The sequence below is a fragment of the Xenopus laevis genome, chromosome 3S (genome assembly GCF_017654675.1).
Source record: "Xenopus laevis strain J_2021 chromosome 3S, Xenopus_laevis_v10.1, whole genome shotgun sequence".
NCBI classification, from domain to species: Eukaryota; Metazoa; Chordata; class Amphibia; order Anura; family Pipidae; genus Xenopus; species Xenopus laevis.
In genome coordinates this window covers 38,072,227-38,122,912 of record NC_054376.1, presented here as the reverse complement: position 1 = coordinate 38,122,912, position 50,686 = coordinate 38,072,227, and the positions used below count along the sequence as shown (strand labels likewise).

Sequence of the window (50,686 nt, the reverse complement as noted above, 5' to 3'; positions counted from 1 at the left end):
AATTTATTTCTATGTCATTTTTAAAGGCGTATTTATCAAAGGATGAACTTTCACTTTCACCCATTGATAAATACTCTTTTATAAATGAATGGAGAGTGGCGGAGTTTCACTCTAGTGGTCATCTCAGACTTCACTCTTTGATAAATATACCCCATAGCCTTCTGAAAAAGTTAAAAACAATTACAGATTGGTTTGTAATGATAACATTACAACATTTTTAATTACTGTTAAGGAAAAAAAAATCCCTAGAGAAATATATTGTAACACATAGTAACATGCAGAAAGATAAAATCAGGAACACAAATTTTGTAGGTGAGGAAAAAATTGAAAGGTGTCATTGGCAATATGAAGTGTTAATACGATTCAGTGAGATATTTACTGGTCAGGAGTCCTGCTCATGTAGCACTAATGATTAAACAATGAAATATAAATGTTCAACTTTGTTGTAAGTGGTGAGATAATAACCTACAAGACACCCACGGGTTATCCTTCTTCTATGAAAAATGACCAAACGCACTAAGCTCTCATCCAATCTTTTCTTCCTGGCTTGCAATGAATACAGTACTAACAGACTGATTGCTACACTGTGAGATTAAGCCATTTATTACTACAGATCAGTGGTTCCTTTTTGTATGGTACAAGTGCCTTAAATGATCGATAAAATACTGTTTATCTTATCATATATTCCTCCGGCAATGGGAGTTGAGTGTACTTAAATCTCTGCACTGGATGTGCTACATTATTTTATTAAATAAATAGGTTTCAGTAAAGCACCAAAGCTGCATTTTCCTCAGGCTAAATTAAAGGGTAACCAACCTTCACTAATCAGCTTCTCGAATAATTTTTTTTTTAAAGCACTTTGCCAAGACTGCAGGCTGATGCTAGGCAAACCCCAAAAAGGGTTCTGTATTGGCAAAAAAAACCCAACTTGATGCAAAGGCAAGGTAAGGGCAAGTTATGGGCAAGGTGCTAGATGGGGAACCCCTGGCATGAAGATATCTGGGTAGCTTAGAAGGGCAATTCCTGTAAGAAATAGAGCCCCACTTTCCACCACAGGCCGGTTATCGCCAGCCTGCATTTGCAATCAAGGGGGGGCAGACAGTTTGCCCTTCCATTGATCCAACGGCCTGCCATCTGACTAACTTTGGCCCCAACTTTTGGTAGGCAATCCAGTATTGGCCAATCCAGTATTCTTGCAGCACAAACAAGTTGAGCTGCTTTGGCACAGAGTTTTCAGTACAGGCAGAAATTGAACTTATGACCTTTGGGAGCAGATGCATGTAACTTAACCACTGGACCATTCGAGAGGCCTCACCCTAAAAAGGGCAGTGGGGGGTCTTACAGGCATACCCTGTAAGAAAAAGGGCAGCCAAATGGAGTTTTGTTGATATAGCCCTTCAGCAAAGGAAGCTGGCAAATGCAATGCTGTTTTTCAACAAAGCCCGTCCTTCACAGTTAGGCTACCTTCTTCCCCTACCTTGGTAATCCCATCGATTGACCTTGGGGCAAACAGCTTGCCCAGTCTTCCATCACAGGCAGGCTATCTTCACCCCCACCTTGGCCTGTTGACACTGCCTTTCGATGTAAAGACACAAGAGTACATCGGGCTGTTACGGTCATCCGGCGCCTCACCCAGCAGGTCTAGGCTCTGTGGTGGGCCCGCTAAAGCCTCTGCCCTTTTTGGTGCTTGTCTTGGATCTGTCTGCCCTCAACCTCTGTACATTTCTTAATGAGATGGGGGCCATATCACATTGCCTGCCTGTGATGAAATTATTGATCTTGGTGGTTGTGGTTCGAGTCAGTCAGCCCGGGTTCATATTGACTCTATTAGGAGGAAGATGGACTGTCGGCACTGCCAGTCAATGTAGAGGAACAAGGGGACATTCGGTTGCTGTGGTCACCCGGAACTTTCCCAGACAAGATTGGGCTATGTGGCGCGGGCAGCTAAAGCGCCGGTTGTCTGTCCGTGGAGTCCTGAGTTTAAATCCCAGGGTGGATGATTTGCTGGACCTTTCAGGGTTGTTATGTCCTGAATAGAACCCTTCCATTTTAATCTGGCTACATTCAAGAGTGACTACTACTTTGGAGTTTTCAAAATCGGCACCCTCAAATGTCTGTTGTATGGCAGATGCAGCAAATCTCGTGGTTTCTCGCTCCTTCGGGATGGACAGCTTGGCAATCCCAGCGATCAACCTAAGGGCAGAAAGCTTGCCCCTCCTTCAATCACAGGCAGACTACCTTCACATCCACCTTGCCAGGTCACCGCCATGTTCTTCATGCTGCATTCAAGAATGACCTCTACTTTCTATTCAGCAAAATCCCTTCCCCCCCCCAATGCCCCAAGATGGCCTGTCTGCTCTTTAGAGCATGTGGCAAATTGCCTGTTTCCTTTCCCTAGTTCCAGGCCTGTTTGGTACCTGTCTTTGTCTGTTGTTTACGTGGTTCCTAAGCTGTTCCAAACAGCAAGAAACAGTTACAGGCTCAGCCTGAAGGCCAGTTAGGGTAACCTTTCAGGAGAATGCCTATCTGCTTTCTTAGATACACCTGAAATCCCAGCTTGATTGTCGGTTAGGGTGAGATTTGGGGTGAAAATTTCCTAGATATTCTTGGAATTATAGCTGTTTGACAGATATAATTTAGTTTACCACATATGTAAATTTATCATATTACAGAGTTCTGCCCAAAAGGTGGACATCTAGGTAAGCTTGAACTGAAATAGTTCAGCAATCACTGATCCAGGGCAATCCAGAAAATGTAATTCACCAGCAGAGAGAAATAACAGTAAAACCAAAAGGAAAAATTATGACAGTCTGATCTGTATGTTGGTAATGTTCTTTCATCAGTTTAAAAAGAAATCAGGAATCCAAAAGCTAAATATTGTTTTTGACAAAAAATTGGAAGTTAACTAGTCAGAAGAGAAGAAATATATGCTGGGGGACCCAAGATAGTTGAGATAGTTGGAAAATTAAAAATTACTCAGTGACTTCAGAGAAGATAATAACCATTATTAGGACCAATGAACTATGGGCTCATATCTGAACATGTATGTTACTTGCATGATAGTAATAACTCCAGAGTCTAGAAAGGAAAGTAATTTTTGGTCAAATCCCAAAAAGGAAAGAAATAATGGGAAAAAACATCTGGAATAAAGGGGAATAGTCACCAGAAATATATATATTTGCTATGCACTGGTCCTTGCTCGTGGCAATCTTTTTCCTGACTTGAACTTCACTTGGACATACCATAGTCCAGGTTTTGGAATGCCCTCTTTCTGGCAGGAAGATGGAGGGGAAAAAAAGCAGATCCTCTTTGAAATACCATATGACGTGGATGGAAACTACTTGTGGACCTTATCCTTAGGTATAGAATATACAGTATAATATCAGCAAATCCTCTTCTATCTCTAAAGGCAGAGATTTGGCTACAGAAAAAAATGAATTGTGAAGGGATGTAAAAATGGAAGTTTTCTGGCTGACAATCAACCCAACATACAGAAACCAATTCAAATTCTAATAGATGTGTAGAGAAAAGTGTAGCTGGGCCATGATGGAAGCCAATGGCAAACAATAGTCAGTTGTTCCAGGCCTGTAGAAAACAAAATGTGCCATAGTGGGAGTAGCTGAGGGCTGTAGTATTAAAAAAATGATGGTGACTAGGAACATGGGTGCTTGGGTGGAAAGGGGCCCATGAGCTTTTAGTAACACAACAAACAGAAACCAATTCGAATTCTAATAGATGTGTAGAGAAAAGTGTAGCTGGGCCATGATGGAAGCCAATGGCAAACAATAGTCAGTTGTTCCAGGCCTGTAGAAAACAAAATGTGCCACAGTGGGAGTAGCTGAGGGCTGTAGTATTAAAATGATGGTGACTAGGAACATGGGTGCTTGGGTGGAAAGGGGCCCATGAGCTTTTAGTAACAAAACAAAATGTGCCACAGTGGGAGTAGCTGAGGGCTGTAGTATTAAAAAAATGATGGTGACTAGGAACATGGGTGCTTGGGTGGAAAGGGGCCCATGAGCTTTTAGTAACACCCTTGAGATTTTGGGCTACTGTGTAACTTAAAACATTATGACTTTTTCTTGTAATATAAGTGATTGAATGTTCCTAGGCTTTTTTTCATTGGGTTCAAAATTCATCTAAAACCTTTAAAGGTGCTGCTCTCCTTTACTTCTAGTATGATGCAGAGTGTTTTTTTTAAACAATTTGCAGTTGGTTTTCATTTGTGGGTTTCAAGTTATTTAGCTTTTTATCCAACAGCCCTCTAGTTTGCAATTTCAGCAATCTGGTTACTAGGGCCCAAATTAGCCTAGTAACCATGCATGGATTTGAATAAGAGACTGGAAGATGAGAGACAGGGCCAAATAGAAACGAGTAATAAAAATTAACAATTCACTTGTAGCCTTATAGAGCATTTGTTTTTAGAAGGGGTCAGTGACCCCATCTCAAAGCTAGAAAGAAGGCAAATAATTCAAGAATTCTAAAATAAAAAAATGAAGGTCAATTGAAACGTTGCTTAGAATTAGCTATTCTATAAGATACTAATTTAAAGGGACCATCTCTTTAAAGGCTATGTCAAGCCAAAAAAATAAAATCTCATTTTTACTTTCTTTAATGAAGATAAATCTATCTCCAATATATTTTAATTAAAATGTGTACCTTTTCTATAATAAACCTGACTTTATGCAGTGAAATTCCCCCTTCGAAACTTCAAACGGTCCCTAACCACCCCCACCTTACTTCCCAGAACTCGAGCAGCTTTGTTTGTTTCCCTGTAGAGCAGCCAGTGACTGTGTAGACTGTAGAGATTTGTATCCACAGACCCAGCGCAGTCTGTATATTCTGATTATTAATCAGTCTTGCTGTATCTGTTTCTATGGCAGATAGCAATTCACTTGCCGTTTTGATAATTTATGACGATCCCTAGGCTTAGCCTCCCAACAGCAACCCAGACCACACTGAGCATGTGTATGTTCTTGGTCTTGTAAGGTTGGTTTAGTATAGTTACAAGATGCGGCCAACTTTGAAAGCATAAATCAGTGTGTGTGTGTGAATCAGAGAGAGAGAGAGTTTTTTTTAAGGTTAGGTGAATAGATTGCATTACCGTCTTGTCACAATTCAGTAAAGCATTTATATGATCTACAATTCTACAGTATTGGAATTACTCAATGCACTATACAGTAATATACATCCTTATAAATGACATATTCTGAGATCAGAATGCATGATCTATCAACTTGAAAAGACAAGTACAAATGTCAGTTAGCTGCTTCAAGATCATGATGTGAATTCTGGATCTCTTCTCTAGTCTTGCTTCTGATTCATCTGATATCTGTATCTCAGCCTTGCACCCCTGGTTTGTTTCTCTCTCTTCAGCCTGCCTAATGTTCTGGGGGAGCAGGGTGAGGGTTCCTGTAGCCCTCTGCAACAGACTGGCTGCCCCATTCTTCCGCTGGCTTAGGGCAAGTGTGATGGTGAGCTCCATACAGTAAGTGAAGGGTGTGGGAGTTCTTTCCTATCCTCCCAAACCTCAAAGTTGTTGGGTTTTTTAATGGTCAATCGGCCAGATATCACAAACTTGTTGAATTACCAAATTTATGGTGGATTTCTAAGACAGGAGCCTGTTAGCCCAATTTAGCGGATACCTTTGATTTATTTGAAATTAAATGTTAAGATTTTCTTTTGTTTACAGATGACTATTATTAATAAAGCTGTGATCTCTAGTAGTTGAAATTGTCCTCAGGCTATGGTGTGATAATCCAGCAGGGGATTGTTGAACATAAGTGGTATAGATACGGATTAAAAATGTAAGGCTGAGTTTATGCTGAAATATACAGAATGATTCTACAAGCCTGGTGTCATAACTTGAATCAGCAATTTATCCCCTTTCTAAGGTGTAGGTTCAGGGCAGTGCACCTAGGCACCCCTGCATAATGGCGAGTTAAATCTGTCCTGGATTTGCAGATTTTTTCACTGTTTCGCAAATTTTACGGTGAAGTGAAACGGGACAGATTCGCCCATCACCTCTTCCTGTACCACCAATCTCCAGGCTTGTTCCCTCTACATTACCAGCACAATAAAGTGGCCCTACACTCATTTTGTGATGTTGCCAAACAAGTGGATCTCTCCCAGATATGCCCATCCTGAGGTGGGCGATATCGAGCTAATACGTTCGTGGGCCCTAGGGCCCAACAATAATATTATAATGCAGGAGTACAGGCAGTCGGATTTTTAGCCCTGCCCGATATCGATCGGAGAAGTTCGTTGGAGGGCCCCATACACAGGCCAATAAGCTGCCAACTCGGTCTGTTGGCAGCTTTTATTGGCCCGTGTATGGCCACCTTAATTCCTCCACTCAACCAGATTCGATTTTTCCTGCTAATTGTCTGCCAGAGTCTTGTTGCATTAATTGCCATTAGTTTTTCTCCAGACCTGCTAGCACTGTCTACCAGCCTAGTCTGATAACATTTCAGTCCAGCTCCCTAGTTTCCCGCTTGATTTATTTTCTCTCTTTGGCAGGTCACAATAGTGACAGTGAGGCCATGTTGCTGCTTGTCACCAGTGCTTTTGGCATGCTGCTATTTAGTTCCAATAGCAGTGCTGACAACAGCTAACACAAGGCACTGTAGATTAAATTGGATAATATACATCCTACTACAATTTAAAACACGATTAGTAGTGAGTATTGATGTTCCATAACCTTTATAAAAGCACTCAGCCTTCAGGCATAGCTTGTGACATCTATTAGCTTTATACAATTCAGTAAGGGGTACATTAGCTTCTATAGATTCCTGGAACATTTCACATGCCACGTAATAACTTACTCCTGGCTAACAAGTGACCATTAGCCAATTTTTCATGTTTCCACCATTGTGAAATATTGGAGCACCAAAGTATCCTGACATAACCAATGAATATTGTGTTGTGAGCATGCAAAAGCTCTGTGTTGCTATGGTATCTCATGTGAAGACTGCTCCTTTCTTTAGCTGATCCTAGCCCCAGACAGCATTAGAACTTCAGGTTAAAAATGAGCATTAGAAATATTACTTATAAAAGCACACAAACAAGAAATTGAAGATACTGAAGGAAAACTAGTATGATGAAAACAGAGCTACTGGCACAATAAGTTGCTTACAGTTGTTAAATGTTCTGAAAGAAGAAGCAAACCCTAAAGTTAAAAAATCCCTACCCCCTACCCTACATATTCAAACTTTTTACAACCCTAATAGTTTGAAGGATTTTGAATCTCGGGCCTGGGTTTAGAAGGAATATCTATTGTAATACAGGTATCGTACCTGTTTTCCAGGGGACCAGGGGTTTTCTGGATAATGGATCTTTCTGTAATTTGGATCTTTATACCTTAAGTCTACTAAAAAAAAATGTAAACATTAAATAAACCCAATTGGCTGGTTTTGCTTCCAAGGATTAATTATGTTTTAGTTGGGATCAGGTACAAGCTATTGTTTTATTATTACAAAGAAAAAGGAAATCATTTTTAAAGATGTGGATTATCTGATTATAATAGAGTCTATGGAGACAGCCTTTCTGTAATTCTGAACTTTCTGGATGATGGGTTTCTGGATAACTGATCCCATACCTGTATCTCTGGCAGCTCAGTGTGAGCAAATAGGACATGGCATAGCAAAAACACATATGTTTTAGAACAGAACGGGAGAGGTAGGTCTGACTGAACTTAATCGAATGGAGTAAATAGAAACTTTATTCAACAGTCCACTTTGAGCCATTATTTTAGTTTCTCCCATGAGAGATGAACAAGTCATTTAAAATCTAAAAATTCCAGTTTGTCCTAAACATGTGCTATTTTACATTTTCTTGTGTTTTCCAGAAGTGAATATTTTGAATTTCGTTAACTATCCCCCCACATCTAAAAACTGAAAGTAAATGATGTAAGGGTTATCTTGTGTATTAGCAGCAATGGCAATAATATACCGTATATATGGAGTGAGATGTAAACTACGTAAATGAAAATCATGAAGTCACCACTTTATTTTGCACGCGAGTCCTTACACATCAAGCTCCTGTCATGAATGTGGGTGATGCTCACAAAGCATCTCTTTCTATAAATGTACTCAATTACCCTGCGGTTTATGCTGTTAAATATTTACAGAATTATTGCCTTCGCAGCTGCAAGATCTCTTAAAATGTTAAATATTTAAATGTGCTCATTTCTAGCAACTCTCAATTGAAAACCGATTTGTCTGTGTGTCTTTAAAGCAGTATAAAATCCAATTAAAGAGTTTGTTCCAGATGGGAATAAGGTAGTTACAGATGATAATTGCTGTGATTCTGAAACAGGGGTTTTTTTTTTTGCATGAAAACACATTTTCACACCACAGCAGAAACATCAATATCACACATTAATGGTCTGGAACTACCAACAGTATTGTCTATAGTTGCTGTGTAGAGGAACCCCTCTTATATATACTTGAGCTCATTCACCAAGGTAGGACACAAGTGCAATGTGTGTTATTAGGTACAGGTATGGGACCTGTTATCCAGAATGCTCAGGACCTGGGGTTTTCCGGATAAAGAATCTTCCCGTAATTGGGATACTCATACCTAAAGTCTACTAGAAAATCATGTAAACATTGAACAAACACATTAAGCAGTTTTTTAGTTAATTATATCTTAGTTTGGGTGAAGCACAAGGTACTGTTTTATTATTACAGAGAAAAAGGAAATCATTTTTATACATTTGGATTATTTTATTATAATGGAGTCTATGGGAGACAGTCTTTCCGTAATTCAGAGCTTTCTGGATAATGGGTTTCCAGATAACGGATCCCATACCTGTAAAAGCCATGCAACATTTATTCCTGGAAATGCTGTGCTCTAAACGTTTGTGCCCACTGCCCCTTGAGGAATATGTCCAATGATGTATTGGAACTCTGGGGCTACAACAACTCTGAACATAGTGGTAATTCCATGAATCCATAATTCCAATGAATCACAAAGGCCATTTTAATTCTTTATTCTTGGTTAAACTGCAGAAGCTGAGTTTGGCAGTCAACTAGGAACAACCCACCCTCAATCTTCTCTTTTGTATATTAAAAAGCCTGGGCAAAGACCAATGGGTTAGCAGAGTAATTTTCAGAGGGAGGGATTTTTTTCTTGTTGTAGGGATATGCATTCTTTTAACATTGCACTACTAATGAGTAAAAACAAAGTGAGGATGCTTGAAAATCGTTATAGAGCAAGTCTGACAGCTGAGGTTTCCTTTCAAAGAAATTAGTTAGGCTGTTCACCTTTAAATTAATTTTTTTTTGTCTGAGACCATTTGCGTTTAGTTTTCATTTTTTTTTATTATTTGTGCTATTTAGTTTTTTATTCAGCAGCTCTCGGGTTTGCAATTACACCAATCTGGTTCCTAAGGCCCAAATTACAAAAGCAACCATGCATTGGTTTGAATAAGAGACTGGAATATGAATAGGAGAGTACAAGTAATAAAAAGTAGCAAAAACAACAAAAAGATTTACAGAACATTTGTTTTTTAGATGGGAACAGTGACCACCATTTGAAAGCTGGAAAGAGTCAGAAGAAGGCGCCAAATAATTAAAAAATTAAAAAAAGAAAAAAATCTCCCATAGACTCATTTTTATTCAAATAATCCATTTTATTCAAATGATTTTCTTTTTCTCTGTAATAATAAAACAGTACCTTGTACTAAGATATAATTAATCCTTTTAAGAATTAAAACCAGCCTATTGGGTTTATTTAATGTTTACATGATCTTCTAGTAGACTTATGGTATGAAGATCCAAATTACAGATAGAGCCATTATCAGGAAAACCTCAGGTTCCAAGCATTCTGGATACGAGGCCCAATACCTGTACATACTACATCCCCACAGCCCTGCATAGACTGTCAAACTTGGGGTTGTTTCTGCTGGAAAAAAGCAACTTGCATACCTCCCAACATTTTGGAAATAGAAAGAGAGACAAAAAAATGGATTGACCACGCCCATTTGGTGGCCACACCCCCAAATTACTATGTAATTTTTACAAAATTTGGAAGGTTATGTTATTTGAACACATTTCTGTGGTTTTTATGTGTTATTACAGTTTTGCTAATGAAGGTGACTTGCCCTGCAAATCACAGTTTCCCCAAAAGACCTGAATCTTAAATTATTACAAAAGTATCTATTCTGGGATCTCTGCCAAAAGCCAATTAAGTTAGAAACTTTGTATATTTTTCTGGCTGTTCAGTGCAGGAGATCAAAAAGAAAGTCAGGACATTTCAGTAACAATCCTGGGTTCAGCTGTCAAAATCAGCACTGTCCCGCTCAAAACGGGACAGTTGGGAGGTATGAACTTGTCAGAGGACATTATAGACAAATAGCATGGGATATTTTCCGATACATCAAAGAACGAGAGGCAAGCCCTTTAGGGTTGGGGCAGATGGGCAGATTCGGGGAGATTTAGACGCCTGGCGACTAATTGCCTCTTCTGCAGGGCGACAATCTCCCCGAACTGCCTTCCGTCTGCCTTCCACCTACTTGAATGAAGAATCGCCTGCGCTAATGCACTTACGCCGCTTCGATTTCCGAAGTCGCCTCACGAGGAAACTTTGGGCGACTTCGGAAATCGAAGCAGGAACAGAACAGTAGGTGGTTCCTCACAGTGAGGACAGTGAGACTGCCGAATGATGGAATGTGATGCATTTACAAGGGGATTGGATGATTTTTTGAACAAGCATAATATAAAATACTGATACTAAAATCTGCATTTAGTAGATAGATATTGGTATATATATTTTATATGTGAGAGTATAGATACATTGGTGTGAGTGTGTGTATACAGTATATATGCAATGGGTTTCATTTGGAGGGTTGAACTTGATGGACTTTGGTCTTTTCTCAACCCAACGTATCTATGTAATTGTATATAAACTAGAATGGGACACAGAGTGGGTGAGTAGCCAAACAGAAGTTAGAAATAAGGTGACGGCTAGGCAAGTGACTAATTTCCTGAGAATAACAGTTGTTCTTTATGTCACAAATTAAGTGAAGTAAACTCTGTGGGGCATAAGCACATCATGTACAGCAAATGAACAGCCATATTCTTGTTTATTGCAATCCAACATTCCACAGTTTGAATTCCTGTTTCGCTTAAAGGGAGGCCACAGAACAAATGAATTACTGATGAATTGCCATAAATCTGCGGAAAACTTTCCAGCCCCTGAATCATTGTTCTAAAGCTTTTTTCATCTTCATATGATTTATTGCTCCAGGTAAAGAGTCATTTCTGTTTAGAACAAACACTCAATGCACAACTGTTATATGAGGTTATTTATCAAAGCCTGAATGCCCAAAAACTCAAAAAAATTTTTTACTATAAAATCCAAAATTTTTGTGAAAAAAAAAATCTGAATCAGAGGTTGTATATAAGTCCGAATCCGAGGTTGTATATAAGTCAGTTGGAGAGGTCCCTATCCTATTTTGAAGTATCTGTGGTCTGCACTGGAATTAGCCAGAAAATCTGACTATTTCAGATTTTTCAGGCAAAAATACGAAAAAATTGTACAATTTGGGAATAATCACAAAAAAATAGCATGAAACAATTTTTCATACGATTTTTTCAGGTTTTTTTCCCAAACCGATTTATTCCTACATTTTAAATAATAAATAAAATAAACTTGTGGATTTTAGTTTGGTGGGACTTTTATAATTTGAATTTAATTTAAGTTTCGGATTTTGATAAATAGCCCCCTTAATGTTTTACGTACTGCTTACTGACTCATTTTAGATTTAATAACCTAGTGCAATGAAACAGTCAACAACAGTAAGCGACTTATTGTATCAGTAGCTCTGTTTTCATCATACTAGTTCTCCTTCAGTGTTTGAAATTACAGCATAAGCTGTTCATGTGAGACAGATTTAAATGCCATGTCTCTTTCGCTAAATACCCATTGGATGGCTTACGCAGATCTTTTGTCTCTAAAATTATTGACAGACTGACCCAAATCATTGCATATATTTATAGGCTAACTCATGACTGCAAGGCCCTGCACTTTAACAAACTCCCACAGGGCATTTAATCAGTTCACTGCTATCTGCCTATCCACGTGTGGCAAAATCATTCTCACAGGCTGGATATTCTGTACTGAAACATTTATTTTATAATTTGTAATTATTTAATTTGCAATCCTAATTCCTTCCCATGCAAAGGAAGCCCTCATGAATTTCTGCCGATAAATGAAAAATACGAAATAAAGGAAAGGTGGCAGTCGGATACCTACAACTGGTTTAAAACCTAGAACTTTAACCAACTAGTAATGGGAAGGTGGTGTCATTTCCTTTTGAAATGACCTTCTAGAATATCCACCCCTGGTAGGAATAAACTGCAAACAATTACTTCATGAAATAACTAGTCATCATTTTATTTTTATTTTTTAAATATTGCACCCCCACTTGGTTTAAAAATTAGTGGTGAGCACAACTTTCACTTGTTTGTTATAGTTTATACAGGAGCAGTGACCAGCTCCATGTTGTAGCTCCCACCCTTCCCAGCTATAGTCAGGTGATCCCACTGGTGTCTAATAAAAGGGCAGCCAGGTTTGGGAGTATTAACCTTGAAACAGCAAGTAAGTTGCAGGTAACACTTAGTCCCTGTGTAAAATGTATAATAAAGCAATAGAATTCTTAATGAATCAAATGAAAATTGAGTGTAGGACTGGCCAGATATGGGATGACTTTGACGTAGTTGGCCAGCTTAAATATATTGCAATATATGGACAAACAATCCCTGTGTTGTTTAAAGGGTAAGGCATTTTCAGTAGCAGTATGCACAAAATGTCTCAATGTCTTAAATATATTGATAATGAGTGCAAATTACCTCTTGTAATCCCTTTACAGCACATAAAAGCGTAGCTCAGTGATTTTGTGGCTTTAGCTGTCTCCACTGAAACTTTTTCTGGATGTGTTGAGAAGAAAGACAGAACAAGCAATGATGGTAGCGTGTCCCTGAGCAGCCAGTGTGACCTGTGAACAGAGCTTCTATGTCTTCCTGATGGGATACCTTGGGCTATTGAAAAGAATGTACAGGAATGTAAAAGTATATGCTAACCCCCAAATCTCACCCTAATTGACCTTTACGCTGTTCTGCTGCATTCACCCCATATTTCACCCTATCAGATGCTAAACCACCCCAAACTCAGCCACTGCTCTGTACTACCCTAGGGGTGCTGTTGTTAGTTTGTATTTTCCAATTTTGTACTTGTACCAGCTTTGAGGGTTTCTATGTATTGCCAGATGATATGAGGATCCTCAATTATGTCAGTTTATGGATAGTCTTTTAAGATTAGTCAATAATGGCTCTCTACACACCTACAGGAATGAGAACTTTGTGCTACAAAATGTTACTGCCAAATAAATTAATATATATGCAGATATTAAACAGACATTAACTTTAATGAAAGTATTTAAAAAATATTTCTGTGTTCTCATACCTCCCAACATTTTGGAAAGAGAACAAAAATATTTTCTTGGCAAAAATTATTTGACCACACCTATTTTTGTGGCCACACCCTCTAATTACCATGTTCAAAATGGGCAGGTTATAAAAGTGAACACATTTCTGTTGCTTTTATGTGTTATTACAGTTTTGCTAATGAAAGTGAATTTCCCTTTAAGCTGCAAGCCACAATTTCCCAAGAGACCTGCTTATCTTAAATTGTTACAACTGTTTCTTTGCTTATCTTAAATTGTTACAAATGTATGTAAGTGCACCTGCCACTATTCTAGGCTCTCTGCCAAAAGTTTTAGAAACTTTGTATCTTTTTCTGGCAGTTCAGCACAGGAGATCAAAGAGAAAGTCAGGACATTTCAGCAACAATCTGGGACTGCGAGTTGAGCTATAAAAATCGGGACTGTCCTGCGAAAACAGAACAGTTGGGATATGTGTGCTAGAGACAGTGGCCCTTTAAGCCAGAGGCGCCTGTGGCCTTCTTAGGTCTTGTTAGACTGTGCTGATGTATGTGCTCTTCTGTGATGCAGGCAGAACATGGCTTCCCAGTTTACATTATGATGTTAATTTTAAGAGTGGGCTGAGCTGAAATGTCAGCGTAAAGAAACCACTGCCAGGTTTGCAAACAGCATGCACATGAAAAATCACTTTTATCAATGATTCAAAGCAAAGAACTGGAAATAAATGAGATGTAGCCATAATGTTTATAATGTGGAAGGAAAGAATAAATGTAGGGAACTCTTGTCCTATTGATTTCTCGCTTAACATTGCTAAAGTGGGGAAGCCATGAGCATTTTCATTACAATATATGGACCCTAATAGATAAAGCAGGTGCAAAGTACTACCTTGGTGCCTTTTTTTTTTTTTTTTTTGCAATTTTAATTTTCTTATTTTGACTAAAAGGCAGACACATTATAATCTGAAACAAGTATTCCTATTCTTCAGGTCCACCCAGCCAAAACCTACCACCTGAATGCCTCACTTCATATGCAAAGATTATGCAAAGGAAATACATGGGGGGAACCTATAATCTACCCAGGGGTCCCAAATTTTCTAGTTATAGTTCAGTCAGCACTCACCAACGTCCAATCTCAGCAATTATCAGTGCTTTTGTTCAGTGGTACACTCTCCACCTCAAATGTGAATATCCAGTGTATTACACAGCACAGCTTCAAGGAATATTTAAATAAAAAGCCTTTATTGTAGCATAGCGGATCAGAAGCCAAATGCTACAATAAAGGCTTTTTATTTAAATATTCCTTGAAACTGTGCTGTGTTATAACTGGATGTCCCAAATTTTCTAAAAAGGTTTTTGGTTTTTTTTTACAGCCAGGGCTTAGCAACCACCTGCTTTGCAACAGTGAAGTTTTGGGTCAAAAGTCTGTGTCCAGCCCAAGTCAAGCTCCATATTATTTTTATTCAAAAGTGCACCTGCTGTATATTTCCAAAAATGTATATATCCGTATGGCAGAAAGAGTAGCAATTACCTAAAACAATCATCTGGTGGACCCAGGAATAGGTTGTGTGGCAAGACGTGCTTATACGCTTGGAGATTCATTGTCTCCGAGTCTATTTAAAGAGAATAGCAATAGTAAACAAGATTTTTTGAGATTCAGCGGATGTTTCAAGTGTGGACATAATCGTTGTGTTACATGTAAATACTTGAAAGTCTCCAAAGAATTTAATTCAACTGTGACTACAAATACATACAAAATTAAACAATATATCAATATCAACAAAGTGTGGTAAGCAATACGTGGGCTGCACTACTAGATCATTGAAAGAACGTATTAGGGAACATATTAATCAAGTGAGTTATATTAAATTAAGCAGCAAAACCAATGTCACTAGACACTTCCAAGAATGTAATAATAGTAATTTACAGTATTTTTCCATACCGGGAATTGAACAAATTAAGATGGGCATTAGAGGGGGAGATCTCCTGATGAAATTAAAGAAAAGAGAGGTTTATTGGATTTTTCACCTACAAACCAGGTTGCCACTCGGTCTCAACTATATGTTTGATGTTACTTGTTATATTTAACTATATGTATACTATTTTATATTGTATAATTATACTTCTGTAAATGCCCCGCAACATGGATTATCTAACACAAAGATCATTGTATTTGAACAAAGCCAATAGCCCTATGGATGATATATGGCAGCTGTAACACATGTTTTGGATTGTAATTGGTTTTATTGAGGGGAGGGACTATGAGAGCTAGTATTTAAGGAACAAAGGAAAAGAAACTAGTTGGATTCTGCCTATTACTAAATGCTGGGTAAGCATGAAACGCGTTAGGCGCTAGAGGGGTTCTCTCTTATGTATTTTAATAACTGATGTAAATAAAGTATATTTTTTTACTTATTAAGCATACCTTGGAGAATTTATTAAGTATATGGTTATACCTCTGTTTGGTCACTAGAGGTCTCCGGCATGCTTACAATTAATGTTCACTGGCTTCTACTTCCAATTTGACTAAAATAAAACACCACATAGGCCTTGGACTTAATAGTAAAAATAATTTGCTATTTCATTAATTAACAGTAAATTAATAAACATTTTCCCATAACCTCTTAACCCAGGGACACAACCACCATAATTCTTTGTACCACAGATACCTCTCTGAACTTTTAGGTTTTGCATTGGGGTCCCATTTAAATTTGTCACTCTGCAACTTTTTGTAACCACCACTAGAAGCAAACTCTGTGCTAACATAAGTGCAATTCTGATTCCCGCTTGTCACTTGGGAATCTGCGTCATAATGGGAATCACATGGACATAGAATGCCCATTCTCTTACACACGTTTTTTGCAAGTTGACACAACAAATAAGTGTGTAGATGCACATCAATGGCAGTTCCCTTATGCCTAAAGCACTGCACTGGGAATGTAAAGTCACAAAGGCACAGGAGCACTAGGCACTGATATATTAATGCTAAATACTGAGGAGGCAAAGTGCATGAGCTTTCTGCATGGTGTTTTTACAAAAGAAATTTGTGAGTAACTCTGCACCTGTTCTTTGTAGACTTGGAACCAGGTTTACACAAAAAAGGTTTGAAATTAATATGTGAGTTAATAAGAATGTGCATTAAATATCATAAGTATTTTGCAATAATTCCTACACTGATATTCATTATTTCCCACTGCAGGAAATTAAAACACATGATATGCAACATGTACTCATGCAATTGTTAGCTGAATACTTGTAATATTTGGCAAATACAGGTAACCAACAGCAGGTTTTTGTTTGTTTGCACTTTTATGTACATAACCGTGCTGCATTCTGTAGTTGTTCTCTGGATCCCTCTTGTGGTGACAAATGCAGTTAAAATGTAGGTGTATATGCACACCAGGCTACTGTATGGATCTAATACTAATGTATGTACAGTATATAGTTTGCTTTGCTGCAATGTGGTAAATAAATTGCAGCACAATATTTGAATAGCACTATTCTATATCTTTGGTTCCTCGCCGAAGAACACAAGAAATAGTCCAGGCCACCAATAGGGCTCTGTATGCTGTCTTAGGTCTTCAGCACATGTTGTGAGAACAGGGTCTGACTGGGGGGCTTCTGCCTCAGGGCCTTCCGTATGGCAACAACCCCAGCCCCTCATGTGCGCAAGCGCACTGATGCCATCGCGTCAGTGTGCCTACTGCTTATTGCCGTAATCGGGGAAGGAAGAAAACCAGGGTGCAGATCTGGGTCAGCGGGGCACACTAGAGCCTCCTATATGTATTAAAGATCCATTATCAGTAATTAATATACTCCTCATACAGATATTCCAGGGCAGATTTTCATGTCTTATCTCCATACCTCCCAACTGTCCCTTTTTCGGAGGGACAGTCCCTCTTTTGACAGCTCAACCCGCAGTCCCTCATTTGTACTGGAAAGTCCCTCTTTTCTCTGCACTGAACAGCCAGAAAAAGAAACAAAGTTTCTGGGCAGAGAGCCCAGAATAGCCACAGGTGCAAATCAGATACTTTGTAACAATTTTGAGACACAAAAACACAGTTTAGATAAGGAGAAATATTTTCAAACTTTCATAACCAGCCAAATTTTGTAAAACAAACATGGTAATTAGGGGGTGTGGCCACAGAAAGGGGTGTGGTCAAAAATTGCTGCGCTACATCTGAAAAAAATTTTTTGTCCCTCTTTTTACTTCCAAAATGTTGGGAGGTATGTCTAATACCAGCAATCCCTGAAACCTGTTGAAGGAAATATACATTTTACAGTAAACCTATTTTAATTTTTTTCGCCCACAACCAGTTTTGGTTAGATTGCAATACATTACTAGGTTGATGTCCCCCATTATCCATTGCTGTATGTCAATTGTTCCCAAATTATGGGGTTGGTCTCTCCAAACCATACAAAGCTTATTTTATGGAAAGAGGCTGAATGCCTGTATGCAGTCTTCATAACACTGGAACTGTAGGAGTGTAACTGTTACATGACCATTTTTTCATCTATATTTTCATTGTGAACTAAGGGGGGCCCGACCGAATGTTTGACCCCAAAGGCAGAAGGGGGAGAGTGAACCAAAAAGACCAGAGACTTCAACTGTATACTGTATTTAAGCTACAAATGGTCCTGACAATACCTGAACAGTTATATACTTAAAATGATATCCTTGCTTCTCTTTAGAAGATTGAAACACAATAACATCCTGCAAAATGACGAGAGGGTGTAATTCAAAGCTGTTCAGTTATATTACTGAGTGTGGGCGCTGTTATTGCACTGTCAGCACAAATTAGTGTATATATTGTTAAATAAAATGTTTAAAACCTCTTCCCCTCTTTGAAATATGTTCAACCAGTTCCATTGCTGGCTCATTCACTTCAAAGCAACAAAAACAACGTAGAGAGAGAACAGTAAGTACGGTTATTACCTAAATAAAATGGAACAGATGTTCATTACAATATCCCCTAGCTAGAAAAAATACTTATTTATTCTGCGGTCTTGTTGACAGTTTGAGAGTTAGGATTCTGAACTGGAACATATTAAATGGTGAGGCGCACTTGAAAATAACTTTTTAATGTAACCGAAGATCATCTTGAGATCTGATCAGTGTATCTTATTAATCAATTGCTCCAAAATTTAAGAAATCATATAGATACTTTATTATTAATAAGGCCTAATCAAGGATCACTGCAAGGTTTATGGCATATTATATAATACCCTATACAGGCCCAGATTTGTGGCAAGGCCCCAAAGGCCCGAGCTTAGGGTAGCAAAATATTAGGAGCGGCCTGCCGCCCAGCCACTTTCTGAGGAGCACTGAGGATGCGCAACTGAACTGTCATTTTGGATTGGAACATACCAGAATGTCGAAAGAAAGTCATAATCATCCATTCATTCATTGCACAACAGCCCTTGTTTAAAAAGGGAATAAATAGGCCTTATTCACTAAGTGAGGAGCAGGGTGCTAAGTGTAAAAAATGGATGCCTGCATTTGGCAGAGAGAAAGCGAAGTATCCCCTTGGATTTGCCCTAGTCTGTGGGTCATTCAGTGCAATCTTGAGAGCAACATCAGATGCAAGACCCAATGGGGTCCTATATATACTACAAATGCACAGAATACTGGACTGGATTTGGGATTTTGCCAAATGAACAGCTTTGGAAAACATAAAACAATATTTGCCCTTCCACCATGACCAACACGCATTAGCTCTTTTGAATAGATCTGCTCCTGCACGCTCCGTACCTTTTGAGATGTCATCGGCGCTGGTCTATAAAAGGAACACATAAGACGGATGCGGGCTGAGGGAGGGCACATCACTAGATTGCAGCCCAACGTTAAGCCTTCTTGGCCCAAAACATCCACGCAAAACTTTCTCAAGCAGACCTTGAATCCCTAAACAAAGCAATATCGGAAGACAAAGGAAAGAACACCATTAAATCCTTCCCCACCTCGAAAGCTCCATTATTTGCTGTTGCCATGCCTAAAACTATTCAAGTAACCTTCCTTTGATTAATTTGGGGAAAATCAAAACAGAGAATCCACAAGAACGTTATGTTATATAGAAAGTCACAAGGAGGCCAGTCGACACCAGATATTCGGCAATATTATTATGCAGCACACTCCTAGTCCATCCTTCAGCCTGCTACTAAGTGGGTCCACATAGATTTACTTTGGATTTATCCTACACATCTCAATTCATATCTCTGGACCCACAACAGGAATGCTAAATTGCTCCCTAACACTCTCAGTTCAATTAGACTAATGTTGTCAATCTGCCGCAGATATAGGAACAGAAATCAATTAACTAACCGTGAATCCATATTAACTCCTATACTAGTGAACCCACTGTTTCTACCTGGAACTTTTGAGAGTTTTATCTCACATTGGGGTACACATAACTTTTTTAGAATCTGCGACTTCCTTGACCCTCTCACCAGCAAACAACTAATGTTTTGGGAAACGAAATAACTAAATAAACTAAATATCAACAACTTCCTCCTTTTTCTTTGAATACCTCCAAATCACCCACTTTATTCAAACCAACATCAAGAAACCAACTACACCCCTCTTCTGCCTTATAACCCCAATCGAAAACATTTGACAGCAAGGCTTATCACAAAGAGCCCTGATATCCTTTGTTTACAAATACGAACTAGCCTCCCGAAGGACCCCTCTCCAAAATAGAGATACATGTGAGATGGGAAGCAATAACATCTGCAACATTGTCACTTGAGTATTGGGAGGAGATATGTGAAGATGCCAGGACATGCGTCTCATGTGTACGCCACAAAGAAAGCATCTATAAATCTATGTTATTCTGGTACTACACACCAGCAAAACTGGGCAAAATCTACTCCAATACCTCCAAACTGGTGTGACTGTGTCAACTTGGGCACTCTAGAGCATATCATGTGGAAATGCCCCAAGCTAACTTATTTCTGGAAAGCAGTAAAGGAGTTACTGTCTGCATCTCTTCTCCTCCCAATACATTTTAAACCAATTCCCCACAATACATCTTCAGAACAAAGCCAACAAACTATGTTCTAGCAGCCACTAGAATATCTATTGCAAAGCTGTGCAAAGACCTCCAATACTGCTTGAAGTCCACTTTAGAATGGGAGACATGAGAAACATGGAATTAATGACAGCTAAACTTTGTGGAACTCTTCTGTATTTTGAGAAAATCTTGTCCAGATAGGACCTTTATACTTGAATGGCAATGGTCTGTAACCCATTTTTGGCCACCCCCTGGTGCCAAAGTTGTACATCACATAATTCTTACCACGCAGGACCTGAGTCCCCTTTGCTAAGTGAAAGGTACTGGGAAACTCCTCTCTGGCAGTACCTCCACCTAATGGGATCCGGGAATAAACCTGCGGTTGGCCCATTAGGAAAACATTCACTTACACACTTGTACGGTGTAACAAATAACTTTATATAACATTAAAGGTCAAGTAATTTAAATAGCATGACCCACTACCCTAGGAACCTGTAGCAGTCCAGTCCTGGTAATTCCCTGCCAGGAAAAGTCCCACACTACTCCATTTTGGCAGCCCAAGAGTCTCAATCCCTTGTCCCCAAAAGAGAACCAGTCCTAGTTAGCGCTACCTGCCCCAGTACTTTTCCCAAAGTGCTGCTCCCACGTGGCAGGCACACAAAAAGCCTGTTTCACAAAACAGGAGACCGCTGCATCCTTATCCTTTCCTATCCCTTCCCTCAGGTAACACTCACTCCGAAGAAGTCACACAGACGGGTAGTCTCACACAGAGCTGGCATCCACAACGATGATCTCTTTATAGGCTCCAGACTCTCCCAGTGGAGCACATAACAAGGCATGAATCCTTCAGGTATTTGCTCCCAACGCTGTCTATAGCGTGAGCTCTCCTGACATCCATTGCTGAACTGTAGCTCTCAACACTCTCCATAGTGTGAGCATGAAAATCCGGCAATCCAAACTTCAAACCCTCCAAGGTTGAGCTTTCAGGCACTGGAGGATCCTGCCCAGCCTTGGCAGGCCTATCAAACTCCCTTTTTGCCTACATTTTGCCGGATAAGATTCACTATCTCCACAGTAAAGCAAGGTTCAGCAGCAAAGCTTTAAAACTGTAATCCTGTAATGGCTGTGAGCACATGGCATTCTCCTTTTATATTGCTGCACAGCGACACCTTGTGGCTGTCTTTGGGATCAGCCATGCTGCATCAATCACAAGGGCTCTGCCCCTTAGGAAACCCTGTATCTCAGCCATGAGGCTCTGACTGAAGGGGAAATTAACCCTGCGGGGTCCCTACAGGTCATTACTCAAACACCCCCTTAATACCCCAATAGATCCTTACAGTGAAGCTGTACCCCTTCTTACTGTCCCTTATTCCCAAACTCTTTTTCTATACTTCCTATACTTTATGTTAAGACCAGGCTAACAGAGGTTAATGTTAACAGTTTATGCAATAATTGCCCTGTTTATCATGCCGATGGTATACACATCACACCACTACTGTTTTTGTTGTTAAACTGTTGTTTTAAAATTTAATAAAAAGAAAGTTACAAAAAAAGAAAGGATACAATCAGCCACAAGATTAATAATTGTCAAAGATATAAATGATTACAAAATATGTTGGTGCTATTTAAATACATGTTAATAATAATGTTAATAATGTTAACAAATGATTAAATATCTCTGCTCAACACTCCAATTAAAGTTCTAATGTACTGACCACAAGAGGGCACTATTAAACTTATTAATTGTCTCCTGTGTTTATAAGATATCTGGAATCATAAAAGGATTTTTTAAGAACTTATGAGAATTTAGGTTAATTACCTGAATACTGAATGATATTTACAAGTACAATAGGCATACATGCCAGGTGACAGTGGGAGGAAGGAGTTGGTAATTTTAAGCAGCCTTTAGAAGTGAGCTTCACATACTGGTTTGCATGCCAGCAATGTACAGTTTAGCTATCACCATAAAAACAAAGTGTTTTGGGTCTGTGCAGGATTTAAACATAACGTAAGTTAGCCTGGGCTGACACTGATTAACACTTACCTGCCCTAGATTGTAAGATCTATTGGCACTGTATAGTTTGTTTCTGGGTTCTTCCTTGATGTACGCCATGATGTGCAATATCAAACAACACATGGCACAGCAAAACCAGACAGGCCAGCCGAAGAGGTTTGTGGGAGTAGTGCAGAAATGTTCCAATACAGGAGCTCAGTAACATCCAGGGGGTTTACAGCATAGTGCAGTACTCACTCATAAATAGGATATTTGCTCACAGGCCTGTGCAAGATATTTCACAATGGTAGTGTTTCTGAAAGCCACAGAACATTAACCATACCTCCCAACTGTTCCTTTTTCGGAGGGACAGTCCCTCTTTTGACAGCTCAACCCGCAGTCCCTCATCTGTACTGGAAAGTCCCTATTTTCTCTGCACTGAACAGCCAGAAAAAGAAACAAAGTTTCTAACTTAATTGGCTTTTAGCAGAGAGCCCAGAACAGCAAACAGGTGCAAATAAGATTCTTTGTAACAATTTTGAGACAAAAAAAAAACTTTTTAGATAAGGAGAAATATTTTCAAACTTTCATAACCTGCCAAATTTTGTAAAATAAACATGATAATTAGGGGGTGTGGCCACAGAAAGGGGCATGGTCAATACATTTTGCTGCGCTACCTGCGAATAAATATTTTGCCCCTCTTTTTACTTCCAAAATGTTGGGAGGTATGCATTAACAGCTGTCAGGCCAGAAGAACCATAGGGATGTTACAGTGATAGGATATGGCATTGCACTGGATTAGTATATACAGAAATGCTCTGTTACAGTTAGGATATGTCTTTACACTGGAGTAGTATATACAGCAATGATCTGTTGCAGTAAGGGCAAGGCCAGACATGGCGTTTTTAAAAAAGCTATGTTGGGCATAATACGGCACTGAAACCACATGCGACCGTCAACATGCGCTTTTCAAGCATTTCTCAGCACGTAGGTTTGTTTTCCCAACATGCACTTCTCATTGTTCTCGTTCCCCATAATTCCGCTGGCTGGAAATAGAAAATAGAAAAGCTATTTAGAAATAGAAAAACTATTTACATGCAAAATGGAGAAGGAATGATAGCCAGAACGCAACGTAATTACGTCACCAGCCCTAAAAACGTATAAGCGTCATTTATCTTGCGAGAATTTGGAGGCCATATTTAAAATACGCTGCGTATTTACGTAAAGCGTGGTTTCAAACTTGCAGATCCCGTAGAGTCTACTGATTTGGTCATTTCTTGGCGTATTGGCGTTTCTGCTAAAAAATGCCAATACTGGCGTCCCGTGGCAGATTTCAGCTTGCAAGCGCCCTGTGAGAATTGCCATAGTGTGTTTTCCATTAGTTTCAGTGGAAGTGCAGTTTCTGCGTATTTACGCCTGACGGAGCTTTTTTATAAACGCGACTTAAAAATGCCACATCTGGCCTTGCCCTTAGGATATGGCTTTGCACTGCAGTAGTATATACAGCAATGATCTGTTACAGTTAGGATATGGCTTTGCACCAGAGTAATATATTGCAATGCACTGCTACAGTTACAATATGGCTTTGCATCAGAGCACAGGAGTTAGGAGTAGTATATTGCAATCCACTTTCAGTTCACTGACTCAACCCGAGCTTAACCACCGGAAACATAACTTTTTCAGCATAGGTTTGCATGCAGCAGAGAAAGAGGAATAAAGCAGAGGGAGGAGAGCCGGGGCTAGTAAGGTTCCTCTTGCCGAGCCTCTCAGGGCCCAAGGTCCAGTGTGGGTGGGTGGGGTGTGTAGGGAAGGGGGTGCATGGAGGAGGACATCTGGCTTCCCTTCCTGTAAAAAAGGCTCTGGACAGGGTCAGCGTATCCCGGAGAAAGGCCGACCATGGAAGATGTAAGTTACACACCACCCAACCTTCACTCTTCTCACATCTCACTTTCTGGTACCTGGATGCACATGGGGATAAACTAGATAGAGGTAGTGCATGTGTGTGTATGGGGGGGAGAGTTAACCTTTTCATTGCCTCTCAAGCCTGCAATGCAGCAGTCCAGCAATAAGGGGGTTTAATTTTGATAAGAGACTGAATATAGGCACTACCTAACCTGAGTACAGAATGTAACCACTGCTGTAGGTTTCTGTTATCTTTATTATTGCAAACCAGTTCTATTTAACCTGTGGCTCTCCAGATGCTGCTGAACTACAACTTCCAGAATTGTAGTTCAGCAACAGGAAAGCTAAGAAGAAGAAGACATACAAGAGGTAGAGGAAGCCTTCCTGGCAAGCAGTAAGCCCTCAGTACTGGGTTTGGCTATAGCAACGGCACCACTCACTCTAAAAGCCCCCAAAGTGCAATTCCTTTAGAAGGCATAACTTATTAGGTGTGGGAGGGGTTAATGCACCGGCAGCTGTGTGTCAGGCTGCTGTAGGTTTTCCTGGGTTGCCAAGATTGAGCTCTGTAATCATAAAATGTTTTGTAGCTGATTAAAAGTTTCCATCTCTGCCCTTGAAGTGGAACGTAACATTTTAACTCGTTCATTGCTGAACTGCAACCGACGTACGTTCTGAATGACGGATTTCACTCAAAGCAGCAACCGTGGGGTCGTAAAAATAATTCTGAATACAGTGAAAGTGAAATGCTTGTATGGCGCAGCTAGACTTACAGCTTGTACCTCCTTCTGCTTTCTGTTAAATGTAACCTTTCTTTGTGCCAAATCTGATATAAACTAGGGGAAATGCAACTACCAGTGCTCCTCTCCATGCTCCTATAACTCTTCTAATTTCTTCACAAATGTTCTCTAGCTAACCTCAAGAGAACCCCTCCTATTCCTCCATATAACCTTTTTATTTACATACTGCTCGATGCTCGTAGCACTTTTGAGACTGAGTGGAATTCTCAAAAGTAGAAATAGCCTGAAAGTGGAGTAAAATGTTTGTTTATGGCAGAAAATAAGCTAATACCATATTGGCAAACCTATGAACTCCAGTTTCAGGTTTTTTTTACACCACCCTACACCAAAAATGTTTTTAATGGCAAAAAGCTGAAGTAAAAAGGGGTAATTTATAAAGGTGCTACAGCATTAAAGGGCTCATTCACTAAGCACTTGTGTCCGGACCTTGCTACGCCCTGCACCTATAAAAGGTACAGACTACAGAATGTTGGGAGCATGGGCAGGGCTCACTAGTACCTTGCACCCACCAACACTCCCGAACTTTCATGTCTGAATGAGCTGCAAGTTAGTAGGCAGGTAAAGTGTAGGAAGGGGGGGGGGACATATAGAGTACATGCCACACACCCAGCTCTGCCAAATGGCAGTAGCTCTGTATTAGGGTACAAAACGCCGCAGACAAATCGCATGCAACGGAAACAAGGTAAGAGATAGAAATGTTGGATGAAGTTGCAGCATTGATCCAACGCGACACAACTGTCGGATGCAGGTGCAGCGTCTGCTTCCGACAGTCGCGCCGGATCAATGCTGCGACTTCATCCTACAATGCATTCACTTACCTTATTTCCGTCGCATGCGATTGGTCACTGGCATTTTGTCGCAGCACGTCGGATCGCGACGAAAACGTCCGTGTAGTCCTACCCTCAAATGGAAAGAGAAAATTTCTTTGTGTTCCATTGTGGAATGAAAAGACCTTTACCTATGCTTGCCCTAAAACTTACATCAAATTGTCATACGATGTTCTGACATATGACCGTACCTTTTTAAAAGTAACTGGCACCCCAGGCTTATAAAAGTGATACACAAAATGACAATTTAATGCCAAACTGTAAACCAGTATATCAGTAAGGGCTCTTACACACGAGCGGTTTTACCTGCGCTCCCCTGCGTTGTGCTTTCTTCCGTTCAGCCGCAGGGGAGCGCAGGAGTAAACGCACTGAATTATTGTCAAGGGGGCTGTACTTACACAGACGTATATAAGCGTCGAACCCAGGTAAAGTGCAACATGCTGCATCTCAACCTGCGTTTGGCGCTTACATGCGTCTGTGTGAGTACAGCCCCCTTGACAATAATGCAGTGCTCTTACTCCCACGCCCCCCCTGCGGCTGAACGGAAGAAAGTGCAACGCAGGGGTGCGCAGGTAAAACCACTCATGTGTAAGAGCCCTAAAGCAAGCCATACACGTGCTGATTTCACCCATACTACCCAATTCCACCCTTACAAGTAAATGCAGCCTGGAACCTCACCTGTTGCACTTACCTGTGTCAGATAGAAACACCATATGGGGTTTACCTTGATATAGGCATAATGGTTTAGCCATGTTATGATTATAAGCGTGAAGCAAAAAAACAGGTCTCTCCATCTGTGGGCTCACAGGCCAGTTTTGGTCTTTTCAGAGATTTATTTATTATAGTTTCCAGGCTGTTTAAAAGCTCTGGTGACTTATTTGGATGGCATAATTGTATTAAAATGTGACCCCCACACATACAATAGTAATAAAATAATCGTCACAATAACAGTGCGGCAGTTGCAATATGTCTTTAAGATCTAGTTAGTAACTATATGGGGGTTATTTATCAAACTTTATGTGAATTAAACTCTGATAAATTCGATTTTATTCACATTTCGAATGATATGTTATTTAAGAAAAAAAAAAAACGTCTAAAATTTGATCGAATAGTCCCGACCCGAATTCCAGGTAAAGGGGTTGTTCACCTTTAATTATCTTTTTTTAGAATGATGTAGACAGTGATATTCAGATACAAATTCTAGTAATTTAACCCTAGGTTTGCTAACTGGTGGAGACAGCGGCTGAGCTGCAAGCTTGGTATTAACATTAATAGCAAAAGTGTTTAGACTAAGAACTCTCAATTAATCTTTTTGGGGTTTAGGTTCTATTTATACTTCTCACAGTGTCCTATCTGTATATGAACAAATCACAGGCTCAGATACTTTGAAGACATGATAGCATTGGTCATTGGGCTTCTCATCTCAGTAATAACGTTTAATTAAAGAGTGTTACCATAATCCTCTTTGTTGAGCTTCATCCCCTTTATTTTGCTTCTCTATTATAATATTAGCATAATGTGCCATATTTGCTGGCTGAGCAAGTACAATACTGGCCAGAGTGCAGCACTTTTTCCTACCTGCTGATTTTCAATGCTTGTATGCTTGGGCTGGCCCACACCATTTCATTAATAGGCTTGAATGTTTTTGAAAAAACAGAAATCCATGGGGTGCAATGGAGTTCCTCTCCCCTTGAACATAAACACTACTTTGCAGGACATGGAGCCATGTGGTCCAGTATATCAGACTGAGCTGTTAATATCTCTGCCTGTTTCTTTGTCATTAGGGTGAGAAGGAAAGTGGTGACACCCCTCCTGGGCTGCCGGTGAAATATAAAGCTGGATGGCTGAAGAAAAGCAGTGGATTGCTGGGACTTTGGAAAGATCGTCACATTGTGCTTCTAAAAACCCAGCTTTTGCTGTGCGAGAGTGAGGTAAGCTACTTCAGGAACCTTAGAATTAAAGGGGGGGTTCCTCTCCTGTTGCCCTGAGAAGCTTTTTCAATGAGAATGCAGAATAGAAGAATATACAATTATTATATAATTAATATGGGAAGCTAAACTGTGGCACTCTAGACAGAACTATTACTCTTATCACCATGTGAAAGTGCCTCAGTTAAAACTGGGTGCAGGAATGGGAAGCATTATCCAGAATGCTTTGAAACTGGAGTTAAATAGGGGTAAATTGGAGCACTATGTCTTATTCTATTAAGAAATAAATACTCAGATGCATTCAAATTGAGACATTTGTTTTTAGGTTTTTGTTCTGCAGTTCCACATTTTAGCAGCTATCTGGTTGCTATGGTCCAAAGTGCCCTAGAAACCAGATAGTGGTTTGTATAAGAGACTGGACAATGAATAGAAAAGGACCTGAATAGAAAGATTAGTAATACAAATTAACAATTAGTATAACATTGCAGCCTGAGCAATTGTTTTTTGGCTAATGAAAACGGAAAAGCAGCAGAACAGGCAAATATTTACCTGATAACAAATAGTGATGGGCGAATTTCTCCCGTTTCCCTTAGCCAAAAAATTTGTGAGACTGGAAAATTCAATAGGCGGCCAAAAAGTGTTAACGTACGGCAGTTTCGACGGGACCAACTTTTCAGACGCGCGTCTATATTTTTTTGACGAATTGCAAATTTCGCAAATGTATTCTCCAGCGGTCAAACGCGGAAATTCAACGCAAATTCACGCCAGGCAAATTTATTTGCCATCACTAAAGAATGAAGACAAATTAAAAAGTGGCTAAGATTAAGACATTCTGTAACATACAAAGGGGCAGATTTATCAAGGGTCGTATAATAAATTCAAATTCAAATTTTAAGGGGCAGATTTATCAAGGGTCGAATTTCGAGGGTTAAAAAACCCTCAAATTTGACCCTCGAAGTAAAATCCTTCGAATTCGAAGATTTAAGCGCAAAAGGTTAGATCGAATGATCGAATAAAAATCGTGGAAGGTCCCCATAGGCTGACATTGCACTTCGGTAGCTTTAATGTGGCGAAGTATGAAGTCAAAGTTTTTTTTAAAGAGACAGTACTTCGATTATCCAATGGTCGAATGATTTTTACTTCGAATCATTCGATTCGATCGAATTTGCCCAATTCGATGGTCGAAGCACCCAAAAAAATACTTTGAAATTCGAATATTTTTGCATTCAAACTATTCACTCGAGCTTAGTAAATCTGCCCCTAAGTGTCGAAATTCACACATTTGAATCTTAATGTAAATACGGATGTGAGATTTATCACACCTCAACCATGAAACAGTCCTAATTCGAATATTCGCCAGCTAAAACCGGCCGAGTTTATGTACAAGTCGATGGCAGAGGTCCGTTGAGCCATTTGGAGATGTTAATATCCTTCCTGACATTCAAGGTTTTTTTTCGGGAGAAAAACTAAATTTGTACAAATCTAATATGTTTTGAATTTTTGGGTCGGAACCATTCAATCTTATATTAGACGTTGGAATTTTTTCTTAAATAACCTCCCAGCCGAAAACAAAATTCACATGAATTAAAAATTCGACATTTTATAAATAAACATTTTATTTAACTTACAGGTTTAATCAGGGCCTAGGGTGGCAGGATTTTAGTGGGCGGCATGCTGCCCAAACACACCCACATTGGTTCAGAAACATTGGGGATGAGCAGGAGATACAATCGTTTTTTAAATTTCCCATGCGCATATCCCCATCGCTCCTGTCCTGATAATGAAAATTTGAGCGAATAAAAGGAAGGGGATGGGGGCGACGAACGACATCAGGCCTAGGGACTCCCGCTATGTAAATCTAGCCCTGGGTTTAATAATACAGAAGAAACAAGTCAATCAGAAATTACAGACTGTTTTAAATGGAGACTATGGAAGGTGGCCTTGCTGATTTTTTGAGCTTTTTGGATAATTTGACCATTTAGCTCTCAGCTTGTGTTCAACTCAATGTAACTAGGTAACTACAGTGGGGCTCATTTATCAACACTGGGCAAATTTGCCCATGGGCAGTCACCTATAGCAACCAATCAGTGATTAGCTTTTTAAAGCCAGCTGCAAGTAGAACAATGAATGCAGCAATTTGATTGGTTGCCATGGTTTACTGCCCATGGGCAAATTTGCCCAGTGTTGATAAATGACCCCCAGTATGTCTTCTCTTTTTGACCTTTGCATTTTCTGGCATCTTCTCTATTTGCTGCTTTCTCTTCTGCTCTTTATTTTGGGGTGTTGCATTTGTCCCTTTCCCTTCTGCTATCACCTTGTGTCTTGTTTTTCACTTCTTGGTTTCTCTTTTGGAGCAGGGAGATCATCCCAATCACATATTTGAGTCTAATGTTTGGGCTTGTTAGTGTACCTGTGTGGATGGGGAGGCATGATCTATTAGTGTGGCATGGAGGTGTAACGTATACATGTGTAAATGTGGAGGATGCCAGTGCCCATGGGCAAAACAGACTCTAGGACCCAGATTTATTCCTTTGCTTTAAAGGAACTAAACCCTAAAAATGAACATGGTTAAAAATACCATATTTTATATGCTGAACTTATTGCATCAGCCTAAAGTTTCATCTTCTCAATAGCAGCAATGATACAGGACTTCAAACTTGTCATGTGCAGTGAATCAGCAGAAAAAAAGATGAGGAGCTACTGGGGCATCTTTGGAGACACATATCTTTACTGCTGAAGGGCTGTGGTGGCCTTGGGCTGGTACAGAAGCCTAAAACACAATGTACAATATTTCTAGCTACTTCTTTATTTAAGCTTTATTCTCCTTTAATAATGCAATATTCAGTGTACCCCAGGTGGAACTTTTGAGATAAAATATGTAAAGCTTGCTGTCGTACAGGGGTGTAGTACAGGGGTGGATTAAAGCCCCTGTGGAAAGTGTAGCCTAGGTGCCTCACGTGGTATTAATCCGCCACTGATAATGATACAGATAGCAAGCAACTGTTTTAATGTCATGCTATTCCTTTAATATGAATCCCATTCCTGTGACAAAGATTTAGTATGAAACTGGCAGCCATCCAGCTGGTGCTTAAAATGACAACTCCCAGCATCTTCCAACAGCACCTGGCTTGTAATAGTAGCCCAGCAACATCTGGAGGGTCGCAGGGTGGGGACTAGCAAAGAAGCAATTGAATTCATCCTCCAGCTTTAATTTACTATCTCTATAAAAAGCCCATGTATTTTCTATCCCCCATGAGGCGGAAGAGATTATCCAGAAGACACTCGCAGTTCAGAAGATCTCTTAACACCCTGCGGGGAAAAACCTTACATTTCAGCACAGCACATTTTAGTCTAAAAGTATCATACATGCACTTCTGCTTCATTTAAAGGGGATTGTAATGGCAGAACAAACATATGAAGTGGGCATTGGAATGCTCGGCCAGTTTGCACCTGATCTTTGTCTATGGTGTTGCATTGTTTGCCTCTTCAACCTGGAATTTTATAATCTGGCTTGTGACAGATCTTAGCAATGAGAAAGTTCCACACCCAGGTGACAGAGTCTTTAACTTTCCCAACATAAAATTCAGTAAGGTTTTTGGTCATGTCCACATTATACTCCATTATGCCTAGACCACAGTCCTACATCTCAACCGTGCCCCTGGCTCTGCTCAAGTTGAGGATAAAACTTGACTCCCAAAAATTACCGTATAGGTTGCAATTTGCAAAAGAAATGTAATGGGAAATATTGATAAAAGGTGTGCTGCAGAACAACGGCATAATGTCTGAACTCTTCTATAAAGGTGTGCAGAGTGGGACATGAATAACTATTACATGAACCAACCTAATGTAACCAATTAAAACCAGTAGTACTGCTTGGAAATTAATGCTGGTTTTTTTCAACAAGCTTTTATACAAGAATTTTACACTCGGCTTCTCAAGCTAAATTTCAACACATAGGGGCACATTTACTTCGCTCGAGTGAAGGATTAGAATGAAAAATACTTCGAATTTCGAAGGTTTTTTTTGGCTACTTCGACCAACGAATTGGCTACTTCAACCTTCGACTACGAATTCGAATCGAACGATTCGAACTAAAAATCATTCGACTATTCAACCATTTGATAGTCAAAGTACTGTCTTTTTAAAAAAAACTTCGGCCACCTACTTTACCACCTAAAACCTACCGAGCACCAATGTTAGCCTATGGGGACCTTCCCCATAGGCTTTCTAAATAATCTCTGATCGAAGGAAAATCGTTCGATCATCAAAGTTAAATCCTTCGACTTCGAAGGATTTACCGCATTTCGTTCGTTCGAACGATCGAAGGAAAAATCGTTCGATTGAACAATTAAATCCTTCGAATCTTTATTCGAAGGCCGATTCTGCTTCCAATACGAATTATATCTTATTTTGGATCATGTACAAGGTACTGTTTTCTTATTACAGAGAGAAAGGCATACATTTTTTAAAATTGTAATTATTTGGATAAAATGGAATCTATAGGAGATGGCCTTTCCGTAATTCGGGGCTTTCTGAATAACGAGTTTATGGATAATGGATCCCATACCTGTATCTGTAATTTTACATGGAATTCCATGATGTTTGGTGTCTTTTGCTGGTCTTTTTATTCATAGCTATATATTTTTCTATGGGATGGCTATTACAATTAAAGAGTAGGGTGATGGAAAGGGTGTGCCTTGCAGGGCTGTGCTTGAACACAGCTCTCTCCCAATTCCAAGACACCTGCTGCTGTGCCAATGGGAATGTTTTGGAAAAAGAGACATTGCTTGGAGAGCCATTGCTATAGAGCATGACTGCATGAGATTAGCTGGCCTGGCCCTTCTCAGTTATTTAATAACAAGGCAGCTGTTTGGAACTGACCCATAGCACTGAAGCTCATGCGTGTAGCTCTGTACAGACACTGGTTGTTTGTTTTAATACAACACTTGCAGCTGGCCACAAGAACAATTCTAGATATTCAATTATTCGATTTCAATATTATTTTTAGGCTTCATCCAGCGAGTGCCATTCTTGTTTATGTATTGTGTTCTGCATATTACAGTATATTATATTTCACTCTTTGATAAATACATTTCACAGTGTTTATTGTGAAGTGTTTCACACAGTGGGCCACTAAACAGTGAAAATACAATTAACCTTCCAATAAGCCTGTTCCTATGTACAGTATGTGTACCTTAAAGGTATAGGATCTATTTCAGAGAACACTTTTAATTACAGAAAGGCCATCTCCCATCGATTCCATCTTAATCAAATAATGATATCATTAATTAATCATAAATGAATTTTCTCTGTAATAATAAAACAGTACCTTGTACTTGATCCTAATGGAATTTCTCCCTATTGCTGGCAAACAATCCTACTGGGTTTAATAAATATTTAAATAATTTTTTAGCAGACATATGGTATGAAGAACCAAATTACGGAAATATCCCTTATACCAAAACACCAGGTCCCAAGCATTCTGTATAACAGATACCATACCTGTACCTAAATACACTATGGGGCTGATTCACTAAGGGTCGAATATCGAGGGTTAATTAACCCTCGATATTCGACTGGGAATTGATATCCTTCGACTTCGAATATCGAAGTCAAAGGATTTAGCGCAAATAATACGATCGTACGATCAAAGGATTATTCCTTCGATCGAACGATTAAATCCTTCGAATCGAACGATTCGAAGGATTTAAATCCAACGATCGAAGGAATATCCTTCGATCAAAAAAAGTTAGCCAAGCCTATGGGGACCTTCCCCATAGGCTAACATTGACTTCGGTAGCTTTTAGATGGCGAACTAGGGGGTCAAAGTTTTTTTTAAAGAGACAGTACTTCGACTATCGAATGGTCGAATAGTCGAACGATTTTTAGTTCGAATCCTTCGATTAGAAGTCGTAGTCGTAGTCGAAGGTCGAAGTAGCCCATTCGATGGTCGAAGTAGCCCAAAAAAAACTTCGAAATTCAAAGTTTTTTACCTTCGAATCCTTCACTCGAAGTTAGTGAATCGGCCCCTATATATTGTGCCATGATTGAGTGAAGAGCATTCATACTCTCTTTTTGAATTTGCATTAGAAAGATGAGTGAGAGCTGTGGTATTGGATGTGGTATATGGGTTAAAGAATGGTCTACACCATATGTAAGTACAAATTTGCACCAGTTTGGTGACCCACAGTGAAAAGAAAGACTTAACTGCTGCTTTTCTGATCTGGGTTGACATTTCTGTACAAATATGCATCTTTCCTGTAAAACAGGCCTTTTTCTCTTGGGTGTCAGAAAAAGAAACCACAAATAAAAACACTCCCCATTTAAAGTATTAGAATATATAGCTTACTGTTTGCATTGTTTTAATGGCATGCACCAAAGGTGATGAAATTCTGAATCTGAAAAATGTCAGACATATCCTGCAACTGATTTTCTGCTACAGACACATGCGTTGATTTTGCTTATTGTGTGCAACTCTCTGCATGGCAGCAATTATATGTTGAATTATTACCAAAATACACGGGGATTTGAGTGCAAAATTGCACTTGTATATGACCTTTACAAATTCCTTGCTGTTTTCAAGAATGCTCAGGACCTGGGGTTTTCCAGATAATGGGTCTTTCCAAATTTTGCATCTCTAGGGTTGCCACTTTTTTTTTGTTTTGAGCAAACAGGGAAGGGAGAAATTGCAGAAGTTAAAGGGGAGGAGAACGTAAGTACAAAAGGACAGTGAGAAATAGAGCTGCAAAATAAAAACAAAAAGATGCAGCAAATGAAAGAAGATAAAAGAATTGGGGGAGAGATTTCAAGTGTTGAGAATTGCCAAAGGGGATAGAAATACTAACAAAAGAGAGGCATATAGAATACTGAAGAGAATGGGAGAGACAAAGAGAAAGGGTAATGGAAGGGTGCTTCGCCAATTAAGCGAGTTGAGGCGGTCGCCTCAGGCAGCAGCGCCCCACTAGGTACCAGGGGCAGCAAAAATGCTGCTCCTGGTACTTTAAGAGTGAATTTCTGGGGGAGGGGGGGCAGCAGCAACTGTTGCTGCCTCAGGCGGCGGAGGGGCCAGGATCGCCCCTGGGTAATGGAAGTACAGATAGTTAAGGAAAAATGTGGGAGAGGTGTGGAAATGGGAAATATGCAAAAGGAAAATATAAAAAAGGTTAAAGAAGAGAGCAGAAGAAGAATAATATTTGTTATGGGGAGGTGTGCTGGCCAGAAGCCCTGCTGATATATTGTTTTGCTTCTGTAAAAATATTTTGGACATGGGTGGGGTGTGCTCGTCAAAATATTAAACATGTAAGAGAAGCTTAAGCCAACTATGTATGAAACCCTCTGATCAAGTCTGCACATTCAGTGCTTTACAGTTTTTAATCCTTAAAGTTCCTTTGTATCTACTGTATAAAATCTGTCTAATAAATGTCTAAAATCATTTATTAAATCACCACATTTCTTTAATAATCTCTATTCTGGGGAGCAATGTTCCCTTTAGTTTTCTTCTCTCAAACTTGATGTTGTCTTCCCTAGTTCTAGACGTGTCTGACTGCTGGAAATGGTTCCCTTCTGAACTATATTGTTCCTCAATATAACAGTGTCATGGTACTTGCCTTGGATCAGCAGGCCTCCTGGTGTTAGAAGTTGACACCAGAAATATAAAGCACCTCTATGGAATAAAATCGATATCCAAGGTCCAAAAGCCCTGAAAAGAAGCTAGTATACTGCGTATCAGTATTTTAGTGTTTCAAATGTAAGATTTAATCTTTAGGTTTATGGCACCTCCCCCTTCTGTGATTCTGGACATTGCAGACCAGACCAGTGCAGGTATGAATAGAAATTGATGCGTTAAAGTCAGGATTTGGTTATATATATATATTATTATTTTTTTAATTTGTCACAGCTGTTCCCTGGTATATTTCCCAAATGTACGTGAAAACCCACAGTCATTTTTTATTGTGTTGGCAGAATGACCAGAAAGGTGAGACACTGGAGCTTGCAGACTATGAACGGTGCCAAGATCAAAAAAGCTTTCTAAAGCGCAAGCGGCACTTCATCCTCATCCCCTCACCTCAAACCAAGGTAAATATGCGGGGGTCTGGGGTAGTGTTGGTTATCGGGAGCTGTTGGGATTCAGGGGCACATTTACTTAGCTCGAGTAAAGGATTAGAATGAAAAATACTTCGAATTTCGAAGGTTTTTGTTTGGCTACTTTGACCATCAAATTGGCTACTTTGACTACAACTTTGAATCGAACTATTCAAACTAATAATCGTTCCACTATTCGACCATTTGATAGTCGAAGTACTGTCTCTTTAAAAAACTTCGACCACCTACTTCGCCACCTAAAACCTACTTCGCACCAATGTTAGCCTATGGGGAAGGTCCCCATAGACTTTCCTAACTGATGCGTTTTGAAATGTTCCTATGACAGTATCCCTTTAAAGACTGCTGTTGAGCTAAGCTGTGGCATTTATTTTCCTGGCTGTTCAAGAATAAGGTATTGTTCTGTTTGTAATACATTGCACAGCCATGCAGATCCTCCATAGTCATTATGTGGGCTCACTAATCATTTATATATGTAGCTGTTGCTGTATATATCTATGGACATTGTGGGATTTTTTCTAAAGTTTAAAACTGTGCACAAAAAATAATACTGAAAAGTTTAGACTGGCTTGCTAAAGGGATACTGTCATGGGAAAACATGTTTTTTTCAAAACGCATCAGTTAATAGTGCTATTCCAGCAGACTTCTGCACTGAAATCCATTCTCAAAAGAGCAAACAGATTTTGTTATATTCAATTTTGAAATCTGACATGGGGCTAGACATATTGTCAGTTTCCCAGCTGCCCCCAGTCATGTGACTTGTGCCTGCACTTTAGGATGGAATTACTTTCTGATCAGGCTGTTATCTCTCCTACTTAATGTAACTGAAGGAGTCTCAGTGGGACTTGGCTTTTAGGGTAGGGACACACTGGGCGATTTGGGGAGATTTAGTCGCCTGGCGACTAATCGCAGCGACTTTTCTTCCCGAATGTCTCCCCTCACTCTGCGCCTGGATAAAATGAAAAGTCGCCTGCGCTAATCACACACGGCGATTCGTTTTCCGAAATCGCCCGAAGTTGCCTCACGAGGAAACTTTGGGCGACTTCGGAAAACGAATCGCCGCGTGTGATTAGCGCAGGCGATTTTTCATTTTAGCCAGACGCAGAGCGAGGGGAGGCATTCGGGGAAGATTGGTCGTGGAAAGTCGCGGCGATTATTCGCCAGGCGACTAAATCTCCCCAAATCGCCCAGTGTGTCCCTACCCTTACTATTGAGTGTTGTTCTTAAATCCACTAGGGAGCTGTTATCTTGTGTTTGGGAACTGCTATCTGGTTACCTTCCCATTGTTCTTTTGTTAGGCTGCTGGGGGGAGGAAGGGAGGGGGTGATATCACTCCAACTTGCAGTACAGCAGTAAAGAGTGACTGAAGTTTATCAGAGCACAAGTCACATGACTGGGGGCAGCTGGGAAACGGACAATATGTCTAGCCCCATGTCAGATTTCAAAATTGAATATAAAAATATCTGTTTGCACTTTTGAAAAATGGATTTCAGTGCAGAATTCTGCTGGAGCAGAACTATTAACTGATGCATTTTGATAAAAACATGTTTTCTCATGACAGTATCCCTTAAGCTGCAATTGCTACTCCAAGGGGGTTATTTACTAAACCCCGAAAAATTTTATTTCTTGACAATGTTTATTCATCTATTGGTAACTGTAGTGGGAGAAGAATGTAACATTAAGGGGCAGATTTATCAAGGGTCGAAGTGAATTTTCGAAGTAAAAAAATTCGAAATTCAAAGTAATTTTTTTACTACCATCGAATAGGATACTACGACTTTGAATTTACTTCAAATTCGATTTGACGTAAAATCGTTCGAAAATTCGACCATTCGATAATCGAAGTACTGTCTCTTTAAAAAAAACTTCAACTTCAATACTTCGCCAAATTAAACCTGCCAAAGTGCTATGTTAGCCTATGGGGACCTTCTACAGCATTTTTCAAGTCGAAGTAAAATCGTTCGATCCTACGATAAAATCGGTCGATCCTACGACAAAATCGTTCGATCCTACGACAAAATCGTTCGATGCTACGATAAATTCGTTCGAATCATTTGATTCGAAGGATTTAATCGTTCGATCAAACGATTTCAATTCGACCACAGAATACCCAAATTAGATGAAAAAAGTTCCAATTCGATATTCGAATTCGAAGTATTTTAATTCGATGGCTGAATTTCGAAGTATTTTTTACTTCGAAATTCGACCCTTGATAAATCTGCCCCTAAAGGAAAACATTATGATGGATATGTTTGTCATTAGTACTGAGCTGTTAAAATCTATATGTCATGACACATTTTTGGTGGAAGTTTTTTGGGTAATTGGTGCTAAGATTTTGCAATATTCTCTTGAAAAAAACCTGCTACTTGCTAAAGTTAGCAAATTTAAAAATGAAGGCAAAAACCCAACTGTTTGCTGTGGGAAACAATTTCATCAGCTCTTGTATCTCATGTGTTACATTTAAACCTGTTGATATGCATTGTTCTTGCAGCTGAAATATCTGGCACAACAGTGTGAATGGGAACTTTTCAATGTCCCTATCTCAGCTGTCTCTCTACATGCAGGAGTCAGATTTTGACAAACAGGTCAATTACCTTGGTGTGTGCTCCTTTTATAGCCCTGTGCGAATTGCCAATTTTTGAAACCTGGAACTGACCCAGACTCTCAACCCATATTTTTTACTTGCTTGGATCTGCTACCTGGCCTGTAACTGCCTAATCCGCAACCCGCTGACCACCAAGGGAAGTTCTGATGCTGCAAACTGTGAAGTCATCAGTGATAGCAAAAAAAAGTTTCTAGGAATAAAATATAGACAATATAGATAATATAACTTAAGATAAGTAATACAGATATAGATTACAGATTTCTTAAGATAAGAAATACAGATAAGCCCTTCAACCTGATCCACATCTATACCTTTGCCCAAAAATCCTAACCACAACCCCCACGGTACCTACTTCCTGTGCAACATTGCGGGTGCCTGACCCGACCCACTGCAGGACTAGACAAAGTCCTTTATCTGTTTTCTCAAAATAACTAACTGGCAGAAAGCAGAATGTAGAGAGATTTCTGAGAGGGAATAGTGAATAAAATGTTGCAGAAATGGTATAGAATTTCTAATTTATAATACAGTATTTAGAAAGTGCATTATTCCCAGAAGAGGAAGCTTATTTTCAATATGTATTTTTTGCAATCGCTCCCCTTTCACAATTTTCAGTAATTACATGAAAACATAATCGGAACTGAAAGGAGTATTTCCCTTTCTGCACTTCTGGTTCTTGTCTCTGGAAGCGATGCCGAAAAAGCCAGCCTTCAATTCTCCTTCATGAGTCTCTTATTCAGCTGGATTCTGCAGAATTGTTGTAAAAGCCAGGGGCACGGAATTGTTTTAAAAGTTCGGAGCAGCGGTCAGAGAACAGAAAAGTCAGGCAGATACTGTTTTCAATAGCAGGCATATTTACAAAGAACTTTTACGCCATTTAAAATTTGTAATAAATATGTAATGACAAGTTTCTTACGTTTGCATTTTCCTCCATTTAGACATTTTGGGGGCAGATTTACATAGGGTCGAACATCGAGGGTTAATTAACCCTCGATATTCGACTGCCGAATGTAAATCCTTCGACTTCAAATATCGAAGTCGAAGGATTTAGCGCTATTCCTACGATCGAAGGAATAATCGTTCGGTCGAACGCTTCAAAGGATTTTAATCCATCGATCGAAGGATATTCCTTAGATCAGAAAATTGTTAGGAAGCCTATGGGGACCTTCCCCATAGGCTAACAATGGCATCGTTAGGTTTTAGGTGGCGAACTAGGGGGTCGAAGTATTTTTTAAAGAGACAGTACCTCGACTATCGAATAGTCGAACGATTTTTAATTCGAATCGTTCGAGTCGAAGTCGTAGTTGAAGGTTGAAGTTGCCTATTCGATGGTCGAAGTAGCCATATTCGACCATTCGAAATTCGAAGTATTTTTTCTTCTATTCCTTCACTCGAGCTAAGAAATTGGGCCCCTTAATTTTGGGTTTGCCCCTTTAAGGGGATTTCTGCCTTTGTACAGCCCTGCCAGCTTGATATTATCCCAACTTTTTACACATGGTACGGAATGGACCTTATGCAGCAAAGTCCGATTCAAAGCAAGAGGCGACTTTCCCGAACAGGCAATCAGTCTGGAAGGGTCGCCTTTTCTTAAATCTGTAAGCACTTTTAATCATTTTGCTAGGTGCTACGTTGTGCTGTTGTTGTACAAGTTATATGACAAGTATACCTGTATAATCTTGTAGTGCCATTAACACTAGTATACTGTATGCCACAGGGGTAGTGTGTTGGTTTAGAGGGCTTTTATATAAGGTTTAAACACCCTGCATATCTAATGGTTTCTTTTTCGTTGGTATTGCCCCCATCATGCCTACTACTATACATTGCCACTGAAACTTGGCACAATGGGGTCAGAAACTTACTGGGAGCAATAGATAAAATTAGAAAGGGTGTAAAACCTGTCATCTGATGGATCTGACTGTTCTTATGGGAAGTCAAGTAGATGTGGTGCTTGAGGCCAGATTCATAAAAACCACAACTATTTCTCCTTTTGCAAGATCAGCTACTGTGACTCTTAACAGAACGATCAGCGGAAACCAAGTTGCATCAAGCAAGACATGCTTAGCTGGAAGCATCTTTTAATAGCTATAGGAGTGCATATGTATTTATGGTAACATTATGGTCTGCAGAAGAAGGTGTTGGTCTCTAGTGTTAATGTGAGCAAGTCTTCATACCTGCATGAAAAAGTCTCAGAGAAGCTGTCTTATCTTCAAAATTATTAGTTGGAGCCAGACCTGAGCTTACAGTATAGGAATTGGTCCCCAACATGCTTCTAACCAATCAGAATAGATTCATCTGGATCTCCAATGTATCTGAATACACAGGGTTTGCTTGTAAAATTACCTATCATTTGCAAATGCCAATTTGCTGTGACAAATTATCACAGAACATAAGTTCACAAAAGCATGATGCCCCTTTTTTGTCTTGCAGTAGCTAATGTTACACAAGGAAGAGCAATTATATGTGGTACTGGTTATTGTGTGGTTTTTGCCTCCAATTTAAGTCAACTTTATTTTGTGCTATAAATCTCTGGGATTTTTTTGGCACCAAACATAAAAATTGCAAAAGACAAATATTCATTTATAGTTTAATCATGCAACTAATTCATAATAGGGAACAACAGGTATGGGATCCATTATCTGGAAATCCATTCTCCTGAATGCTCCAAATTACGGAAAGGACGTCTCCCATAGACTCCATCAATTTTTTTTTTAATTATTTCCCTTTTCTCTGTAATAATAAAACAGTAGCTTGTACTTGATTCAAACTAAGATATAATTAACCCTTAGTGGAAGCAAAACCAGCCTATCGGGTTTCATTTTTTAGTAGACTTGAGGTATGAAGATCCAAATTATGTAAAGATCTGCTATCCAGAATAACCCAAGTCCCGAACTTTCTGTATAACAGGTCCCATACCTGTATTATTATATTTTAGATGCACCAAATACCGTATATACTCGAGTATAAGCCGACCCGAGTATAAGCCGAGGTACCTAATTTTACCTACGAAAACTGGGAAAACTTATTGACTCGAATATAAGCCTAGACACAACTACAGCCCTGTCTCCCAGCAGTGCACATTCCGCCAAAGCGACCCCCCCAGCGATCAACCGGACTTCTTTGCAAAGTTGATGGTGACAGAGAATTGCCAAACGGATTACTGTGTGCATTGTCCCACTGTCCCACTACCATGTGCAGAGGGTGCTGTGTGATATTGCCATCACTGTTAATCTTTCGTATAACCAAGTCACTGTAATTCTTTCATATAACCAACAGAGGGCGCTGTGTGATATTGCAGTCTCTCCCCAAGCGAACTGTTGGTATAGGAATGATTAAAGGGGACCCGTCACCCAAAATTTTTTTTCAAAATCCTATTTTATCACATTAGTCAAGCAAAATGAACTTTAATTGCACTACATAAATTATTTGAATCTTGCTTCCTTCAGTCTGGGATTTCAAAATGATAGCAAGCAGGCAGCAGCCATGTTGTGGACACTGTTATTAAGACAAGCCTTGTATCATCTCAGAATCTTGTTTGTGCACCAGAATGGGGGACCTGATGTCCATCCCCATGCCCTGGCTACACAATTAAATGGTAAAGAGAACGGGGGAATGTGGGGAGAGCAGTGACATCTAGGAAGTGCTGAATGGAAAGTGAAAGTAATTGTCTGCCCCGCCTCTATGCCACGGGCATAGAGGAGGGGCAGACAATATTTGATTGACAGCTGAGATTTTTAAATGAGCTTACAACAGCTATGAATGCTTTAATAAAAAATAGAAATTGGATTTCATGTTTAATTTGAAAAGGACTTTTATTATACAGATTTTTGTGTCTGGGTGACAGGTCCACTTTAAAGTGACTGCAATCTCAGCTACTGCCCACTGACTCGAGTATAAGCCGAGGTAGACTTTTTCAGCACATTTTGGATGCTGAAAAACTCGGCTTATACTCGAGTATATACGGTACATTGTTTTTTTAATGTGGTTGAATATTGTATCAGCATCAACAGATTTGCAGTAAACGGAACCTAATTATACTTTGTCAAATAAAACGACATGCATAGTAGTTCAAGATGAAAAGACATGCAAACATCAAATTAAACCATAAACAGTGTACTCAGGGTGTAAGGACACTAAGGAATTTGCTTATGAAGGCATATGACCATTTCTTGAAGTTTATCTTGTATCTGCCAAAACAACACTTTCTGGGTTACACACTTTACAGTTCTCATTTTACATTGCACAAAAATAACCCCTAGCACCAAAAATAGAGTGTAATCCAATTCATTTGCAGCCATTAATTGTCAGTTTATCAGTTATCTTTTTGTTTAACACTTTATCACATGTAAGCAGCTCAGACATGGCCGACCGAATACAGGTTTTTATTTATGGCTAACGAAGAGATGACTGTTTCCAGCAGTGGAAGAAAATAGAAATGGTGTACCCAACCCTCCAGTTTATGGAATGTGTGCAAGAGCAAGAGAAAATGCGCAGACAATAACTGATAATTCTCTACATGTGAATAACATCCCATGGATCAGCTCAAGTTTGACATCATTGTGCATCACCACTCACATAAATCTGTTTCTTAGGAGCTATGAATAATTCCTGTATGTCACTACAGCGGTACAGAATATTAGTCTATTGCTTCTCAAAAGATTCAGATCTCAAACTATTTCATGTAATTGAGTCATTGCTGCTCACTTGTGTTTTAGGGGCAAGATCTGAAGTTTCAGACCAGGAACGTAGAAGAGAGAGACGCATGGATCCAAGCATTGAATGAGGGCATCAACCGAGGCAAAAACAAAATTTTCGATGAGGTAACGTTGATATTTGAGCATAATTGAGTATATGTGTAGTGAAGCACCGCTGCCATAAACGTTAAGACTATCGGAAGTCACAGACGACTCTAAGGTCTTCTAATATGCTTTATAACTTCTGTACCTTGTGTCCCCTGTTGATATGTGAATGACACACAAGGAAAGAGTCTGTAATGGGATGTTCATGGGGTAACCTCTTAAAGGTGTGCCCACCACTGATACATTCACACTCAGGTGAAAATCTTTACACTTCATATCAGAGGTGCACAAGGTTTCATCAGACTATCCTGGCTACAAAGAAGGGTGTTAGGGTTCATTGTGAACAAAAACCATGGGGCTTTGTGCATTTTACTCCCTTCATAAATTACCCTTCATGAGTCAAAACCAACGCTTAACTGGATTGCAGAGAATATGATGTGTTGACAGGCATCAGCCAATTCAAATTTGTGAAAGCAATTTATGATTAAATGTGTTATTTGCTTGCAGGTGAAAATAGACACCAGTTGCTCCTTAGAACATGTGACCAGGGAACGGGCCCAGAAGGGAGCGGCAAAGAGAAGACCTCCTACCAGGATCCATCTCAAAGGGGTAAATGAAAAATATCTTTCAAATTACACTTTGAAAACCCCAATGAAACGGTAATATAATAAAAGTTTTGAATTTGCACAGCAGCCAAGGAAAGGTTTGCATTCAAACAGTTGAACAGTAAATGTTACCGGTTGACTGTGACTTTTAGTACATTGTTTTATGTGTTTCTGTGTATTAAATCTTATCCCACCTGCAGAAAACACCTTCCCCAACTGCATCACTGTAACTTCAAAGAAAAAAAAAAACAGGGGCCCCGTCAGGTACCTTTCTTGCTGGAGCAACAGCATTGCCGTTAAAAATTAAATATTGTTTTCCAGGCCAACCCGCTCTTTTTACCGGCTAGGAGAGACAGCCAGAATTCAGCCCTATACATGTGAGATTTTATAAGTATCTTAAGTTAAGCCTGCCAGTCTGATAATGGCTGGCATGGCTAAAATATATTCTGTATCAGGGGTTATCTGGCTATTTGGCAATGCTAGATATTTTAGCCTTATAAGTGGTAGGCTGTGAAAGGCTAAAGGCATGCACACAGATAATTGTGTACATACCTACACCAATCACCTAAATTAAAGATGCACCAAACCATTCAGCCAAATCCTAAGGGGTAAATTTATCAAAGAGTGAAGTTCCGCCACTAGAGTGAAATTCCGCAGCTCTCAATTCATTTCTATGGGATTTTGAAAGGCGTATTTATCAATGGGTGAAAGTGAAAGTTCACCCTTTGATAAATACGCCTATAAAAATCCCATAGAAATGAATGGAGAGTGGCGGGAATGTCACTCTAGTGGCGGAACTTCACTATTAACTTCACTCTTTGATAAATATACCCCTAAGTGTTGATCCAAACCAATCTGAATATTCTCAAGACATGAGACTTTTTAGCTCCGGGTAACTTACCATGATCATTTCTTTATTTTGGCATACAATTTTTTATATTTTAGTTTGGATTAAGTACAATGTACTTTTTTATTATTACAGAGAAAAGGGAAATCATTTTTAAATATTTGGATAAAATGGAATCTATGTGAGACAGTCTTTCTGTAATTCGGAGCTTTCTGGATAACGTATCCCATACCTGTACCAAATTGAATCTAATTATAATTTGTTAAGGTGATACTAGAACATACTTCTATATAATAGTTAAGGTGTCATCCACAGAAAAGCAATTCCACTTCTCTGGAGATTCCAATCCAATGCTCCCCTGATACACCTACTAGCTAAGCTGAGCAGAAAATGAAAAGTCATAATAATAATAAATAATAAAAGTCAGATGTGTAAGTCATTCTGGGCTAGGGCATAGCTTAGCTGCTCAATTTCTGAGTCTGGTGCAAGACTGGACTTTGTAGGTAATTTGGGGGCCAATTTATGCAAATGAAAAGCATAGCACTTATTATTTGCCAGTGATACAGGCACACTACTATTAGTTATAGGAACCCACCTGTAAGGTTTTAAGAACTTTAGCATCACAGTCTCACTAAATAACGGAAAACAAATATAGGAAGCTCTAAGAAGGAAGTAATTGCCACACCAAGTTATTAGGCAACGGGTACCAATTGTAGTGTTGTAATGTCTTGTGTTGATCACATTACAAGAATGTGCAGGCAGGCAAACAGAATAGATGCATGGTAGTTCTTCTACATACTCCTTTTTCTTTCGATATTTTCATTTCTTTTTAATAATATGATACAATGTGAGTATTTGGCCTACTCGAGGCCGACACAAAGACTGTCAATTTTACATTTTGATATGACATTGTAAAAGAATAAAACCAAAGGAAACAAAATAAAACAAACATAATAAACATAGCACCATTGTGTCTAAGATTCAGAATCTAAAAATTGTAAAAACAAGGTTCCAGCTAGCTGCACCGTACTTTACACTAAATATACCGGTAGATCACATAGTAACTACAAACTGCTTTTTCCACAATACTACTACTAGACCAATTTAAAGTAAAGCTCTTTGTGCACAGACTTAAGACTTGTTACTTTACTGCAAGCTTACAAGTTTATAAAAAACATTTTTTTTATTTGCCTCTTAATACATTATTACAATGATCTGCATTTTTTACAGGTGGCTGAAGCTGCTGAAGATGGATCTTCACGATTAGACCTAGAACAATTGGAAGGTGTGGTACATAAGCCATCTAAGTCTGAAGATACACAGGTACCTCCTGAGCAGGAACCTGTGAGGATCCCTACCCCTCAACCAGAGCCAGTTTTGGTCACAGAGAAGAAACCTGTGAAAATTCCTGTTCCGCCACCAAAACAAGACCCTGTGCCAGAGAAGGAACACACAAAGATACCTACGCTACCTCCAGATCAGATTTCGGAACCATCGTCCATAGGAAAGCCCCATCTGGATAAAACAGCCAGTGCTGCACCAGTCATTCAACCTCCATTACCACCTCCCAAAATTCTTAAAGAAAGCATTTATGCAAGAGAGAAACTCTTGTCTGAAGGTGGAAACACAAACCCTGAAGAAAAATCAGATCTCAAAACAACTGTTAGCGGGAGCAGAGAAAACTTGGTAGATAACAATTATCCTCCCAAACCTCCCCCAAAGATCTTATCTGACAAAATGAAGATTAAGTGGGAGGGATCCACTTCAGATCTGTTGGACAAGGATACTATAAAGCCAGTTGACAGAGGGAGCAAAGAGAATCTAGTGGAATTTGATTCTGATGAACTTGGAAAGACTGATCTTGAGTCAGCTGTGTTGTCTGATGAAGCAGAAGAACCAGAGCTGAATGATGATTTAAACAGCCAACTGTATAATGACCAGGACATCTTTGATCAACTAGATGAGAAAACCACTGAAGAAGTTGAAAAAAGTTTTGAAAATTCTGAACCTAAAGAAATGCTTGAACCTAGTGAAGTGCAAAAGAAGCAAATGGTTAAAGAAGAGGCTTTTGAAGACTCTGGTTGCAGCCAAAGCATGGAAGAACAATCCTCAGAAGAACAAAGCACACTAATTCCAATTAATTCTACATCAGCAAAGTCAACATTTCCTGAAAGGATACCCAGATCCTCTTCACTGGGAGATTTCCTTTCAGAAGATAGTATGGGTTTTGAAAGGAGCAGTGGACATAAAAAGCCAATGTTGCATCTTACTAAGGACCATCTGCAACAAGTTGAAATGAAGCTTGCCCGTGGAAGGGAGAACACAGAAACACTTTTAAATCAGGTATTGCAGGGTGAGCTTATGAAAAGTCCTGAAGGCAATGGGCCAGAGGCAGAGACACTTCTAAATGAGGCTATGAAACAACTCAAAGAGGCATCAGAAGTATTACAAGAGTTACAAGAATCCAATAACAGATCAACTGATGTGGCTGGGGCAGTTACCTTGAAAAAGAGTGACCTGGTGACTGTGTACAGGAGAAGTGTCCCTTAGTCTTCGCTCTAGTGTCCACATAATAATACTGAGAATAAACCTTAGAAGTGGAGTTATGTGATAAGTACCACCTTTCAAAAAAAGCTTCAGCACTTTAACCTTCTCCCCCTTCTGTGCCAGTGTTTCCTGTGTATAGTTTTGGGAAAGAACATTGTAGATTATTGTACACAAGCCTTAATGTTGACCAGCTCAGCTAAAATTGATTTGAAATGCATTATGTATAAATTTAAATAGAGTAATTCATCAGAAAGTCCCATATGGGTTCAGGTTACACTCCATTATACCCGCGTAGAAAAACAGATGTAATATTTAAATATATTTGTGATTAAAAACTGTATATAAAAGAGTTTTTTTTAAAAAACGCTGATTAAATGTTACATTAAAGTGGACGTGTCTTCTAACAAGACAGACGAATGTCTATCTTGGCCTTAGGTCATTTGAATTTACCTGTAAGTTATAATGATCTTTTTGCTATAATAAAATGACATATTCTTCTGAATTACTATATAACTCATTTGGAAAGGCTAGCCATTGGGCAGTGGGGAAAGGTAAAATAAAGCAGTTCTTTGAAAGCTGAAAATGATTACTTCTTCGAAAGGCAGGCCAAGTTGTTGGGGCACCCTAGGCAACCCTAGGAAGGCCAGCTCTCAGCCCTTCATCACCACCTCCTAAATTCTTAAAGAAAACATTTATGCAAGAGAGAAACTCTGAAGGTGACAAGGGCATTACTCTACTACCTACCCCTAGTTCTGACCCTGACGTCTTCTCAGAGGTTATACCATGTACAGGAACAGTCAGGAGGAGAAACAGAAGGTCTCTTTGGCTAATGTTGTACAGTGATACATCCACTTTAATGACTATGATGATTTATCAGAGACTACTGGAGTGATAGGTTGTATAATAAATGTATTAATACTGTGTCTGGTATAGGGATGCACTGAATCCACTTTTTTGGATTCGGCTGAACCCCAGAACCCTTTGCGAAAGATTCGGCTGAATACCGAACCGATTCTGAACCCTAATTTGCATATGCAAATTAGGGGTGGGAAGGGGAAAACATTTTTTACTTCCTTTTTTGTGACAAAAAGTCATGTGATTTCCCTCCCCACCCCTAATTTACATATGCAAATTAGGGTTCGGATTTGGTTCGGCCAGGCAGAAGGATTCGGCCGAATCCGAATCCTGCTGAAAAAGGCCGAATCCTGGCCGAATCCCAAACCGAATCCTGGATTCGGTGCATCCCTAGTCTGGTAACTAGGGATGAGCCAGCACAATTGAAATAGAGTCATTACACCTTGCCTTGATGTCATGAGATTTAAAATAAAATCAAGCCAGGGACCAGGGTTTAGTGCCTGATTGTAGGTCTATCTTTAAAGAGTTCCTTGTGCACTATAAGTTAATATAATATAATAATATTCTTCTTTTCTGGTTTTTGAGATTTTTGCTTGCTTCTAACGCCTCAAATTGCTGATTGTCCTGACCATTCCCTGTATATTGACTGTATAGAGACTGTTTTACTCTTCAGATACTACACTATTGCACTTTGGCCTGTTCTCCGGTGTCAAGCTTTCTCCTAATTCCCTCAAAGGCCATGCGGCCGAGACAGTCAAGTCAACTTTCCGTTCATATATACATTGCTGCATATTTCTTAGGCTTGCACGTCTCATTGTCAACTTCCCAATTCTCTTTTCTGTGACTTTTTGTTATTTTGACCAGCTAAAAAGTGTCTACTCTAAATCATAGTACAAAAGTTTGCTACCATGGAAGTTTATATTTTATATGACAGGCAGGAAGTTATTGAGAACTTATGATTGTGGGACTGTTTTCATGTTCCATGTGGGAAACGTGACTCTGAAAAAAAAACTTTCACTGAAAAGAGGCTAGCCATACAAACCAGAAATAGAAGCACATACAGGGGGTAATTTATTAAGTTCCAAATTTTTCTGTTCGGGCTTTTAAAGGGGAAAATACCACTATTTTGAAGGGAAAAAAACCTCAAATTTTTTGAAGTCCGATCGTGTTAAAAGTCCAGTGAAAAAAGTCCCATTAACAATTGTAAGATTTTCTGGGTTGCGTTGGGTTTCTGAAAGAATCTTAGCTTTCGGGGCAATTTTACGAAAAAAATTGTATGTTTCAGTAAAAAAATCTGGAAAAATAGTAGGATTCTGATTTTTTTAATGACTTTATCATGGCTTTTACCGCTCAAGAAAAACTTGTGAAAGTGTATTGATAAATACTGTAGGGGGAAAAAGTCTGTCCGGTTTTAGTCGGAGTCGTTTTCAGAAAATAGTGAGAACTTTTCGGATTTTGATAAATAACCCCCACAGAAATGTCTTCAATGATTAATCAGCAAGTTCAGATGTTTTAGAATTACCTATACTAGATAAACCCCCCACAGACTTTATTGTACAGTATGATGCTAATTGCTAATATCGGAAATATATCAGTGTTACATAGTTTCCATAAGGTTAAATCCATGTCTGATTGTTCAAAATCGGGGGAACCCTGGAGCTACAGCCACCTCCTCACCAAGAATTAACTCTAGGGCTCACTTTGCACCCAGAATCAATGGGCATTGTGTCCTTGCATCTAAAGAATCAGACGCACCCATCGCTCGCATGTTAAACATTACAAATCATGCCAGACAGACTTCCATGCAATTGCATCTGGTTTGTGACGAAACGCGTGTACGTTTGACTACAATGATGCTGGAATTCTGGGAGGGAGAAATGATGATTGTGCTCAGAACTACCTTTTATAGGTAGCAATGCTTCTGCCTAAACAGTTCAGTATTCTGCTTGTCTTCCATTTATCATTTGCTGATTTCTTCTTAAGTAATAAAAAAATTAATCTGCACTTCCAGTTTGTACTGTTTTAAATGACTTGCAATCTATAGCTTTATTCTTCAGTGGATGCTACAGGTATGGGACCTGTTATTCAGAATGCTTTTCCAGATAACGGATCTTTTCATAATTTGGATCTTCATACCTTAAGTATACAGGTATTCATACCTTAAGTACAGGTATGAGACCTGTTATCCAGAATGCTTGGGACCTGGGGTTTTCCAGATAACGGATCTTTCTGTAATTTGGATCTTCATGTAAACATTAAATAAATCCAATAGGCTGGTTTTTAGTGATGGGCGAATAAATTCGACAGGCGCAAATTCTCTGCAAATTTCAGCCTTTCATGCAGACGATTAGATACGCCGGAGAAAATTCGCTGTCGAAAAATTTGGGTGCGCATCAGAATAGTCGCGCACATAAAAATTGTCGCGCGTCAAAATTATTCGGAC

General features: G+C 39.4%; 1 protein-coding gene across 1 annotated transcript; it reads left to right on the top strand.

Annotated features, from left to right (window-relative positions):
• The first annotated feature begins 24,201 nt into the window (after nt 1–24,201).
• plekho2.S (pleckstrin homology domain containing O2 S homeolog) lies at nt 24,202–50,247 on the top strand. The gene is made up of 6 exons (XM_018255266.2): nt 24,202–24,342; nt 27,748–27,894; nt 35,854–35,967; nt 43,306–43,410; nt 43,897–43,998; nt 46,072–50,247. Exons 1-6 carry the CDS (start codon nt 24,334–24,336, stop codon nt 47,389–47,391), a joined length of 1,797 nt encoding a protein of 598 aa, XP_018110755.1. The 5' UTR covers nt 24,202–24,333; the 3' UTR covers nt 47,392–50,247.
• The last annotated feature ends 439 nt before the right edge of the window (nt 50,248–50,686 follow it).

Excerpts from the sequence above, each read along its gene's own strand:
- plekho2.S (XM_018255266.2), top strand. Across the intron at positions 35,968-43,305 it reads TCCCCTCACCTCAAACCAAG|GGGCAAGATCTGAAGTTTCA; the intron begins GTAAATATGCGG and ends CTTGTGTTTTAG. Across the intron at positions 43,999-46,071 it reads CCAGGATCCATCTCAAAGGG|GTGGCTGAAGCTGCTGAAGA; the intron begins GTAAATGAAAAA and ends CATTTTTTACAG.